We start from the raw sequence: 72,089 nt of genomic DNA on the forward strand, positions 1-72,089 counted from the left end.
ACGTCCTGTGTCAACGTTTATCTTGGCTGGTTATGGCGATGTGAGAGCCTCTTAATTTGCTGGCTTGAGTTGTTTTTCAGGGTCATGGTATGAAATTGCCCTTCAACAGCCTCTAATGCAGCAGCAATGGCTAAAGCATCGGTGAGTTCCAACTCACTCCCTCTTTCCAGTAGACGTCTGAGTTTATCTGATCTGCAGTGCTGTACGACTTGATCCAATAATTGGTTGTCCAAATCAGCTGGCATGTAATTGCATCCAACCGCTAGCTGGCGTAGTCTCGTCACGTACTGAGCAATTGTCTGGCCATCTTCTTGTCTCGTTCTTCGAAACAAATGGCGTTGAAATGTAGCATTCGGTGTCACTACATAGTGTGCATTTAATGCATCTACCGCTTTCTGGTACTCATCCTTTCTTCCAGTATTCAAAGGTGTCTTAAATGTTTCCCAAACTGAGGGTCCTGCAGTGAAAAGAAGTAACGCCCTTCTCTGCGCTCTTTGTTCAACTGTACCGGTATCTAGAAATAGGCCACGACTGTCAGCGTAGGATTCAAATTCTTCCAGCCATGCCTTCCACTTCACACTTACAGTGCTTGCATCACCCGTTGGGTCAAAATGAGCAATTCCACTATGTGTTAGAAAGTCACCGTCTGCACCAGACATGAGGAAATATTCCAGCCCCAAAAGTACTGAGTCAAAGAGAAAATTCTTATCACCTTGAAGTTCTCTGTAATCCTCTGTAATCTTGTTTAGTCTTTAATTTTCTTCAAGTTTCTTTCATCCTCGTCGCCAATGTCACATTTGAGGCCCGAAATGTGAAGTTAATAAAACATTAAACACAAGTTTTATCAGGTAAACTTCTGAGTGTCTTTTTATTTTCCCGTTTCCTTTGTTCTCCTGCTTGTGTTCTTATCTCCCTCTCATACCACGTGACTTCCAGTACATCACATACATATTCATTATCATGACAGATGTCACAGCAGTTCTGGCCTCGGATTGGTTGGCATTCCTGCCGTTGCCTGTTGTTTCCCGCCATGCAGGTGGACACCTGGGACGAAGTTCATTGGCCCCCACGGGGTCTGCGCGGTCGCTGCATTCGTCGGCCATCTTGTGTTCTGAGTCATGACCCAGTTAACGGCACTACACGATGATCGGACCTCTGTTCGCCACTTTCATTGGCCTACTCCCTGCATTGTGGGGGCTGTGTGAAATCGGCTAATGTCCTGATATGCTGGTTTGAGGTGGTTGATTGTGAAAGTCTCTTCCTTACGGCCAATATCCAGCACACGTCAACCCATTATGTCTGATTACTTTACATGGCCCCTCATACAACCATTGCAGAGGTGTTCAGTGTGCCCCCCCCCCGAACGAAATTTTGGGAGGACATAGGACTTGGCCTGGCCATGCAGAGGAGGCTGCAGAGGGGCTAGAGTACCCAGTCCTTCCCTCAGCTTAATCAATGAGGCCGTCAGGTTCTCTGGGTCCTTGGCAGCAGACAAGATCTCACTTTGTATCATGAATGGCGCCCCGTACACCATCTCGCTTGCTGAGGCATTGAAATCTTCTTTCAGTGCGGAGTGGATCCCCAGGAGGACCCAGGATAATTCATCTGCCCAGTTTTGACCCTTGAGCTGAGCCGTCAAGGCCACCTTTAGGTTCCTGTGGAACTGCTCCACCAACCCGTGGAAAGCCGTGGTCTTGGCCAGCGCAGCCTAGAGATCTGAAGTGAACTGTGTACATCTATCAGAGGGACTTCGGGACCCAGGTGTTAATCAATGTCCTGGCACAGGTCTCAATGGTTGAGTCAGCCAGCAGGACGACCTCCGGCCACCTTGTAGAGCGGTCAATCATAGTGAGGAGATATCTCACCCCATGGGAGACCGGTAGTGGCCTTACTATGTCAATATGGCCGTAGCTCAACCAACAACACCCTGGCTTGAAAGTTTGAGGGGGTTACCTTAACGTACGACTGTACTTGGGACATCTGGCAGAACGTGCAGGCCTTGGCCCACTGACTGACCTGTTTCCGAAGGCTGTGCCACATGAATCTACTGAACACTATTTTAACAGGAGTCCTGATGGCTGGGTGAGCCAGGTTGTGCACCACATTAAAGACCTCTGCCACCTCGCTGCCAGCACAATGGGGTGGGGTTTAACAGTGGAGACGTCACAGAGGAGCGTCTGGTTACCAAGGCTGATGGTGACATCCTCCAGCCTGAGGCCAGACACTGCCATTCTGTATGCCAGGATCTCAGGGTCTTCCTGCTGTGCCCTGACTAGGGCGGAAGAATCTATTCTCTGGGACAGGGCCTGGACGGATTTGATCACAGGGCGGGATAGTGCGATATGTTAGATGTCCTTGGTAATCTCAGACATGTATGAGAAGTATCGCTGCTGCCTGGCCGACTGCAGGTCAGACAATTTGTGGGAGGAAAAGGTTAATGGATTATGGTCCATGAAGACCCTGAATTGTCTGCCTTCAAAAAAATACCTAAAGTGCCTGACTGCCAGATACAGTGCCAATAGCTCCCAGTCAAAGGAACTGAATTTGAGTTCAGATGGCCCGAGGTGCCTGCTAAAGAAAGTGCCCTTCAATGAATTGTTCCATTGTGCCCCCTGCTGCTGTGCTGGAGCCATCTACTGTGAGACCAGTTGGCACCTCCGGCCTGGGATGTACCAGAAGGGCTCCATTGGCCAGTGCATCTTTGGCCTTTTAGAATGCCTCCAGAGCCTCATTGTCTCAGGTAATGTCCTTATCTTTCTCCGCCATGAGCATGAAAAGGGGGTCTGTGATGCAAGCCGCTGTCGGTATGAATCGGTGATAAATGTTAATCGTACTGGTGAATTCTTGCAGCCCGTCACTGTGCAGGGCTTGGCGAAACGCTGAATGGCTTCTACCTTTACAGGCAGAGGTTTTGGTCCATGCCCGTTGATCCGATGCCCCAGGAAGTTGATCGTTTCCAACCCGAATTGGTACTTAGCAGGGTTTATAGATAGTCCAAATTCCTGCTGCCGGCTGCACAGTAGCCTTAGATGGGTCACGTGCTCCATGTTGTCGTGGTGATGAGAATATCATCCAAATAGATGAAGGCGAATGTGAGATCTCAACCCACTGCATCCATCAGCCTCTGGAAGGTTCAGCGGGCATTCTCAGGAATTCAAAGTCCTAAAAGGGTGTTTTAGGGATATCATTAGGATGGACTGGGATCTGGTGGTAGCCCCTGATGAGATCGACTTTTCAAAACACCCGTGCCCCTTGTAAGTTAGCGGTAAAGTCTTTGATATGGGTTACCTGTCGGGTGTGGTGGTCTGGTTGAGGCAGCGATCATCTCCACATGGCCTCCACCCTCCTGCTGCCTTCGGAACCATGTGCAGGGGGGAGGCTCAGAGCCTGTCGGAATGATATATTATCCCCAGCTCTTCCATTCTTTTAAACTCCCCCTTGACGAAGGTGAGCTTCTCGGGAAGAAGGTGGCACTCCCTGATGTGGAGCAGGAGGCCCTCAGTGATAATGTGGTGCTTTACCCTGTGCTTTGGCTAGATGACAGAAAACTGTGGCATCATGATCGAAGGGAACACTGCTAGGATCCGCATGAATGCGTTGCCAGAGAGCGTAATGGAGTCGAGGTGGTGGGGGAGCAGGTACCTTGGCTTCCTCCAGGAGCAAATTTGAAAAGTCCTGTTGTGCACCAATCACTACCCTTTAAGGTACACCAGCAGGCAGTGGGGTCACAGGAAATCTGATCCCAGGAGCGGTTGCAATCATGAATGTCCACGTGAACCGGTTGCTGCCAAGGGTGAGGATTGATTTTGGCTCTGTGAAAGAGTCAGAGGGAAAGGGGAAAGAGAGATTAGGCCATTTCCTATCAGGCCTCCGCCTTGAGACCGGCTACAGAGCGGATGGAAAAATGGGAACTTACTTTTAAGACTGTAGCCCTAAAAAGGCTGCTCCAGTGTCCTATTCATTTCTAGAGGCACCTCAGAACGCCCTCTGGATCCAACGGAGGTGGAGCGATTGGTGCCATAGTGCAACCCATCATAAATATCCAGCAGAGCAATGGTCACCTTCCCTACCCATAATCCCCCAGGCAGCTGAAACCGCTCTATGTTTCCCAGAACAGTTCCAGCCTCAGAGAGCAGCCCCGAAATCCAAAGCTCCCGCTGCCCTGACGACCCCTCCGCTGCCCCATTGCCCCGAGGGGTCCTGCTGCACCCACGCTCCTGACTTGGAGGGAGAGGGGTGAGTAGGGAGGTGGGTCACGGGTTGACAGCATCATCAGCCCTTCTCTAAACAGCCGCTGTACATTCAAATTGATCGGCGGATGACTGCGCTGTGGAGATTATCCCTCTCGGAGATGGGTTGGAATATACGGCTCGGAGATCACCTCTGCACATTCAGGTGATTATGTGTTTTGACAGAGTTTCTCCGCCTTTACATCTCAACTTTTGGACTACATGAAATGGCCTACGGAGAGACAGAGCAAGAAAAAAGGAGACAGGAAAATAAAGATGGGGGAGGGGAAGGGCTTGCAGGAAACTGGAGAAGTTAATATTAATCCATCCAGTTGGAGGGTGCCCAGATGGATGATGAGGTGTTGTTCCTCTAATTTGAAGGTGATCTCAGTCTAGCAGTGGATGACATGTCAGCAAGGGAATGGGTCAGAGAATTGAAATGGTGGCCACTGGGCGATTAGCGCAATGCCTTTAGAGCGCCAGAGATCGGGACCAAGTTCAAATCCTACACTTTCTGTAAGGAGTTTGTACATTTTTCCCACCTGTCTGTGTGGGTTTTCCCCAGGGGCTCCGGTTTGCTCCCACTATTTGAAACGTGCTGAGGTTGTAGGTTAATTGGGTATCAATTGGGCAGCACGGACTCGTGGGCCAAAATGGCCTGTTACTGTGCTGGATGTCTAAGATTTTTTTTACAATAAAATTTAAATTCAAACTACTCATTAGCACTATCACTTCCAAAATTTCCACAGCATCTAATTGGAGCATCACTGAGTCAGAGTAAGAACTTCATACACCAAGACTTCTGATGGTAAAGGTGTTGCCAAACTGAGTTGCATAGAACTGTGATACAATATGGTACTCCTGATGTGGCCGCCTCCACATCAGCATGACTGTACACAGACTGGAAAATCATTCGGTTGAGCACCTGCACCCTGCCTACAGCAACAGTAAAGATCTCCCAGTGGCCAACCACTTTAATTCCACAGACCATTGCCACATTGATCTGTCTGCTCATGACCTCAGGTACTGCTAGATCAAGACCACAGCAAATTGAAGGAGCAATACCACTCTATTGGGGCAAACAGAGGTGTGCTCAATGAAGTGATTTCCCAGTTTGTGCCCGGCATCTCCGATCTAGAGGAGACCACAACAGGAGCACTGAATGCAGTAGATGACTTTTCACTTGGAAGGACTGTTTGGGGCCCTGATTGGTGGTGAGGGAGGAGGTGTGTGTGTGTGTGTGTGTGTGTGTGTGTGTGTGTGTGTGTGTGTGTGTGTGTGTGTGTGTGTGTGTGTGTGTGTGTGTGTGTGTGTGTGTGTGTGTGTGTGTGTGCGCGCGTGCGCGCACGCAGTGAACTGGAATTCTCTGGTGATATAAACCCTGGTTTTCCCGCCTTACCTCAGATTCACCTGAGGACTATTGTGTCTACTGGCCATTAATTGTAAGCTGTTAAAAGTGTGCTTGTACTCCTCACTTGTCTCTGAGTGCAATTAGTCACATTACAATTTTAATAACTTTGAAGCAGGGTGGCAGCCCCATTGAAGCCAGGCATGCTCCAGGTCGACCCTCTGTTCCCAGAGGCCCCGGAGGAATTCGCCTACTGGCTGGAGTGCTTCCAGTCCTACCTGATGGCCACACAAAACATCTTCAACTCCGATAGTCTCTGGAATCTGCACTTCTCTCTCGAGTCAGCCCCAAGGAGTTTGCTGTCATCAGTGACTGTGCCACTTATGAGTGGGAGAATGACATAATGGTGAGGCACCGGCTCTCTCAATGTTGGCAGTGTCCAGGTGAGTCGCTGGACGATGATGTTCTTGATCTGTGGGCCATGACTAGAAAATGCCACTACGAAGTGGACACGGCCCGGGTGAAAGAGGAGGAACAAATCTGGGACACCCTCGTGGTAGGAGTGAGGTCGAGGTATGTGAGGCAACCAGTGCTAGAGTTGGGGAAGAAAGACTTGGCCAGCACCCTGAAGCTGGCGAAAGCACTCAAATAGGCCCAACTAAGAGTTGACAACCTCACTGGTGAAAATGGAGCCTTTTCAGAGGACCAGGTCATTGAGGTGCCGGAGGCCCCCGCATCCCCAGCGCCAACTGCTGTGGCCATGCGTGACAAGGATGCTACTTCTGTGGACAGGCATAGCAGCCCCATGCCCAATTCCCTGCAAAGGATGCCATGTGCTCAGGATGTGGTAAGCGAGGGCACTGGGTGAAGGTCTGCAGGGCTAAAAGGAACCCAAAGAGGGCGACTGCGTGTACAACCCCCGAATTGTCATGCGACCCATACGCGAGTCCCAAAATGACGGCCTCAGCCTCTCCATGCTGCTCGCCACCAGCGTCTTGCTGCACCTCATGGCGGGACACGCCACTGAAAATGAAGCGTCATAGGAAGCAACGGTGGCCATCTTGCCACAGCTCAAGGACAACACCTAGTCCTCCGTCAGGTCAAGATGGAGGGCGGGCATCTTGCTATGCCTCATGGTCGATGCCAGCTTGTCTGCCTATGGGCCAAGAGGAAAAAGTCAACATCGGCATAGGGAGCAACGGGGTTTCTGGAGCACTGGCATCAGTCGTCCTGGATCCGGTAACGCCTCACCAATTGAATAACTGGACGATGGAGGTGAGGGTAAATAGACACGTGACTGATTGCTTAGTAGACACTGGGGCCACTGAGAGATTTATAAACTCTACAACTGCTCTGCGGTACAACTTAAATGTGTACCTGACGGACTATCATATTTTCCTAGCATCACACTCACACTCTGCGATGATATAGGGGTATTGTATAGTACATCTAACTGTAAAAGGGGGGTAATTTTGTCAGTTATGATTGTATGTACTGACGGATTTGTGTTGCTGGGCCTGGACTTCCTGTGTTCACCTTAAAAGCGTGACTACAGACACCACATGTGGGCTCTCCACCCTAAATATTGATCCATTCCCCCCTCCTCCCACTGTTTCTGAACCTGACTCCCGATTGCAAACCAATGACTTCAAAGAGCAGGCGATACAGTGCAGGGGATCAGAGCTGTGACACAGTGGCTGCTCAAACGAAATATCATTGAGCCCAGCAATAGCCCATGGAGAGCCCCAGTGGTAGTCATTTAAGGGGAAGAAAAGTCCAGGCTAGTGATTGACTATAGTCGAACAATTAATCGTTTCACATTCCTGGACGCATACCCCCTCCCTTGAATTTCAGACATGGTAAATGAAATTGTGCAGTATCAGGTCTATTCGGCCATCGACTTGAAAGCTGCATACCATCAGTTACTGATCCATTCTGAAGACTGCCCCTAGACACCATTTAAAGCAAATGGATGGCTTATCTGTTCTGGAGGGTCCCTTTTGGCATCGCTAATGGGATCTCAGTCTTCCAGAGACAGATGGACAATATGGTGGACGAGTACGGGTTGAAGGCCACCTTCCCTTATCTCGACAACATCACCATTTGTGGACACTCTCTGGAAGACCATGACACCAACCTCCCGAGCTTTCTTCGCACGGCCAAAGCCCTGAATCTCATGCACAACTCCAGTAAGTGCGTGTTCCAAACTAAACATCTGGCGATCCTGGGCTATGTGGTGGAGAATGATGTCATTGGCCCTGACCCCGATCGAATGCGCCCCCTGTTAGACCTCCCGATCTTGGAGACCACAAACCCTTTAAGGAGGTGCCTGGGCTTCTTCTCTACTACGCCCAGTGGGCCCCTCACTATGAGGATAAAGTCTGCTCCCTCTTAAAGTCCACCTCCTTCCCATTATCGGCTGAAGCCCAGGCAGCTTTTGACTATGTTCGGAGCTACATTGCAAAGGCCACCAGGTGGAAAGCGATGCCTCTAACATAGCTCTGGCCACTACCCATAACCAGGTGGGCAGGTCAGTTACCTTTTTCTCCAACACCTTACAAGGCCATGAGCTTCAGAACCCATCAGTGGAAAAAGAGGATCAAGCCATTGTAGAGGCCATCAGGCACTAGAGGCACTACCTGGCCAGCGGAAAGTTTACACTGGTCAGCGACCAGCGATCAATGGCATTCATGTTTAATAATGCAATAAGTGGCAAAAAAAAGATTGACAAGATCGCTAGGTGGAGGATCAAACACTCCACCTATAATTATGACATAGCATACAGGCCAGTATGAGCCTCTAGATGCCCTGTCAAGAGGAACCTGTGCCCCTGCACACACCAGCCAGTTCTGGTCACTGCACAATGAGCTTTGCCACCTGGGCATTACTCGCATGGCTCATTTCATCAAGGCACTACACCATTGAGAATATCAGGGAAATGACCAGGCCCTGCTCTACTGCTCCAACAAAGTACAACTGAGGATCCAATGCCTCAAGGGAGCCAGGAACTACCGAATACCCCACCCAGGGTTCCGGAGGACACTGCTCAGGAAGCGGTCCAATCCACTCTGCGACCAGAGCCGGAGCTCTCAAAGCCCACTGACCCTGTACCAGGAAGTTCAGGAAGCCCAAAGTCCTCCAGTACTGTGGCGCTCCACCAGAATTACCAGACTTGTAAATATTTGTAAAGTATTAGGTTTTTTTTAATGAATGGTCTCAATTCTGAGGGGTGAATGCAGTGAACTGGAATTCACTGTCTGTGTATTGTTCAGACAGATGGTTCCTCCCTTGGTTTTACCCTCACCTACCCCAATATAAACCCTGGTTTTCCTGCCTTACCTCAGATTCACCAAAGGACTATTGTCTACCAATCATTGATAATAAGCTATTAAAAGTGTGTTTATACTCCTTATGTCTCTGAGTGCAATCAGTAGCATTACAGCATACAAGAGGAGCATCCCCTGCAGTCACAGGGGTAGGTACCATGGGGACAATTGGTGGGGAGGGAGGAGTGGATGAGGGAGACATAGCAGTCCCTGTGGAAGGTGGAGAGGGGAATATGTGTGGGATGGTGGGATCATATAGGAGGATATGTTGGATACGGAGGCTGCTGAGGAATCTTGTCCTCGTTGCACTGGGGCCCAGGGTAATGGAGGAGATACGGGTGAGGGCCGAGTTGATGGTGATCAGGAGAAAGCCACATTGTTTAAAGAAGGAGAAATAAGCATCTTGCTTTTACCTTGAAAAATGGGCAGCATGGTTAGTGCAACCCCTTTACAGCGTCAGCGATCGGGAGCAGGCTTTGAATCTCCCGCTGTCTGTAAGGTTTTTGTACATTCCCCCTATGTCTGCGTAGGTTTTCCCCACGGGATCCAGTCACCACCCACCTTTCAAAACATACTTGGGGGGGTGGGGTGGGGGAGGTGTGTAATTGGGCAGCACAGATTCATGGGCTGGAAGGGCCTGTTACTGTTCTGTATGTCTGAATTTTTAAAAAAGGGCTCAGGCCCGAAACGTTGGCAATACATCTTTACCTCCTATGGAGCTCCTCCAGCATTTACTGAGTGTTTTTCCTACAGTCACAGCATCTATAGATTTCTCCTTCATCTCAGTTATTTGGAGCATTATTTCAGCTCTCTATTAGAATAGTCGTTATACATTTTGCTTTAATACACTGCACGGGGTGGATTTGAGATGAGTCATTGATCTCAATCCTGACATGGAGCAATTGTGAACAACTTTATTTGGGGTGTGAACTGGACAGTGGTGTCACCCCCGTGCAGTAACTCATGGTGTCACCACCCCGCCCCCCATGGACCTCCTCCAGTACCTGACCAAACAGAATCCTTAGTCAAGTAGACTAATGTCTACTCGTAATTCCCATAGAATGTAATGGCAATCGTTGTAAATGTAATATTTCTTAGATTGTAACCACAAATTTGTTTTGTTCAATCTTTCTGCATTGAATTGCAACATTATTAGTAACGGAGCGGAAGGCTTCTTTTAAAATTTTTTAGTTACTACTTAATTCTTGAAAAAAACTTATCGATACAGGTTCACAAATACTAACGACCGCAACGGTTTGCAGCGAAAAGACCAGAGAACTTGACAAAGGCAGTGACTATATAAAATACAACACCAGCAGCAACGAAAACAACGGCGCTTGCTTGTGCAGACGAAACATGGCAATGCCAGCTCCGAGAAGGTTCAGTAAGTAAACTAGCATGGAGTTTTACCCTTGGAGGTATATTGATACATGTCAGCAAAATGTTTTATTGCTATAACTAACTACAGGGATATTTTTAGTAAAAAATATACATTTCTACTGAAACACTGCACAAAATTGTTACGGTCCGTGATTTTGGGGTCACCCCTCTGCTGGGGGTCACCCGGTAGGGTCCCTACCTCCCCACCCCTCCCTAGTTTGGCCAGCAGCGCTGAGCGGGTTGTCGGCCCAGACAAGGAGACGTTGCCTTTAAGAGCGAGGGCCGGCCGCGTCCCCTTTAAGGGAGTGCGGGGGAAGATGGCGGCGCGGTGAGGAGGGCCCGCAGCGGACTGGCCCTGGCCGTGGCCGGCGGTGCCGGCGCCCCCCCGACCTCGCCCCCCGCACCCACACCATGCTCAGCAAGTATTTTCTGATGGGCCTCCGCAGCTTCGTGTGGCTCGCCGTGAAGGTCTGGAGTGTGTGTGTGGAGGCGGCGCGGCGGCAGCTCCGCTCGGTGAGTGCGGCGCCGGGGGAGACCGCCCCCCCGGGGGAAGCAGACCCCCCCCCCAGGGGAAGCAGACCCCCCCCCCGGGGAAAGCAGACCCCCTCCCCGGGGGCAGTCCCCCCCCCCCGGGGGGAGAGGGTCCCTGGGGAGGCGTGGTGGGGGGGAAGACCCTGAGGAGCAATGGGAAGGGGATTGACTATAAATAGAATGGAGGGGGGGGGGGGGGGGAAGGATCCTCAGGAGAAAGGGGGAGAGCTGCTGAGGAGGAGAACTGTGGGAGAGAGTGTGGAGTTAGTCACCCTGGGTGGGGAGAGACCTCTAGGGTGGATTGGGAGCAGGAAGGGAGTCCCAGAGGAGAGGCTAGTGAGGGAGACTGAGTGGGTGGTGTGGGAGGGGGTTGATGTTGATCGCCTGGGGGGAGTGGGGTCGAGAGTTGGGAAACTGCAGGGAGGGAGGGGGGTGGTTGGAGTTTGGAGATGCAAGTGGCTGGAAATGATGGAAGAGATGGGGGTGGATCCTGGGCAGGGGTGGTGGTATTGGAGAAGGGGGTGGAGGAAGTTGATTGCAAGGGCTGCAGTTGATCAGTGGGGAGGTTAGTTAAGCTGGGGTAGCATAGCAGTTGGTGCAATGATGTTACATCACCAGTGATCAGGTCAGGGGTTCAAATCCCATGCTCTCTGTAAGCAGTTTGTATATTCTCTACGTGTCTGCATGAGTTTTCCCTGGGGGCTTCAGTTTCCTTCCAGCATTCAAAATGTACTGGGGATTTAAAGTTAATTGGGTCGTACAGGCTCATGGGCTGAAAGGACCTATTACTGTGCTGAAATACTGGGAGCTGTTGATGGTTGGGAGCACCAACTGGATTGGGTACTGAGTGAGGGAGAGCTGGGAAGATGTGATGTGGATTTGAATGCTGGGAGCGATGTGAGAGGAAGTGGGTTTGGTAATGTAGGGCAGCAGGTGGGTAATTTGGGAGATCAAGAAAGAATTGCTGTGGGTACCGAAGGAGTAGAAATGGAAGTAACTTTTAGCGAATGCATGAGTTTGAGGGGAGGAGCAGGAAAATGATGTTCCCAACTTGGGTTCATGTCTAGAGGGAACATTTTGATAAGTAATGTTCAGAATTGTACTTCTAGTTTTTAAGAAAAGTGATTTGGAGCGATTGTAACAAGATAAATCATTTGGTTCTCAACCTTTTTCCACTCACACACCACTTTAAGCATTCCCTATGAATTGCTTAAGGTGGGATGTGGGTGGAAATAAAAAGTTTGAAAACCACTGTTTTAATTATCTCTCATTGACTCATTATGTGCACGGTTTCATAGCTCCAAAGGAAATGGGCCAATGACAATTTTTCTCATGCAAAATATTTTCGTAACCATTAGGTCTAGAGCAGTGATTCTCAATTTTCCCTTCCCACTCACATCACCTTAAGCAATCCCTTACTAATCACAGAGTACTGGTGGCATAGGGAATACTTAAAGTGGAATGTAACTGGAAGGAAAAAAGGTTGAGAACCACTGGTTTAGTCCATAAGACATGGAAAGAGAAATGGATTATTCAGCCCATGGAGTCTGATATGCAATTTAATCAAGGGCTGATTCATTTTCCCACCTAGTTCCATTGCCTGGATTTCTCCCCATAAACTTTGATGCCCTGGCTAATCAAGAACCTATTGATCTTTGCCTGAAATCCATGAAACTTCCCCCCTAATTCTCCTAAATTTCAATGAATACAGGCGTGTCAAATGCTAACCTCTTCATTCCCGGAATCATCCTGGTGAACCTCCTCTGAACCCTCTCCAAATATCAGCGCATCTTTCTTAAATGAGGAGTCAAAAACTGCTCATAATACTCCTAAGTGAAGTCTCACCAGTGCCTTATAAAGCCTCAATATCACATCCCTGCTCTTACATTCTATTCCTCTTAAAACGTCTTCTTCACAACCATCTCAACATGCAAATTTCCCTTCAGGCTCTCCTCCACGAGGACTCCGAGGTCCCTTTGCATCTGGGTAATTTCAATTTTCTCCTATTTAAAAAAAAATGTCTGCCTGTTTATTTTTTTATACCAAAGTGCACTTTCTGACATTGTATTTCATTTGCTTCTTCTCTGCCCATTGTCCTTCTGTAGCCTCCATTTCCTCTAATACTATCTGTTCCTCCATCTATCTTCAAAATTGGCCACAAAGCCATTTATTCCTTAATCCAAATAATTTATTCAACATAAAAAGAATCGGCCCCAACACTAACCTCTGTGGAACACCACTAGCAACTGGGAGCCAATCAGAATATGATCCCTGTACTCCAACTCCCTGCTTCCTGTGTTCGTCTTTTACTACTTGATTTTTTTTTTCCTTCTGTGGCTGTTTCTTCTTTGTTCTTACTTGCTCTTAATGAAGAAGGTTGGTGACAGTTCTTCCCTTTTTGATGCTTTAAACTTGCTGGTTAGCAACAGTTTAATGCATGTCTTTTGTGTGTGTTTGCAAGATCCTTCTTGACTAACTTCTTTCAAATGATGACCATTTCATCATTCGTGGTTAATGATTTGAGCCTTTTCTCAGAATTGCTCCAGTCCTGGGATAGACTTGTGTCCTGATATTTAATATGGCAGTTCAACACTGGAGCTCAATTTGGACATTAGTATGGTTTTTTTTGTCTTTTATCTTCAAAATCTGAACTGGAGCCTTTGAGTTGTAGAAATAGTTGAGGCAGTTGGTGAAATGGAATGCTCAAAATTAAAGCTTATTCTCATGTGACTTTTGCTCTGTTGTGTACAGTATAATGTGTCAACTATGCTCAGTGGCCATTCTAATTAAATGGTGTAATTGTGCTTGCATATAAATATCTTGTTGAAGTGTACAGTATAAATGCAAAGCAAGTACTGAGGAAATGTGGTTATTGCACAAATAACAAGCAATATTTTGGAAAAGATGCAGATTAATTGTGGTAGGAACACAATTTATTGGAAGTAAATCACAAAAAATATCTGTAGAGACATGGTTGAAGTAAAAACACACAATGCTAGAGAAACTCAGCTGGTCAAACAGTGTCCTTTATATAGCTAACGTAAAGATGTATAACCAATGTTTTGGGCGTGAGCCCTTCAAGGTATGGGAAAAATGTTGGTAGGCATCTGAACGAAAGAGTAGGGGGGAGAGGAGGTGATAGGTGGAGAAGGGAGGGAAGGGATGGCAGCAATCTAGGGGAGGAGGGTTGGCTGGGTGAGTGGAGGGGGAAGGGAGGGAGAAGAACTGGAAAGGTGGGGGGGAAAAGAGGGGAGCAGGTTAGCAAAATCCTTGAAAGTCCATGTTAATGCTATCTGGCTAGAGATTGCCCAGACGGAAAATAAGGTTTTTTTCCAATTTGCGGGTGGTCTGGGTGGATAGTACCCAGACACTGGGCAAAATTTATTGAGTTAACCATAGGCTTGTGAGTTAAGCATGAATATGTAAAAAATCTGAACTTTCAGACTTGGAAGAGATGCTGGGGAAAGTGCTTAATGTCAGTCCCTGGAACTTTGTGAAGGTTCATTCCACTGCTGTGTGAATCGCAAAGGACATTAATTTCTATTGATGTCTTAAACTAAATAATTGTGTGGGGGTGTAGCTTTAGAAAGTGGAACTCTTTCTGCTATAAATTAGCAGTTAGAAGAGTGGATGAAAATTGTTTTTAAAAAGACCTGACATTTTAAATCGTGAGCAATCTCAATATCTATTGAATGGGGAGAGATAAACACATTTCTGATGGATGGATGGATGCATATGTCAGATCTTTTTGTAGATAGGCGAAATCAAAAATTAATTTAGGAATTTTTGGCCAGCAATTGTTAATATGTGGATTGTATGGGGTCCTAATATAACATACTGTTATGTGATAGGGTTATCACATGATGGCTTTCAAATTGTGTGGGGGGCAAATAATCCAATCTCAATTTTTTTTTTACAGTTTAAATTTCTGATTTTCATGTATTTCATTCTGATCAAGTCCAGAAGCTTAAATTTTGCCCCTTGCTTGCAGTAAACAAAAGCATTTCCAGGACAGTAAACCTCCAGGTATCTGTATAATTAAAAGTCCAAATTACTTTTATCTCTCCTTCATACCCCCACTCTCCATTGTTTTTTTGAAAAAAGAAAATATGATCCCTCAGATTTGCCTGCTGCAGGACCCACTTACTCTAATTGCTGTGTAAGGTCTAAATTTAGCTCCTACTGCCAGCAGGCTATTGAAAATGCTGCAAAGCACATTCATTTTCCTGGAGTGGCTGCTACTTGCAGATGGCTCGAAGATCGAGGTGGACAGGATCAATATTCAAGCACTCTTGGGTCAGTTGTAATGTATGAAGAATCACAATAAAATACTGTGGAAATGTGCACGGGTATTGCAAAGTGGCTCAATCCAACCAGATGAGATTCTTGGTTCTCTGTGCAAGTTCCCATTCCTGTTTCCCCCTCCCCTTTAACTTTTTTTAAAGATGACACCAGCATTGCCTCAGTTGCTGTGTGCCAGCGAGCTGGGTGAGGGTGGGGTAAGTGTCAGGTGAAGTCTTTGCAGTTTACCCTGTTCTGTGTCCCCTTGTTCCAGATTTCTTTCAATGGATGTTCTATTTAATATATGCTTTGTCTGTCAAATTAGTCATAATTACTCCATAAATTTACCTTCACCTGCTAAGTTCTGGAATTTACTTCTCCAATATTTTAAAATATTCCAAACAATTCACTTTGGGTTTCCCTTGTGTGGCTTGGTGTTGATTTATTTTGCCTCATCAAGATTGCCAGATGATGCAAGTTGTTGCAATAAAAAGTCCCAAGATTTTCATTTGTCCCTTTTCCTTGTATATCAATTGGATTCTGATATCCCATGTGTAGGCCAACTGATATGCTTTTTACACAGCCACGTTGTTCCGGGTTATTTGTGGCTTTTTTATGCTATGCCTGCCGTGTAAAAAGCACTGACTCGCAATCGAGGTGTCATTCCAGTCCGGGCTTTTTTCCAGCCTCAGAGGTAATAGCAGTTCTGGGTCACTGTCTGTGTAAAAGGGATGATCCAGCATTCCGGCACCATGATGGGAAAGGATGTGTTTGTGTACTTTTTTTTAGTGCATTTACCAGTAAGGATTTAAAACTTGGACAAAACATGCAAGTAAGACAACAGGAAAAATCTTTTTAATGATAATATCACTGTCCCGCTCTCTCCCGGTGCCCGCTGCCTGCTTGCTCTCTGTTGCTGTGGGCTGCTCATGTGAGGGCAATCACAATGTGGCTGGCTGAATCCAGCACCAACCTGGCAAGGTAGATGACTGATTTGACACTAGGTCTGCCAGATTATATAGCAAAGGTAAAAGGCAATTTGGCTGATAGCAAGTAGTTCACTAGGGAATACCTGACTGGCAGCCCTTGGGGTTTAGCCTATCTCGGATGTCTGTGCATGCTGCTATAAATGCAGAAGTTTGAAATGAGCTGGTGGTGAAATAGTGATGTATCCTCTACTAGACTCACCGTTCATTAGATGGATGAAGCACTGATGTATCGCTGGGAGGAGAATGAGAGATGGTTTAATTCATAAGTACATAATTCATGGTTTTGACAGCACAGATGTGGGGTGGCTATTGGTCTTTCAAAATATACTGAATCTGGAACTCTACAGAAGGATGGTATGGATGTATTCAAGACAGTCACTGACAGACTTTCAGACATTAAAGGAGAGATTAGTGTTAGGGAATGACATTGTGATAAAAGACCAGCCCCCACACTGATCCCACCGCCCCACTCTCAGCTGTCCCTGGGTATCTCGTCACCTTGTGCTGTGAGCAAGCTGGTCTGTGGGTTTGCCCTCAGTTTGAAGCTTCCGCCCCCCCCCCCCCCCCCCCCACCACCTAGACAGCCCTACTTTCAACTTTGCATACAAGTCCGGGGGAATTTTTTTGAGGGGACAAAGTGGGTCTAACATGCCATTAAATATGGTATGTTATACGTGACACTAGACGCCTGCGTTAAATGTTAAATGACTCCCCTCTTTTGCTCCCAGAATACCGGCTGGCTGTTTAAAACGATGCACTGCCCCAGCATTATGCCAGCTTTGGTAGTTCACTGCAAACTACCAAAACCAGTTTAATGCCAGCTCTTCCTTATGGCAATATTGTGGGATTTCATACAGATGGTTTGAAATTAAAAAGTAGAAGTTTCTGGAAATACTCAGCAAGTCAAGTCTACAGGGAGTTAAAATCTCATCACAATTTACCTTGTCACATGTGTCTTGTGTTAGTTGCACAGCCTCCCTTTTCATTCCATACATCCTTCATTTCCAGAAGAAAAATATTAAGGCATTTAATTTAAGGTGTGTATGGATTTTTTTTGTGTGTGTGTGGTAGAAGATGGTTCCAGGGTCAGGAGAGGAAGAAAGCAGGTTGTCAATGCAAGTAATTAGATGTTTCAAAATTAAGTTCCTGATTGCTGCAACATTACAAGCAGAGATGCACAATTCATTACTGGTTTTTAAATTGTGAGAGGTGCTATGTTCTGGCACTATTTTGCATTAGGAGGAAGCTGTTAGCAAGTTTCAGTGTTGACCCAGAATTAGAAAAATGACGTGAAGAAACTGGTATTACTAAATTTCTGACTACGTGAGGTCTAGAATTGATTAATTCTCTGGAAAATGCAAGCTTTACCTGTCAATTAAAGTCCATTACTCTGGTTGTGACGGCCAGATGAGTGATTGGGACTAACATTGTCTTAAACTAAAATGCTTTTTACACAGCCGCTTCGTTCTGGAATATTATTCCCTTTTTTCCCAGAACGTGTGTTCTGTAAAAAGCACTGAATTTGAATGGTTGTGCCATTTGCAGTCCCCTCTTTTTTTCACCTAGACTTCTAGTAATTTTCCCAAAAAGCCTGCAGGCTTTCCGGGACCAACTCGGGTCATGATGTGCATTGCGTTCTGTAATTTTTTTTAGTATATTGTGTACCGTAATTTTTTTTAGTGCTGCCTCCTCTTTCCCACGGCCCGCTATCTTGGCGGTCCGCTGCCTGCTCTCTTGCTGTGGGCCACTAAACCTTAACCTAACTCTGCCCTGAAACTCCACACCTCACCCCAACCATACCCCTAACCAGAACCCCACACTTAACCCTAACCCTATCCCAATTCCCACATCTAACCCTAACCTTAAGGTGGTTTGTGGGTTGAAAGGGAAAAAGTTTGAAAACCACTGTTTTAATCATCCCTAATGTTTCATAACTCCAAATGAAATGGGCCAATGACAACTTTTCTCAAGCAAAATATTTCAATAACAATTGGATCTAGAGCAGTGGTTCTCAGTCTTCCCTTCCCACTCACACCCCTCCTTAAGTAATCCCTTGCACAGATGGCCTAGGGATCACTTAAAGTGGTATGTGAGTGGAAAATGGTTGAGAACGACTGCCATAATTTAAACCTGGCAGAGAAAACCAGGAAATATTTTGAGCCATTTTGTTTGGGTTTAACATGCCATCAAATAAGGTATGTTATACATAATGTTAGACGCAGATACTGACGCTATTTGTTCGAGGAATGCCAGTATGGTGTATAAAATGGTGGACTGATACAGAGATTTGCAGGTTTTGGTTATTTCAGTGCAAATGACCAATGCTGAAATATCAGAGGCTCTTCATAATGGAAAATTCCAGAGAAAGCTATTTTTTAAAAATATGTAAGTTTCAGGTTGTGATTTGTTTGTCAGCAAAGTGTCACCTTTTAATTTAAAGATGCCTGCTAGAATCGGTGGAAAAGGACTCAATCCTCCCACCATTGATCGAGTTCTGTTTTTCTTGGGCATAACTATTTTCAGAAATGTCAATGTTGAATTTGAAAATATTCCACCCACACCCCCCCCCCAAAAAAAAACCTTAGTTCTGTCCAAAGCTGGATTCAGCCTGGGCATTACCTACAAGTCCAGTGAGCTGTGGGGAGGGATGGGACATTAGAGTTGGATGGTGTTTGAGAATAAAAGATAGCAAACATAAAACACTGTTTGCTCGATAAACATAAAACACTGTTTGCTCGATAAACATAAAACACTGTTTGCTCTATAAACTTAAAACACTGTTTGCTCTATAAACATAAAACACTGCTCTATAAACATAAAACACTGCTTGCTCTATAAACATAAAACACTGCTCTATAAACTTAAAACACTGCTCTATAAACTTAAAACACTGCTTGCTCTATAAACTTAAAACACTGCTTGCTCTATAAACTTAAAACACTGTTTGCTCTATAAACTTAACACTGTTTGCTCTATAAACATAAAACACTGCTCTATAAACATAAAACGCTGTTTGCTCTATAAACATATAGCTCTGCTTGCTCTATAAACATAAAACACTGCTTGCTCTATAAACATAAAACGCTGCTTGTGTCGGACTCTGGCTTTACCTTAATCTTAATTTAGTCTATGTGTGGTCTGAGTCCAGCGTGTTCATAAACATAAAATGCTGCTTGCTCTATAAACATAAAATGCTGCTTGCTCTATAAACATAAAACACTGCTTGCTCTGTCAAGCTCCCTGCTTGCTCTGTCAAGCTCCCTGCTTGCTCTGTCAAGCTCCCTGCTTGCTCTGTCAAGCTCCCTGCTTGCTCTGTCAAGCTCCCTGCTTGCTCTGTCAAGCTCCCTGCTTGCTCTGTCAAGCTCCCTGCTTGCTCTGTCAAGCTCCCTGCTTGCTCTGTCAAGCTCCCTGCTTGCTCTGTCAAGCTCCCTGCTTGCTCTGTCAAGCTCCCTGCTTGCTCTGTCAAGCTCCCTGCTTGCTCTGTCAAGCTCCCTGCTTGCTCTGTCAAGCTCCCTGCTTGCTCTGTCAAGCTCCCTGCTTGCTCTGTCAAGCTCCCTGCTTGCTCTGTCAAGCTCCCTGCTTGCTCTGTCAAGCTCCCTGCTTGCTCTGTCAAGCTCCCTGCTTGCTCTGTCAAGCTCCCTGCTTGCTCTGTCAAGCTCCCTGCTTGCTCTGTCAAGCTCCCTGCTTGCTCTGTCAAGCTCCCTGCTTGCTCTGTCAAGCTCCCTGCTTGCTCTGTCAAGCTCCCTGCTTGCTCTGTCAAGCTCCCTGCTTGCTCTGTCAAGCTCCCTGCTTGCTCTGTCAAGCTCCCTGCTTGCTCTGTCAAGCTCCCTGCTTGCTCTGTCAAGCTCCCTGCTTGCTCTGTCAAGCTCCCTGCTTGCTCTGTCAAGCTCCCTGCTTGCTCTGTCAAGCTCCCTGCTTGCTCTGTCAAGCTCCCTGCTTGCTCTGTCAAGCTCCCTGCTTGCTCTGTCAAGCTCCCTGCTTGCTCTGTCAAGCTCCCTGCTTGCTCTGTCAAGCTCCCTGCTTGCTCTGTCAAGCTCCCTGCTTGCTCTGTCAAGCTCCCTGCTTGCTCTGTCAAGCTCCCTGCTTGCTCTGTCAAGCTCCCTGCTTGCTCTGTCAAGCTCCCTGCTTGCTCTGTCAAGCTCCCTGCTTGCTCTGTCAAGCTCCCTGCTTGCTCTGTCAAGCTCCCTGCTTGCTCTGTCAAGCTCCCTGCTTGCTCTGTCAAGCTCCCTGCTTGCTCTGTCAAGCTCCCTGCTTGCTCTGTCAAGCTCCCTGCTTGCTCTGTCAAGCTCCCTGCTTGCTCTGTCAAGCTCCCTGCTTGCTCTGTCAAGCTCCCTGCTTGCTCTGTCAAGCTCCCTGCTTGCTCTGTCAAGCTCCCTGCTTGCTCTGTCAAGCTCCCTGCTTGCTCTGTCAAGCTCCCTGCTTGCTCTGTCAAGCTCCCTGCTTGCTCTGTCAAGCTCCCTGCTTGCTCTGTCAAGCTCCCTGCTTGCTCTGTCAAGCTCCCTGCTTGCTCTGTCAAGCTCCCTGCTTGCTCTGTCAAGCTCCCTGCTTGCTCTGTCAAGCTCCCTGCTTGCTCTGTCAAGCTCCCTGCTTGCTCTGTCAAGCTCCCTGCTTGCTCTGTCAAGCTCCCTGCTTGCTCTGTCAAGCTCCCTGCTTGCTCTGTCAAGCTCCCTGCTTGCTCTGTCAAGCTCCCTGCTTGCTCTGTCAAGCTCCCTGCTTGCTCTGTCAAGCTCCCTGCTTGCTCTGCTGAGTTGCTCCAGCATTGTTTTTATTTCAACTGCACTGTCTGCAGAGTTTTGTTTAACACCCAAATGTTAATTACCAGCTGTTTTTTCTTGGGGGTGGGTGGGTGGGGGGGGGGGGGGGGGTGGGGGGGGAGAGGGATTGTAAAGTTGTAACATGACATCCTGCTCCTGTGTTCAATCTTCTGAGTAATGAAGACTACATGCGGCATGTGATCAGACTGTTTTGTCCACTTACATATGGGCTGTCCAGTTTGAATTCTCTGACCATAGTAAACCTCAACCTGGCAAATTTGTGATTTAAAAAAAAAATCAAGGTTTGCTTTGGCGGTGGCTATGGAAGGACCTGACATTCATAACGTTATTTTTGGTGGTCACTTGTTCTTGAGTGAGCCTTTTAATGTTTGTGATTTGATCCAACTGGCTCAAAAGTTCTTTTCATGCAGGTAACGGAGATGTGGGGATCCAGTGGCAAAATTGTCCTTGAATTTTGAGATTCTCTTCCTCTTTGCTTCCTCCATTCTAGCTTACTCGTACAAACGAGCACCAGTATTGCCAAACAGGACAATTGAAGGTGACCACATGCTAATTTTGATAGGATTAAATCTGATAGACTTGATGCTTGATTTAATAGCTTTACAATCCAGCAAGGAAACAAAAGCGAATGATGGGAAATGGTCTGGCTCTGTTCTTGGGGGTAGTGGGAGGTGCAGGGTGAACAGCAGAAAATCCCCACAATTTTTCAATTAACCAATTAGACATTCTCTGAATACAGTCTGTCTTGTCATGCCACCACTGGCACTTGATTTTCATATCAGAAAATCGTTTTGCAATGCGGGTTTCCTTGGCATTAAGACCATAAGACCTAGGAGCAAATAGGCTATTCAGCCCATTGAGTCTACACCGCAATTCAATCATGAGCCTATCCTTTTTCCCCGTAATCTTTGATACCTGGCTAATCAAGAACATATCAATCTCTGCCTTAAACACACCTAGTGACCTGGCCTCCACAACTGCCTCTGGCTGAAGAAAGCATTTCTGTTCTTAGCAGATGCTCTTCTATCCTTAATTTGGTCCCTCTTGTCTTGAACTCTCCTGCCATTGGAAACAATCTTTCTACATCTAATCTCTCCATGCCTTTCAACATTTGAAGTGTTTCAATCAGATCCCCTACTCATTCTCTTAAATTCCAAAGATTACAGGTCAAAAGTTGGTAAATGCTCTTCATATAATAATAATTTTCATTCCTGGAAGCATCCTAGTGAACCACATATTTTCTTCAATGAGGAGTCCAAAACTGCTCACAATACTCCCAAGTGAGGTCTTACCAATAAAGCCTTGTAAAGCCTCAACATCACATCCCTGCTCTTTACTTTTCTTGAAATCAATGCAAGCATTGCATTTGCCTCGTGTCCATCTTGCCTAATGTTGTTAATTTTGTTTTGTAGATCATTCAATATCAAACAGTGCGCTATGACATTTTGCCTCTTTCTCCTCTTTCCCAGATCAGAATAAGTAAGTACTAATCCTGTAATGTGACAATGCTGTTTGTCTGTGCAGATTATGTTATTCAAGACAAAATACTGCATTTTGAAAACCTGCGTAACTTAGACTGTTATTTGACTGAAGTGGACCTTATCACTGGCAAAAGATTGTCTTTGGACTGTTTTTAACTGTATTTTGTTTTTAATTACACTACAGTATACAGGCAGTCCCTGGGTTACGAACGACAAGGTTATGAACAACTTGTACTTCTGAACGAGCTGTTCCCCAATTCATGCATCTGCATAACTGTACATAATTTGTGTGCACAGTGTCCCCCCCTAATTGGCGCACAATGTCATCTCACGAACACTAAATAAGAACCATAAGTACCTGTTCTGCCTCGCATACAAATTCAGCATATGGAGCGACCAGGATAATGGAACCTGTTTATAACCTGGGGCCTGCCTGTATATGACCATACCCTTCACTATATAACTTCAGTTTATTTGTTCGCTACTGTACTACCAGATGCACAAGATGACTTGCCCCAAACCGATTTGCTGTATCTCTGTACATGTGACCATAAATCATTTCAATGCAATACTGTGAACTTTCATAACCAGTAACCAGTTCCTACTTAAAATAAACATACCGGAGAAACTGTGGGTCAGACAGCATCCATGAAGGGACAATTGGTACTTCTGACTCTTCCTGTTTCCCTTCTGCAGCTCTGGGCATCACTCCTGATTTCCTACATGGATGCTGTCTAACCTGCTGAGTTTCTCCAGCCATTTGTTTTTTTTGACTCTAGATTCCAGCATCTGCATTGTAATGTGTCTCCATTGGCATTCCATTGTTGGTTTAAGTCTGGGGAGGGAGAGATGTCAAGGCAGCAAGTCTCAGGAGTGCAATAAGGGATATTAACATCTAGTCCTACATAACATACTATACTGCAGACATTTTTCATTGCAATATACCAAGAGCTAAACAATAAAAGAATATATTAATCTGAAATCACAAGATATAGGCACAGAAGTGGGCCTGTCGAGTCTGCTCCACCATTCTAATCATGAGCTGATCCATCCTGCCACTCAACCCCACTCCCTGGCTTGATCCCTGTAACCCTTAATGACCTGATTAATCAGAAAATCTGTCAATCTCTTCCTTAATACACTCAATGACCTAATTTCCACAGCTACCTGTGGCAATAAGTTCCACAGGCTCGTGATCCTGTAACTAAAGAATTTTTTTTTTCCTTCTGTTTTGAATTGAAGCTCTTTTATCCTGAATTTGTGCCCTCGTGTCCTAGTCCTACCATGGGAAACTTCCTTGCCACATCTACTCTGCTCAAGCCTTTCAGCATTCAATATGCTTCTTGGACTGCACTCCAACGAGTGCACATTTTTTCTCAAGTAAGGGACCCAAAACTGTACACATTACTCTGAGTGTGAGACCTCCCCAATTGCCTGTAGTCTTCTCAACATTACATCCCTGCTCTTGTAAGCTGTTCCTCTAGAAGTGTTTCAATCAGATCCCCTACTCATTCTCTTAAATTCCAAAGATTACAGGTCAAAAGTTGTTAAATGCTCTTCATATAATAATAATTTTCATTCCTGGAAGTATCCTAGTGAACCACCTTTGAAACCTCTCCAACATCAGCACATATTTTCTTCAATGAGGAGTCTAAAACTGCTCACAATACTCCCAAGTGAGGTCTTACCAATAAAGCCTTGTAAAGCCTCAACATCACATCCCTTAAAATAAGTAACATTGCATTTGCCTTCTTCACCACCAACTCAACCTATAGGGTATCCTAAAGAAGTCTCTTTTCACCTCTGAATTTTCTCCTCCAATAATTGCCTGTCTATTTCTTCCACCAAAGTGCATCCCGAACACTTTCCAATATTGTATTCCATCTGCCACCTCTTTGCCCATTCTCCTAATCTGTCAAATCTCTCTGCACCCTTTCTTTATCCTCAGCACCACTTGCAAGGAAAGATGAGGGCGACGCAGTTGGTGCAATGCCTTTGCAGCGCCTGCGATCGGGACCATTGTTCAAATTCCGCGCAGTCTGTATGGTCTCCCCGTATCTGCATGGGTTTTCTCCAGGGGCTTCGGTTTCCTCCCACCATTTGAAACGTACCGGGGTGTAGGTTAATAGGGTGCAAATTGGGTGGCATGGACTCGTAGGATGAAAAGGCCTGTTATCTTGCTGTATGTCTAATTTTTTTAAAAAATTGTAAAAATTAATTTGAGCCAGTAAACAAAGGTATTAAAAGACAGGTTATTGACTCACCAAGGCAAATAGCACCTTTGGAAGACTACACAAAAGAGTCTGGAAAAAAACCAACTGAAAAACCTCACAAAGATTAGCGTATACAGAGCTGTTGTCATACCCACACTCCTGCTCGGCTCCGAATCATGGGTCCTCTACCGGCATCACCTACGGCTCGTAGAAAGCTTCCACCAGCGTTGTCTCCACTCCATCCTCAACATTCATTGGAGCGACTTCATCTCCAACATCGAAGTACTCGAGATGGCAGAGGCCGACAGCATCGAATCCACGCTGCTGAAGATCCAACTGCGCTGGGTAGGTCATGTCTCCAGAATGGAGGACCATCGCCTTCCCGAAATCGTGTTATATGGCGAGCTCTCCACTGGCCACCGAGACAGAGGTGCACCAAAGAAGAGGTACAAGGACTGCCTAAAGAAATCTCTTGGTGCCTGCCACATTGACCACCGCCAGTGGGCTGATCTCGCCTCAAACCGTGCATCTTGGTGCCTCACAGTTCAGCGGGCAGCAACCACCTTTGAAGAAGACCGCAGAGCCCACCTCACTGACAAAAGACAAAGGAGGAAAAGCCCAACACCCAACCCCAACCCACCAATTTTCCCTTGCAACCGCTGCAACCGTGCCTGCCTGTCCCGCATTGGACTTGTCAGCCACAAACGAGCCTGCAGCTGATGTGGACATTACCCCTCCATAAATCTTCGTCCGCGAAGCCAAGCCAAAGAAAAAAAGAAGATTGATCAATGAGGATTTATTGGTCTCAACTAACTTGTAACAAGGATCACAACATTCTGCAATTGCAGGATAAAAATACAAGAATAGTACCTGGGTATAATAGAAATAAAAAGATGAGATTGAGGATGATATACAGGTCAAGTGTAAAATGATGTCTGATTCTGATGCACCCCCCATTTAGAGTGTGTGTTGATGATTGTGTTTGTAATGTGGGGAAAAGATATAGGATGTTTATTTGTTAAATGCATTGCTTCCTTGCGGCAATGGTCACAGGCATCTAATTGTAGAAACATGTCGTAGGCGACTGGTTATTTTCTAGACTGATGCTCTTCCTCTTTTCATTTGTTTGCAGATCAAATTAAAAGGAAAATTCTTGTTTTGGATTTGGATGAAACATTAATACATTCTCATCATGATGGAGTCTTGAAACCAACAGTGAGGCCTGGCACTCCACCAGACTTTATGTTGAAGGTGAGATGTAAATTGGTCTGGACCAAGTTGATGATCACTTTTGATTTGAAATGGATATAGTTTTGTATAAATAATTCTGTTTCTTCAATACCTGAGCATGTAGTTTTTGTAGTTTTCCACAGACTCGTAGGTAAACAAATTCTGAAGTCATTTGTAAGGCATAATTTTGGATTGTACCAAAATTAAATGAAGGTATCTGAAGTGGTCTCCTGTGTTAACAGATTATTGCAGTTGACTTTTAGAAGCTTGAGAATTAGTTACTAATTTCTCTCATCTTTCCACCATTTCCTTATTTCATCAAACACCAACAAAATCATATTGCTCGTTGGCTATTGAGAACCAGAGTCATTATGGTGAGAACTTTGCCAAAGTCTGCTGCAGATTGCCAGGTGAGTTTTTTGCAGGTCTCTCTTTGGCAAAGTAGGGTTAGTGGTGCTTGGCTATGTCTGCCTGTAGGGAGGATGTCAGTTGACAGGAAGGGAAGTTAGATTTTTCAGATTTGTTGTCAGAGTACGTACACATCATCACTTATAAAATTCTGAGATTCCTTTTTCCTGCGGGCGCAGCAGAATTTCCATTAATTGGTAGTGCAAAAAATAAACTAGACACAGTGTAAAGACATGTAAACAGATAACAAATGTAAACAAACTGCAATACAGAGAGAACAAAAAGAAAATAAAGTACATTTTTGCAAAGAGCATTCTGCAAAAGTCTTGCAAATATTCTGTGTTTTAAAATGTATGTGTGTGTGTGTGTGCTGCTCTAGCAATTCCTCTAAATACTCTGACATAGTTGATCAACAAATTCAGTAAGCTTTTAAGTTGTTATCGTCAAATTTACGATGGGGGAAAAAAAGTGATTAAAAACTTTGTTTTCAGACTTCAGTATTCCACATGCACAGGTAAAATTCTAACGTGTTCATTTTGAGATACGACTGATCCTTCAGTCCCAATTACGGTCGTAAGTCAGGGAGTATCTCAGGGAATGCTGTCGTCAGAGAGCAGCAGTGATCATCAAGGATCCACACCACTCAGCACACACTCTATTCTCACTGCTGCCATAAGGGAAGAGGTATCGGTGCCACAAGACTCGCACCACCAGATTCAGGAACTGCTGCTCCCCCTCCACCATCTGACTCAACAACAAACTCAATCAGGGATTCATTTAAGGATTCTAACTTGCATTTAATTGTTTTTTTTTCTCTCTGTATTGCAGTCAGTTTGTTTACATTTCTTGTTTACATGGGTATGTTGAGTACAATTTTTTTTGCACTACCAATAAAGTGGTAATTCTGCCTGGCCCGCAGGAAGAAGAATCTCAGGGTTGTATGTGGTGTCATGTATGTACTCTGGCAATAAATCTGAAATTTAAAGGCTGCATGACACGAGTTTCTCTACAATCACAATGTCTGCACACTTCCCTGTTTAACTTTGTTCTATAGCTGCAGTTTATTTTCTTAATGTAATAATGTAATAGTTCAGAATAATTGAATCACTTTCTAGATTAAATTACCTCAGCGATTTTTTTTTTTTCCTCTCCCCCACCCCCCTGTTAAATCTTACAAATCTTCTTGCTGCCTAAAGCCTTCCTCTTCACAGTCCACTCAGTGATCACTTTTGATTATTTTTCAAACTTTATCATGTGTTTAGATCTAAATCGCTGATTTTTTTTAAAAAGCAAGGAATTACTTTCTCCCTGAAAAAAAATACTGAAAATGGTTAATCCTGAATTGAATATTGTTACCAAATAAACAAATCTAATTTTTAAAGAGTAATTTTCATTCAGAAGTTGCAGTCAGGTAATGGGTTATTGTGTATAGAAAAAGGATTGCAATGTGGATTTACATTCCGTACAATTGTTTTTTGTTTTTTTTAAACAAAATCTGAACTACTTATTGGCATGACAGCTAATTTTGAGATCAATTAGTTACTTGGAGGATGAGAAGTATTTGGTGTTGAGAAATAATGCTTTCAATTTGTATATTAACCATAAATATTTCCTGCTCTCTATCTGTTTGGGCAATGAAACCATACTTTAGCAAATAAGGACAATTGATGGCAGCACCAGAAGAATTTGTTCCTTGCATTTATATTATGGTGTGTGATCATGTGACCGAATCTGGTTTCAAAATATCTAATTGGTCATTGTGGAGAAGCAATTTGACCTCACCCAAGAATTATGGATATTCTAGGTGAGCAATTAGTTGTGTTTTAATATAATTAATAGAAAACCATTCTGGTAGCCCTTGAGGTGACAGATTGTTATTAGAGGTAGATTTTGAATAGAATGCAGATGGAATTACAATAGTGATAGAGTTTAGAGAGGGAGCTTTAGAGTATGGGGGTGGAGTGCAGAGGAGATAAGAATAGATTTTGGGGTCTTTGTACATGAAGAAGGAGAGAGAGTCCATTGTGATTGCTTGTAAGAGATCTTGAGTTGACAGTGAGAGATGCAGAGACTACTGTTGCTAGAGACTCTTTCAGTACAATTGAATAGATAGAAGTTGCATCAAATAAAGGTGGCTCACACTGCAGACGTAAGTCAGTCTTCTCTGGGCATTGAGGTGTAAATACAGATTCTTCGATGCCCAACTGTAGTACGAGTGGTTAACATATCTAAAGAAAGAGGGCGAACAGAATAATTGCAAAAAGAATTTTGACTGTGTAAATGGTATTGGAGGGTGAAATCGAATTTAAATTAGGGTTAGATTGATCAAAGGGTCATTTTGCTTTGACTGTTAATCATAACCTGAGTATTTTAAGGACGAAGTATTATTTAACTGTTTTTTTTTCCCATTCAGGTACTTGTTGACAGACAACCAATCCGATTTTTTGTTCATAAAAGACCTCACGTGGACTTCTTTCTGGAAGTGGTAAGTTGGCTGGAAACATTCAAGAATAAAAGCAGGCATAAGGGAAGAAAATTTTAATTTGTGAGCCAAAACATTTAGTTGCAGTAATCTGCTTAAATTGCATTTGACAAGAAGGGCAAATGTTGTTGTTTATTTTCTTTTATTTTGGCTCCAAGGTAAGGATATGTTGAGTCATAATTGTCCTTTTGCTGAGGTTTAGTTACAAGTAAATTGTGAAGTGATCTAGTGCTTGTTTTGTGATTCAGTGAGCACTATTTCTTCTAGTACTTCACCTGGATAGTCCTTCAGCTTTGAACCTGCTGAACTGTAACAGCCGTGTGACTGAAAAATGTCTCTAAGCATCTTTTTTAAGAGAAAGTAATGGTGGACTATGAAGAACGAGCAGGATGTGAGCTGTGGGACTTGGTCAACTACTGTATATGTCATTGTATTGGACGACTCTATTTAGAATGACCTCAGAATTTCCACCTAAAATGTTGATTTTGAGCGATACTCTTTGAATAAGCCCCCCCCCCCCACCCCGCCAAAAAAAAATCTGGCACTTACCGCTGACCAGTGGATGCTGTTAAAAGCAAACACCCTATGTAATTAAAGTTATTATTTAAAGGTTTAAAAATTTTTCTGGATATTTTAAAATAAACCACTGTTGGATCCTCTAACAGCCTGTTTAAAGTCTGTACAGAGCCGACAGCAGTTGGACCGGACGGAGCCCACAGAGGAGCGTTGAGACTTGGTAAATAACTAACAGGGAGTGCACGAGATTGCGTCGGAGCTGACAGAAAAATGGCAGCGGTGTTGTGACTTTGTTGTCAAGGTAAGAAATTCAGGCCCTTTGTACAAGAGGTGAAATGTTTAAAATTCAGGATCATCCCATACAATGGCATATACGGTACTCTACTGGTTTGGTAGGCGGCCTTCCATTCTGTAATGTTTCTGTGAATCCTGTAAAACCCCAACTAAGACTAGGAGTAAAAATTGCAAATAATTTGAATTTTGACTTTTTGGGTCATCGTTAATGGCGTCAACAATCAGTTGTAGTAGTCCCCATTGGCTGTCTAACTAACTGACTCAGCACAAAGCCAAGATGAATTAGCGATCTTCAAAGTCTTAAATGCCTCAATAACAAGAATAAATGAATGGGCTACAGTTTTACTGGCTTGTGAAATTATTCTGCAGCTTTGTAGCCAGCAAAGCAAATTTCATATTGTCTCTTGGCTGACTACTTAATAATATGGGGAAGCATTTGGGGATATTTTACTCTATTCAAGATGCCACATTAATACAAGTTGTAGTTGTTGGATGAAAGTGAAATTATAGTGAGTTAATCTGCAGCCATTGAAATAAAGGTGATGTTGAATGGAACTTGATGCTTTGAAATGATCTAATTTTTTTGTGTACGTTAAGTTTTCTGATGGTATTTTAGGTATACTTTCATTTCTGTGACCTTGCGCATATGTAGACCAGAGTGTAAGTTTCTTGTTTTATTTGTAGTAATTAATTATTTCTGAGTTGTCTATTAATCTGTGTTTGCTGAAGCCTCCTGAGATCTGTTTTTGGAAGTGGGCTCAGTGCAACATTGGAAAAACTAATCTGCCTCAATACCAAAACCTTCTATTCCCAGTCACAAAATTAACTGTTTTAATTTAAATTTTATTTTATACCAGGCCAGCCAGTGGTACGAGTTGGTGATTTTTACTGCTAGTATGGAGATTTATGGTGCAGCTGTAGCAGATAAACTAGACAACAACAAGAAAATATTAAACCGACGCTACTACAGACAGGTACGGAACAGCACAGCCTCCGTAACCACTGTAGAAAGTAAGGATATGTCTGAAGGTTTCTTGCGTGAAGGTCTGCTCTCTTCAACATGGTGTCTTGCTTATGCTTTTCTCTTAAAATTAGATCTCACCTTTTTAGTTTTAATTTGCGCATTCAATCGTTTTACTGATGTGTTTAAAAAAATAATAATAATAAATTTGTTTCTACTGCTGAAAATGCAGTCGAAATCCATCCATTTTTAAACTTCATACCCATACTCGGGCCCAAAACAGTTGTATATTTGACGCAGCCAGCACCATTTTTCCAGAATGGGAGTAGCAAACACCGGAGGATATCTGTACAAAGCGAAAGGAGGAACGTTCAGGAGTGACATCAGGGATAAGGTTTTTTTTTTAAAACACAAGAGTTGTGGGTGCCTGGAATGGCCTTGCCAGGGGTGGTGGTAGAGGCAAAGGCTGGAATAATTGGGACATTTAGAGCCTCAGGCACATGGATAAAAGAAAAATAGAGGGTTATGAGGTAGGAAGGATTTAGGTATTTTGGTATGTACTGTATAGGTTGACAGAACATCGTGGGCCAAAATGTTTGTTCTGTGCTGTAATGTTCTTTGTTTTCTATCTTTGCCTCCTAAGGGCTCTGTGAGATCTGCCGAGTTTCTGCAGTATTTTTGTGTGTTCTCTGCATTCACAGCTCCACAGACTTTCTTGTTTCACCATACTCATTCTTTTGCATTGGACAATGATTCTGAGAAGACACCACTGACTGAGGGAGACATCCCTTTTCCCCTTTGGAAAAGGATATGGATCAGGCCCACCTTGTGCCTCGAGAGCCATCAGTCTTTTTGACTCTAAACTATCCCATGAAATGCCCAATCAAACCACTTGGCTCAAGGGAGAATTAAAGTTGGATATTTTAGATGGATATATTTTTCAAGAATTTCTATGCATGTGAATTTCTGATGAAAAAGATGGTGGTGGGGAGAATGGGGAAGAGCAGAAGGGGTACAGAAGAAGAGAGAGGGATCTCCCTCACTATTCCATCTAGTTTCTCTCTACACTACCATTCTCATTTTCCCTTCTGGACATTCCAGTGCAGCCAGGCTTGGTCTCCTAATACCCTCTCAATGACTCATCTTCCTTCACTTGACCCCCTTGGTTCGTGCTTTCCTTTTGTCTGGCATCTGCTGATCTACTACCTCTGTCATGTGAGCATGCTTCACTCCCACTCTGCTCTCTTTATACTAGCTTCTCTACTACATTTCTCCAGTCTCGCTAAAAAGATTGACGGTTTTCTCCTACTGATGCTACTTGACCAGAGTTTCTCCAACAGAGTGTGTTGCATCAGATTCCAGCATTAACAGTCTCCTATATGTCTCCAAAATCAAAAAGTACTATAGTTGAAGAGAACTATTTACATTTAGAATACCTTAAGTCTGCAGATGTTGTTTGAAACCCAGACCTTGTGCTCTTGGTTGGAAATACTGGTCTTCTGAAGAAGGCATGCTGCATTCCTTCCAAGGTGCTTCCAGATGTGTTGTAAATAGGTTAAAGGCTGGAACATGATTTCTGCTCCCTTGTATTCTCCTGGAAATAAACACCAGTGTTCCTTTAGTTTTTGTGGACCAGTCCATTGTTTTAAAGTTGACCAATATGGTGGATTTTTAAAAAATTGGAACATTGTTCCTCAACTGATATGTAGTCTGTTATGAATTTGATTTTTTTTTTCTCCGCCAAAGTTTAAGCAGCGCACAACTTCCGTCCCGCCCGTCGTTGGGCCCAGATTGCTGAGCAGACTTGCCTCTTGCTGTGCTTGTTTTTGTCTCTCAGAGTTGTAACTGGAAACAGCAACCACCTTTCTTCTCACATTGATGCTGCTCGACCCACTGACTTCCTCCATCAGTGATTTTTCTCTCTCTCTCTCTCTCTCTCTCCACATTCTGCCTTTCACAGACTTTCATGTGTCTTCTTAACCTTGCAGAAGTGGGTATTGATTTTTAATACAAAGTTTGTCCAGTTTGGCTTTCTGCTATCAAAAAGCAGTCTTCTGCAACTTTAACGTCACTGACCTTTTCAAGATTTTAAACATGCTGACCACACCAATTCTGTAGGATTTTTAAAAAATGCAACTTTACATACACAAATAGGTATATGAAATTAGATCTGCCACATAAATCCACTCGAAACATGTCATTGGGCTCTACTGTCATTGATAATATTGAAATGGCAATAGTAATCTGTTTTTTCTTGAAATTATGCCAGTCTCGTTAGTTTGTTGTATTTCCACATCCTCATCTCTTCCCAAATCTGATCCAAGCAATTCGATTATTTTTTTTTTCTAAATGTTGGAAATGTCAGTAGGTCACATTTTTCTTGCTATATTCAAGAAGTATGTCACAAAATCTGCTAAGATGTATCAGCAGTTAATGAAATAGTTTTGTATTTTTGCCTCTGACAATTTCTTGTTTTTTCAGCATCATTTGGGGGGGGGAAACTTTTGCTGGGTATCTAATGTATTACAAGACCAATTATAGTGTATTTGGTTATACTTTGAGTTGTTGGCAGTCCTTGGCACTGCAGATTTTACTCATTAACTAAACTTGTATCTTAAGTAAAACCTATTCAGCACTTGAGCAGTATTTGAAGAAGGAAACGATAAATATTTCTGGTCAATGACCTTCATCAGAATTGGGAATAGGTGAAGTGGAGAGATTAGAAGGGGAAAACGTGTGTTAGGGTGGAGGAGAGATTGTATTAGTAGAGGTGATCCTGTTGCTGGTACTGGTGAGAGAGGTTGATCAATGTACGTGTAGGGATACAAATAAGAAAAGACAAACACCAGAAGATGGCTGGTGCAAATGAGATACAAGGCTGAAAGGTGAATTAGTTTGAATCCCAAAGACTATTTTATACTAAGTGAGATGTTGTGCTTTGAGTTTCCATTGACCTTTACAGACATCATTTAATGGTCAAAGTTCACTTGTATGCTGCAACAATTTGGCACTTACTGTCATGCTCATTTTCTCTTCTGCAGTTGTGCACTCTCCTGTGTTCCTTTCTTCTCACTCTTTCTGGGGATTCTTTAGGTTTTGAGTACAAATCCAGCTGGGGTGTATGAGAATACGTGAAAGTTTAGCCTCCATTACATCCTGTCTTGTGCCATCAGAAACACCAAATAAAAATACAGTCAACCTCGCTTGCTGTCCAGGAGAAGCGCATAATCCTTTTGGTGCACCTCATACCCTAACTCTTTGACATTATTTATTCACGGCTAGCTGTTCTTTATTTTTGCTCCATCTGTATTCGTGTGCCAAGTACTTCAATGTGCATCAAATGTATCAGCATAGAGATTCTGGCAACAGAACAACTTTCTAAGGGTTGGTGACATGGGTTTGGAATATGAATTTCAAACACACTGCATTGTCAAGTCATAGGGGCATAAGAAATAGAAGGAGAAGTAGGCTGATCTTTCATCTCTGCACCATTTTCCCCTGTATTAACTCCAGATCTTGTGTTTCCCTGATTATTTGGCAACTCGTGTTCCTTTTTTAGTAAATTCCAGGGAGTTGTTATGATTTGGGTGACACGAGTGGCGTAGCGGTTATCACGATGCCTTTACGCCGCCAGCGATTGGAACCAGGGCTCAAATCCCATGCTGTTTGTACGTTCTCTCGGGAACTCCCACTATTTGAAACGTACTGGGTGAAGGTTAATTGGGTATAAATTGGGCGGCATGGACTCGAGGGCCAAAGTAACCTGTTCACGTGCTGTAGATTTAAATTTAAAATATGGGCAAAATTCTTCTGATCTTTCCATTATTGAGACCATTCTCTGTGATTTTTAGACATCACAACTGGTGGAAATGTTATCTATTCACCCACCCTATTAAGTTCCTTCTAGAACTCTTTGTTTGGATGAGATTGTCTCTCATTCTTCTGTGTACCAACTAAGCCACCTTAATCTTTCCATGTATGGCAAACCTCCCACAAGCTCTGCCCCAGTGGATTGTACATTATAATTGCTATTTTAAGGGTTGTGGACTTGAATCATATCCATCACATCTCGTTGACTAGCAGAACAGGCTGCTGATCTTTGCAATATATTCCTCCCTGCTTCATGGTCATTGTGTCTAACTGGGTATCAAATGGTGAGAGAAATGGTGCAAGGCCTGCTGACTTTATGAATGAAAACTGCATGAAAAACTGTCCAAAGAAAATTGCGTGTGTGATGCATTTTGTTTTAAGTTTATAATTGAGTTCTGCCTTGCACCTTCCTGAACCCCACTTTTTGTTTTCCTCAGCACTGTACACTTGAATTGGGCAGCTATGTGAAAGATCTTGCAGCAATTCACAATGACCTCTCCAGCATTGTAATATTAGATAATTCGCCAAGTGCGTACCGGGGGCACCCAGGTAAGATTGCTACTTTCTAATTCCAGTTGTTTTAAAGGTTTCCTGTTGTGCTTTTGTGCATTAACTGGCGGTACTTTATTTTCAAAATTAAAATACAATAGCTTTCAAGTGGAATGCAACATTTCTGGATGATTAACACTCAGTCAATCAATGCATTTGAATCTAATCATTAAGATTTTGTTGGCTTGAGATATGACACTGGAGGTGGAATAAATTTATAAGTGTAAATTTTTCCTGCCAAGATTTAGTGTGGTGAGTTGAGTGACAGCACCAGGAATACGTTCTTATTGCATGATCAGTCATTTAACCTTGGCAAGTTTCTTGAAGGCTTTGTAATCTTCTCTAACTATAGGTTTTGATATTATGTTAATGTGCCTTCACTCCATATGATGTGTGTTGTTCCTACTCTTTCTGAGCACTTCAACCAATAGCTTAAGGCATGTTTTACCCAGTTGCTTTGCACTTTGAGACAAGCAAAAAGACACAAATGGAATTTCAGTGCAACTGCACGCCCACACGCACCCCCTTAATTAAACCTCCAACCATCCCAATCACTGTCCATCATACGGGGTTGGTCATGAGCATTTTTCCTGTACTTCTGGATTCTCTGCTCTTCGCCAAAGTTGGTCTGTCTCCGTTAGGGTGTGTGCTGTCTTCACTTTTTGTTGGAGTTGGCCAATTCTGGTCCTCACTGACTTCACTGCTGACTACCAGAGCAGTGATTTAATTCTGGCTTGCTGATGTTTGGGGGGTGGTGGGGGGGGAGGGTTTAGTTCTGCTGTAGCCTTCCAGAAAGTTATCTTGGCCTGATCAATCCAAGACAGGAAGGGCCATTGCTATCCATTTCAAATTATAAGTTTAGAGGGAAACGCGAACTCTGAGCGAATCACAGCTCTGTTCTGTCTGACTTTGTTAGCTACTCCAAGGACAATGCTTGTTTTAAATATTCAACAGCAAACCACCAGTGGGCTGATATCGCCTCCAACCGTGCATCTTGGCGCCTCACAGTTCGGCGGGCAGCAACCTCCTTTGAAGAAGACCACAGAGCCCACCTCACTGACAAAAGACAAAGGAGGAAAAACCCAACCCCAACCAACCAATTTTCCCTTGCAACCGTGCCTGCCTGTCCCGCATCGGACTTGTCAGTCACCAACGAGCCTGCAGCAGACGTGGACATACCCCTCCATAAATCTTCGTCCGCGAAGCCAAGCCAAAGGAAAGGAAGGAACCTTGTTCTTGCCATAGTCTCACTGACCTGAGCTCCATGTCTGACCCAGTGAGTTTATGGATTAGAACTTCCACCAGGGCCTGGGATCCTTTTCCATTCAGAGTGCTTTCCCCTTCCACCCATACCCAAACGCACATAAATACCCTATGATCTCTTGTCTGTGCTCTTTCCCTTGCCCCTTCCCCCACCATTTTACTCCGGAACCTGCCTGCTTTCTTTCTTCACACCTTGACAAAGGGCTTAGGCCTGAAACGCTGCTTACATATCTTTGCTGCACAAGGGACGCTTTGTGACTTGCTGATTATTCCAGCACTTTTGTGTATTGAACCATGCATGATCTGCTGGGCCAGGTGCCAATTGTTCAGTACTGTTAAAATGCCATCAGAATACTTCGAGAACAGGATGCACAAACTTAATTTATATTCCTTCGATTAAAGGAATTCTAGTGATTGAAGTATTTAAAATACAGCAATGGGAAAGGACAAAGGGATGACACACGATGGCAAAATATGTAATGAAAATTCAGGAAGGGGCCATGTAACCAAAATTGATGATACCTCTAATTGGACCAGAACAGGAAAATGTTACAAAAGGCCCTTTTACACTGCCCTTGAAAGATGGGAATTAACCACCTTTTAACTGCTTCACTTCCCTGTGTGATCGCAATGAATGCAGGATTAGTGGGGGTAGCCTACCCACTTTTCTAGGACGTTGACGCTGTAATGCTGCAGGTCCTGCCTCCTTTTGCACTGGGGTGCTTGGTTCTTCTGTAAAGGTTGCACTGACCCAGCTTTTCTTGGTTTTAAACACGTGTCGATCACTCGCCAGTAAAATGGGATGGCTGTGTAAAAGGGGTAAAAGATAAAACTGAAATTCAATTAAAAAAAACCCCGTTATCCTGGATTTCAAGCAATTGGAAGCCTCAAGCAACCAGCAAAAAAAAAAAAAATCATGGAAAATAAATGGGTAAAAAATACAAGTTTAAAATTGGTGCCTCCTATCGGACAGTTCAGCAACCATGCAATGTGCAAACTCAAGCACCAGCAAATTTGTTTATGCGGCATCTACCAATCCCCATAGCTGCCAGATACTGGGGGTTTTATTGTATTTCTAACGAGGCAGTGAATAACTCCTCAAAAAATAATTAAATGGCTGCAGTTTAACACCCATTATTGCAGATGCAAAGTAATGAATATTGTGAATCAAATACTCCAGGACCAGTAACTTGTAGCAGAGTGGGCATATTTGAAAAAGAGCAGGGTAGTGCTGATATTAACAAAGGGAGGGATGTAGAAGGAGGATCTTGGCTCTGAAAATCAAGTAGAAGAATTGGTTTGAATGGACCTGGAAAAACAGCCAGAGCAGCAAATAGTGAGAGTTGAACACTGTCGAGTCTGCTCCGCCATTCAATAAGATCAGGGCTGACCTGAATGGCTCATCTCCACCTACCTGCCTTTTCCCCATATCCCTTAACTTCCCTACTATGTAAAAATATATCCAACCTTGTCTTAAATATATTTACTGATAGCCTGTTCATTCCCGGAATCATCCTTGTGAACTTTATCTGTCCCCTCTCCAACACCAACACCTCCTTTCTTAAATGAGGAGCCCAAAAGTATGCGTGTTACTCCAAAGTGAGGTCTCACCAGTACCTTAAAAAACCTCAAAGTTGCATCCCTACTCTTGTCACTCTGTCGCTCTCGCGTCCATCATCATGAAGTGCTGCGAGAGGCTTGTCATGGGGCACATCATACTCTTGCTGCCCCCGTCACTAGGCCCCTGCAGTTCTCTTACAGACCCAATCACACTATAGACGATCCCATCGCCACCGCCCCAAAGAGTAGTACTCGTGCAGGGTATATAGTAAGTAGAAATTTACAGAAGTATATAAGAAAGGCAATACAGTAAGATGTAGGTAACCGAATTTGCAGTTAAAACATGTAGAGGATGAATCAGTATATTGAGGTACCATCTAGAGAAACAGGCTATTTTGGATATAGTATTGTGTAATGAGAGAGAATTCATTGATGACCCGATAGTTTGCAGCCCTTTGATGATTATAAATCAGAATTTCCTGTCAAGTAGTTCAGTTTAGTTTGAAGCGAAGGTTTTGGCTCTGAATACACCAAACTAAAACACAAACCATGAATAAGATGTGGTAGTTTTCCCCAATCTGCATTTAAAATGACTAACTGTATATAGATTGCAATACCCAGCTGTGGTTAACATGAGAAATTAAAAAAAACAATAGAAGCTTGTAAAATTCCCCTCAATAAGTCGTGCACATGAGGAGTGGCAGAATATCAGCAAAGAATGGAAAGAAACCCGACTACATCAGGTTGGAAAATAGCAAAGGTCTCTCCACTGTTTAAGAACCATAAAGGGAAAAATGCAGAGAATTGTAAACCAGGTTAACCTGACATCAGTAATCGGGGAAGACGCTGAAATCTGTTTTTAATGAAGTGCTCATAGGTTAGCATCAACATTGAGTTCTAAAAGTGAAATCCTGTTTTGACAATTGATCGTGTTTTGGTTGTAACTCGCAGAGTGCCTGAGGATCAAGCAATGAGTATGGTGTCTGTGTGACTGCAGTGTAGAGTGTTGGGAATAATATACTAACGTGAATTGGTAGGGGCTGGTGCAATCATGAAGGCAGCTTTGATTTAAGCTTCCATAAGTATCTGAAGGGAGGCCCATGTGGAAAGGATGGGGAGTGGGACTAACATTCGGAGCTTTTTCAGACCCAACAACTGAATGGGCCCCTTCTCTGCCGTAACCATTTTATGTGGAGATGCATGATCATAATTGACTTCTGTTTGGCTTCTGCCACATTAAGACAAATGGCAGTAAAGCATGAAAGTCTGCAGATGCTGTGATTGAAGTAAAATCGCACTGCTGGAGAAACTCAGCGTTCGTTAGATAGCGCAGCCTTACAGAAGACTAAAGACGATTTCGTGTCATATCAAATTTATTACATGACAATAAAATTATCTTGAATCTTGAACATAACCAACGTTTCAGTCCTGAGCCCTTCATCAAGGTAGAAGCAATATGTAGGCAGGCACTAGAGCACAATGGGCTGCCTAGATTTTGCTTCTACCCTGATGAAGGGCTCCATCCCAAAAGATTGCTTTTGAATCCTTATCTTTGCTATATAAAATATTGCCGTGTGACTTGCTGAGTTTCTCCAGCATTGTTTTTTCTATGGAAAATGACAGGCTTGTAGTCTGCGGGCAGCAAATCGCATTGGCCTTTGGCAGGAGAACATTGCTTATGGTTTGTAATAATTGATACTTTGACATTAAAATGAGTGGAGCTTACAAATGTATGTGGGGTGGGTGCACTTAGATAACCTGCTGAGCGGAAGAGGACAAAGTGCCCTGGCCTTTTTTCTGTGGGGAAAGTTATCTTGTCCTTCTGACTGTTTCTCCCTATTTCCACAGATAATGCGATTCCTATCAAATCCTGGTTCAGTGATCCTGGAGATACAGCTTTATTAAACCTTTTACCTATGCTTGATGCATTACGGTAGGTTGACACCATATCAAAACATTCTGTACTGGACAATGCACTTTTTACTGAATTGAACTTCAGTTGATGGATTTTGATTTTAGTTAGTTATGAATGTATTACATAGTGTTAGGGTTTTGTGTGTTCCCCATCTTGACTAAATTTGATTAAAATGTCATGAGTTGTTCAGGCAGTGGACACCAAAAGATGCATTAATTAGAGCTCTACCAATTTTAAAATCAATACAAGTACGGTATTAGCTAGGCTAAGTTTCTTTGATGTACCCCTCCAAATCCATACCCCAAACTGGATGTTTTGACATAACACTTGGTTCTTCTAACCCCATCGCTGTAGAATTATGGAGAATTTACAATGCAAACACAATGTTCTGAGCTTGTGTTTCACATGGACCTCTTCACCCTGCTTGGTCAAATCAGCATATCTTCTGGGTTAGTCGCTGCTGAATTTTGTTAGCTAATACCATGTTGAGACAACCCCGTCCAATGGTGGCAGTAGCCTTTTCTCCCCCAGCGTTCCATTTACCCAGTCTCCCACATAAAATATGGAAGGTGGAAGGTATCGAATGGTATTTCAGTGAGACCTCTCTGCCTCCAAAGAGTGGAATTGCAACACAGAGGTCATTGGTTGCCTGAAGGATCCCACTCTCTTCTACAGCCCAATATTTTTTCCCACTTAAAATGATCCATGACCATTTCTAAGTACTACATTTGTATCTGCCTCCACTTCTACCCGCAGTGGTGTACAATGGATCCCAAACACTTTTTTTGGCTCATTTTGCCAATTACCTTTTATTGTAGGTTACAACAATTTTGATCCCTCCTCCAAAGGGAACAGTTTTTCTCTACTTACACCCTTCGTGATTTCAAATACTTGAGGACCACTATCTTGGTAGCATTATTTCGGAGGAGAGACTATAAGACAATAGAGCAGAAATATTCAGCCCATGGAGTCTGCCTCATCATTTAATCGTGAGCTGATCCATTTCCCCACTCAGCCCCACTGCCTGGCTTCTCTCCATAATCATAGATGTCCTGGCTAATCAAGAACCTATCAATCTCTGCCTTAAATACACCCAGTAACCTGGCCTCTATAATGTACCATGGCAAAAAAAAATCCAGATTTACAATGTTCTGGCTGAAGAAATTCCTCTGCAGACCCTTCAATCCTGAAGTTGTGCCCTCTTGTCCCATCACGGGAAACAACCTTTCTACATCTACTCTGTCTGTGCCTTTCAACATTCAAAATGTTTCACTTCGATCCCCCTCATTCTTTTAAATCTCAACAAGTTCAGGCCAAGAGCTGTCAAACACTATTATGATAAGAACATAAGATATAGGAGCAGGATTTGTCCATCCGGCCTGTCGCGTCTGCTCCACCATTCAATGAGATCAGGGCTGACCTCATTGGCTCATCTCCACCTACCTGCCTTTTCCCCATATCCCTTAACTTCCTACTTTGTAAAAATATATCCAACCTTGTCTTAAATATATTTACTGATAGCCTGTTCATTCCCGGATTTATCCTTGTGAACCTTATCTGTCCCCTCTCCAACACCAGCACCTCCTTTCTTAAATAAGGAGCCCAAAGGTACTCGTGTTACTCCAAAGTGAGGTCTCACCAGTACCTTAAAAAACCTCAAAGTTGCATCCCTACTCTTGTCACTCTGTCGCACTCGCGTCCATCATCATGAAGTGCTGCGAGAGGCTTGTTATGGGGCACATTATACTTACACCCTTGCTGCTCCCGTCACTAGGCCCCTGCAGTTCGCTTACAGACCCAATCGCACTATAGACGATCCTATCGCCACTGCCCTCCATTTAGCCCTCACCCATCTGTAAAACAAGGACTCTTATGTTCAAATGCTGTTTATTGACTTCAGCTCGGCATTCAATACAATCATATCACAGTACCTGATAATGAAGTTGGGTCTAAACATCTCCCTCTGCAATTGAATTCTTGTCTTCCTGTCCGGGAGACCTCAGGCAGACTGGATCGGTGACGGCACCTTCAAGTCCACTGTGTTGTGTTGGGTTCAAACACACTTACAATGAAAACTACCTTGAGCCCGGAGATGCATTCATAACTTGCTTTATTTTAACATACCCTTGGTGAATACCTACATGCGCAGGCATCTCCTGCTGCTCCCGAGCCCGCCAGATGCATAACTCATCCAGATGTGGAAGCCTCGCCCCATGATGTTATCGGCCAGCTCAATGCCCCGCTAATAGTGTTACACCACATCCCTCTTTGCTTTCGAAGCCCTCTTCTGTGGCTTCACCTGCTACAGTTCCCTTTGCACATTCAGGTACAAATACACATAGAACATTTACAATACACAAGTCCTTCTTGATTCTGGGTGTTTTACAGTCTCCACAGATTCAATGTCTGTCGTGTCTCTACTTCTCGGCCTGACCATTCTTATTATGCCAGATGAACTTTGTGTTTCAATCGGTAGAGTCTCTGGACCTGCCTTTACAGGAGTGTCCACTTTGAGACTCTGGTATGGGCACAAGATGTGGCGATTCAGTCTCAGTGTCCCTTGTGGTCCGCTAACCATGTACGACTGTGCCCAAAAGTTACCATACCTTGCTGTCTTGCATCAGAGATTCACACATCATCTCCTGGTGCCAGCTTTTCCAGGTCAATTGTTCTTTGTCTCTTGTTATACCACTTCGTATCTGTACACCTCTCCTTGTTCTGGAGTTGTAACAGGTCTGGGAGTTCCAGCTGCAACCTCTCTGGAAGGGTTGGTTGAGTCGTGCGAAGGCGACGTCCCATTAGCAACTGGGCTGTAGCCGTTGCTCAGCGGTGTGGCTCCCTACGCCAGTAGTGCACGTAAGGGTCTTTTGGCTTCTTGAGCAGATTCTTTGTTTGTACTGCTCGCTCTGCCTCGCCATTGCTTTGTGGATACTTAGGGCTACTGGTCACATGCTCGAAACCGTAATCCGCTGCGAAGGCTTTCATGTTTTGTCCAGAGAATCATGGACCATTGTCACTTACTCATGTCTCTGGGATGCCATGCTGTGCAAACATCGATTTTAAGTGAACAATTACATCGGTAGTTCATGTCGGGCTGAGTTGTGTTATTTCTAGGAATCTCGAGAAATAGTCCACCATTAATAAATAAGTATTCGCTCCAAGAGTGAATAAGTCTGTGCTAAGTTTTTGCCATGGCCTGTCAGGGAATTTACTCAGCATCAGTGGTTCTCTTACGTTTGTCCTTTCCTGGATGCACTCTCTGCACCTCAAAATAATCTCACTTATTTGATTACTCAGACCTGGCCACCACACTGTTTGGCTGGGACTTTCCCGGCACTTTACAGGCCCCTGGTGGCTGTCGTGTATTTTCTCGAGTACCTCATTCCACATGAAATAACTAATCTCATACCACGCAGGAGTAGTCCCTTGTGCACACTCAGAACAGTCCTCTCTTGCCAGTAGTATTTGACTTGTCCTTGTAATTGGTTTCTGTCTGGCCAGCCTTCAATGCAGTATTTCATGACCTGCATGTGCATACACTGTCAGTGCATCGTTGCCCTCGGAGCTCTGCCAGGTATCTTTTGCTCGTTGAGAGGTTTTCCTTCAGTCTCGACATAAATATTGGTGTCCTCCATGAGGTCTTTCTCATCACTCGTGGTTCTGTCTTGTAGAGGGGAGCGAGGGAGTGTATTGGTACTTGAGGTTCTTTCCAGGTGTGCATGAGATCATGTATGAGTTTCATCCTGAACCTCTGTATCCGTGGCGGCATCGAATCCAGCACTTGCCCACCTCGCCGACTCACAAGCGGTTTGTGGTCTATCTCTAATTCAATGTCGTCCCAAATTAAATAGTTGAATCTGACAACCCCAAGTCGGGACCAGTGCCTCTTTTTTCAGCTGTGCCTACTGTTGCTCTATTTCTGTCACCGATCTGGAAGCATAAGCGGCTGGTATACTACTCCTAGTCCATGTGATGAAGCATCAGCTGATGTTCTCAGTTGCCCATTTGGATCATGCAACTGAAGTACAGGTGTGGATGACAGCTCTTGCTTGAGGTTACTAAATGTCCTCTGTTGCTCATGTCCCCAGCTCCACTGGTTTTTTCTTGGACAACAGGTCTCTCAGTGGTTTGTCCTTTTCAATCAGATTTGGTACGAACTTCCCTAGTTGGTTCACCATGCTGAGGAAACTTCTGAGCTCAATAATATTTGTTGGCACCTCCACGTCCTCCACAGCTCTTGTCTGGGTCTGGTCTCGTGCCACCTGCTGAGATGATGTACACCAGAAATTTCACCTGCCTCCTTCCAAACTCATGCTTTGCCTAGTTGAGACTAACCCCTGCCTTTTCCGCTCATTCTAGGATTGCTTGGACCCTCACGTTCTGTTAGTTCTTCATGGTCCCCAAATGAGGATATTCTCCACGTGGCAGACTATTCCTTCCAGGCTGGTGATAACCTCAGTTACCATTCTGTTCTGGAATGGTACCAAAGGGTAGGTGGTTGAAATAATAATGCCCAAATGGCGAGATAAATGTGTAGAGAGCTGATTGTTTGGACAAAGGAATTTGCCAAAATCCCATGTTCACATCCAACTTAGTAACATATTGTGCACTAGTGAGCATGCCTAGGGTCTGATCCACCGAAGGAAGATAAACTTTTCTCAGCAGACGGATCCATTCAAGGGTATCGAGTCCACTTAAATGCAAATGTCTTGTTTATTCTTTATCGGTGCTACCACCGTGCTGCAACACCACTCTACAGGTTTCTCTACGCGGCTGATGACTCCAATCTTCTCCATTCCTTCAAGTTTTCGCTTCACTCTGCCCATGAGCAGCAATGGAACCCTTCGAGGTACTTTCAGTGAAAATGGCTTCACATCTGGCTTGTTTAATGGTGTACAACTTCTTACTAGCCCAATTCCATTGCAAAGTTTGAGGTACGCCTTCCTCTTTTTTAAATATTTTATTTATGTTTTCACACAAGCTTGTACAGCCAGATGCAGTATCCTGCCAACAATGGCAGTTCACATTCAAATATACATATATTCATTTTCTATATATATATCTCTACCAGCCCCTTCCTCCCACACATAAAACAAGACTATTCTCTCAAACTTCAACTAACAACAGCAAAACTTTAACACCAGAATAATAAATAAGGGGCAGGAATTGTCAGTTCAGTGGGCGGCCTCTGGGCTGATATTCATTCCTGACTTCCCTTGATTGGGATCAGTGCGAGGGAGAGGAAGCCGCTGCAAGGAACGGAGAAACCAATCACTGCCATGTACCTATGTAGTACATGTATGGCTGCCAGATCTTACGAAAGGGTCCATATTTGTTTCTTAGGTTGTAAGTTATTTTCTCAAGGGGAATGCAGCTCTGCATTTCCTTGTTCCACCGTTCGATATTAAGGCTAATGTCTGACTTCCAAGTTGCCACAATGGACTTCCTGGCCACTGCCAATGTGATTAACATAGATTGGATTTGTAATTTGGACAGCTTCATTGTAAGCCTTATGTCCATTATATTTCCCAGCAGGTACAACTCTGGGTCCTGTGGGAATCGCCTATAATTTTCTCCAGGACTTGGCCTAGATCCACCCACAAGGGTTGGTACATGACCAGGTTGTGTGCATGAACGTCCCAGTCACAACGCCACATCTGAAGCATTGGTCCAAGAGTTCTAGTTTGGAACTGTTTATTTTCTGCAGCATTAGATACAGCTGGTCCAAAAAGTTGTACTTCACCAGCCTGTACCTTGCATTGATGACTGTGGCCATGCTTTCCCGGCACAAGTCAGACCAGCATCTCTCATCAATTGCAATGCCCAAGTCCTACTCCCCATCTTTCTTTCGATCTATGAAGGCCTGTTTGAGTCCAGCCAACTGGAACAAGTAATACATGGGTATGCCTTCCTGACTGTCTCTTGGTCTAGGGTTTTCACTCTGGCAACTAGCTTGAGTTTCACTGAAGCTGGTCTGCTCAATAGCGCCACTTGTCTCTCACCATGAACATTTCTTCTGTGGTGCTCCTCTCTTTGTACGAGAGCGTTTCTTTAGACGATTCCAGGACCATCGATTTCACTCCCCCTGGACCGTAGAGTGGTTTCTGTGCTTTTCCTAGCTTGCAGTCTCCGGGTATGATTCTTTTGAACACTTGCTTGGGAATGGCAGTAACATCAGCCCCTGTGTTGATTTTTAGGGTCACTTTGCTGTCTCCTACGTTAATGTCAGCCATCCAGGGTTCCTCGCCAGATGCTCTTTCTCCAAGGAGCAATTTGTCCACGTTCTCTTCTACCTCATTCACCATGCAGGTTGACCTACAGACTTTTCTGTCGTGTCCTCGTTTTCCACAACTGTGGCATTCTGCATTCCTGGCTGAGTAGAACATAGTTTTCCACACTTGGGGCCTGTCTTACACTCCACTCAGCTCTGAGTCATCGTTTTAATTTTTTCCTGACCTGGCATCTGCCCTTTGCCTTTAAACTTCTGCTGTCTTCCTCTCAAGTTGCACTGCATCTAATGCCAGTTTGATTACACCCATTTCTCGCAAGTCGGTTTGCTGCTGCTTCATTGCCTCTGACTGTTTAGCTATTGTGACTGTTGTCATGAGGGTGAGGTCTTTGTCGAGTTGCATCTCTTAGACCCACTACTAGTCTGTCCTGTAAAAGTTCATTATGCAGATCCCCATGTTAGCAGTACTCTTCCGGTGCATGCAAGGCTACCATGTACGCATCTACTGTTTCTCCAGGTTGCTGCACTCATTAAATATCGCCCGTTCATAAATTACATTCTTCTTAGGCACAAAATAATAATCAATCCTCCAGTACTGAATCGTACTGCTGTCGCTGCATGCCCATTAAGTTAAGCACGTTGTCAGCCTCCTCCCCACAATATGCAGTATACCAGCATATTCACCTGGTCAGCTTCAGAGAAATTATTTAAATTACTTGCCAGTCTGAAGCACTCGAATCTTCTTATCCACTTCTCACATTCCTGTGGCTTTGAGAAGTGGAAGGGTTCTGGAGGTTTTATCGTGAAAGTTGTCATCGGAGTTGCTGCCACTCCTAATCGGGGAGCCTCTACGTGTTCAGGCCCGTTCTCCATCTTAGCTCGTCTCTTTCACTTTTACTCCTTCTCTATGTGGCTCAAAGCTCCACTTCTGACACCACGTCAAACACGCTTGTAATAAAAACTGCCTTGAGCCCGGAGTTGCGTACATAACTTGCTTTATTTTAATATCTACATGCGCAGGCATCCCCTGTTGCTCCTGAGCCCACCAAACACCCAACTCTTCCAGAAGCGGAAGTCCTGCTCAGTAACTTCATTGGCCCGCTCAATGTCCCGCCTATAGTGTTACGCCACACACTGTTGTTCACTCTGCTGGCCCACGACTGTGCAGTTAAACACAATTCGAACCACATCATCAAGTTTGCTGACAACATGACCATGGTGGGCCTGACAGCAAGAATGACGAGTCAACTTATGGACTGGTGCAGAGCCAATGTCCTGTATCTGAATGTTTTTTAAAAATAAACAAGATGATTGTCGACTTCAGGAGGGCCTGGGGGGGGATGACACTCCACTGAATATTGACAGCTCCACTGTTGAGGTTGTCAAGAGTATAAAGTTGCTTGGAGTGCACTTGGTGGTCCCTTAACACCAGCTCCATAGCCAAGAAAGCCCAGCAGTGCCTCTACTTCCTGCAAAGGCTGATGAAAGTTCATCTCCCATCCTCACTACATTCTACAGAGGATGTATTGAGAGCATCCTGTGCAACTACATCACCGCCTGGTTTGGAAACTGTACCTCCTCAGACCGCAAGCCCCTGCAAAGGTCAGTGAAGTCAGCGGAAAAGATCATTGGGGTCTCTCTTCCTACCGTGAAGGACGTCTATAACACTCAATGCAGCGAAAGGCAATGAACTTGGTGAAGGTCTCCATACACCCCTCACGTAAACTGTTCTCCCTTCTGCCATCTGGTAGGAGGGCAACATTCTTCTTTCCCCCCCCCCCCCCCCTCCCCCCCAATCCATCAGCCTCCTGATTTCTCAGAACATTTGTGGATAGGGTACCAGGGACCGTTTCTGTATACTTCTTAATATTTTAATGTGTTTAACTTCTTTTCTAACTTGTATTTGTGAACAACAAATAAAGGTGACTTGAATTCTGTTTCTCTTAAAATGAATACCAGCATTGCATTTGCCTTCTTCATCACCAATTAACTCAACGTGCATGTTTACCTTCAGGCTCTCCTGCACAATGACTCCCAGTTCACTTTGCATTGGGTATTTTCAATTTTCTCCCCACTTAAAAAAAAATAGTCTGCCCACTTAATTTTTTTCTCTACCAAAGTGCATGCCGTACACTTTCCAACACTGAGCAGAAGTGACAAATGAAATACATTTTCCTAATCTGTCAAAGCCCTTCTGCAGCCTGCCTGGTTCATCAACACAATCTGCTCCTCCACCTATCTTCGTATCATTTGCAAACTGGCAACAAATCCATTCATTCCATAATCCAAATCATCAACATAAAAAGAAGTGACCCCAACACAACTGGCAACCAATCCCTGTATTCCAATTCTCTACTTCCTGCCAATCAGCCAATGCTCTACCCATGCTAGTATGTTTCCTGTTCTACCATGGGCTCTTATCTCGTTAAGAAGTCTCGTGTGTGGCGCCTGGTCAAAATCCAAAGAATACAACATTCATTGCATCCCCTAATCTTGTCTGCTTATTTAAAGAATTCTGATAGGTTTGTCGAGCAAGATTTTCCTTTCAGGAAACCATGCTGGCTTGGCCTCTCTTCTCATCTGCCTCCAAGTAGTCCATAACCTCATCCTTGACAATTGACGCCAACATCTTTCCAACCATTTCCTTTCTGCTGTCTTCCTCTCTTCTTGAATAATGGGGTGACATTTTGTGATTTTTTTCCCCCCCCTGCCCCAGTCCTCTCTTGATTTTAGAAAGATAATTACCAATGCCTCAGCAGTCTCTGCCACTACTTCTTTCAGAACCCGATGGTACAATCAATCTGTTCCAGGAGACGTATCCACCGTTAGACCATTCAACTTTCTAAATGCCTCTCTTGAATTTGTGAATTTTAAATTTAAATTTATCCTGCAGTAGGTTTTGTCAGCCCACGAGCACATGCTGCCCAATTAACCTATAACTCCTGATACGTTTCAAACAGTGGGAGGAAACCAGAGCCCCCAGAAAAAACCCACACAGACACTGGGAGAACGCACAAACTCCTTACAGACAGCAGAGGATTAGAATCCCATTCCCGATCACTGGCACTGTAACAGGATTGCGCTAATCGCTGCACTAACCATGCCATCCACTATTCCCTGATCTCCTTCAGCATCTAACACACTGCTAATATCTTCCACAGCAAAAACTTATGCAAAATACCTATTTGTCTCCCATTATTGTTTCTCCATAGGTCATTTTTAATGGCCCTGCATCTACCGCAACTCTCTTTTCCTCTTTATATACTTGAATCCTTTTATATCCTCTTTGATATAGCCTACTTTCACACTTCATCTTTTCCCTCCTTATGAGTTTTTTGGTCACCTTCTGTAAGTTTTTAAAAACTTCCCAATCCTCTATCTTCCCACTAAGTTTTACTTCCTTCTATGCCCTCTCAAGCACCCCAGCTTGTCTGTGTACTGTGTACTATGTGCCAGGTCTTTTACGCCTTTTCGAATTATGGCTTTGAGTTTACATTGGCCCTTTGGTAGAAAGAATGAGAACACTTCACATTGGGTGGCACGGTAAGCGCAACGTGTTAAAGCACCAGCAACCAGGGTTTGAATCTGGCGCTCTCTGTAAGGAGTTGATATGTTTTCACCGTATCTGTTTGGGTTTCCTCCCACCGTTCAAAACATAACTGGAAAGGGCCTGTTATCTGCTGTAAGTTTAAATTTTCTCAGCATTACATTTAATCTTTTGCCTCTCCACCCATTTCACCAGGCTCTTTGAAGTCTTTAGCTACCCTCCTTGTCCTGTATTATGCCTAATTTTGTCATCTAAGAATTTGGAAATTGTACTCTCTGCGCATAAGTGCAAAGCATAGAAAGTAAAGGCCTTTGTGGAGAGCCCTGTGGGGGTTCCACAGTTCATTTCTTTCCGGTCCATCATGAGTGTTTCCTGTTGCTTGAACAGTTTTCTATCCATGCTGCTACACCCCTTTATGGTCACCTTGAATCACTTCAGCCTCTTTACTATTACTGACCCTTTGTCATTTGTCAAAACAGTCTTCTCAGATTTTTCGGACATCAATTGCCGTTAACAAATCAATCCACATTTATCTAGAGGCTGTGATTTCTGTGCCTGATTATTTCTAGAATTCTCCCCAACATTGATGTTAACTGGATTGGTCTATAGTTTTTCAGTTTATCCCTGCAAGCATTGATAAACAAAGATGTAACATTTGTAATTTTCCAGTCTTCAGGCATCATCCTGAATAGATGTTTGGAGGATTTTCGCCAGAGCATCTGCAATTTGTTCTCTTCCTTCTCTCAAAATCCAAAGAATCATCCCATCTGGACCAGGTGGTTTATCCATTTTAATTGCAACTATCCTTTCTCGTACTTCTCTGAACTTTTAGTCCATCCAGAATCTCATTTACACCTTTGGTTGAGACTCTTGTAGCATTTTCCTTGGTGAAGACTGACGCAAACTGTTCACTTTAGCCATGCCCTTTTGCATCTGTGAATATATTTCTCCTTTTGCCTCTACTACTTCTGCTGCCTTCCAGTTCATATACTAATAAATGTGTGGGGGACTCTCGGTAGGTTTGGTGCCTGCTCTTTTTTTTTGTTCAATGCTTCCTCTTTTTTTACTTTTCATCCTGAACTTTTGATATTCGGCTTGGTTCTCACCTTTATTTTCTTCTCTCCTTTAGTTTCTTGGTCGTCCATGGATGTGCATCATCTCTGATATTCTATCACTGGTGTGTGGCCAAAGGAATAATCAGGATTTACCACCTTGTTGAGGCTTTGGTTCTTTATTTCCTTAAAGTGGGAAAGAGGTTGAGAACCAGGGTTTCATTCTTTTTGCTGCCTGTGCTATTGATACCGATACAAATCATGGCTTCTTATTCACTTTCCCCAGTCAGAATTGTCTGTGACCACTCAATAATATCCTGAACTCTGGAATCACACTGCAACCACAAAACACTTGCCAGTTCCCCTGACTATAGGGGATATGTGGGAGTGGTGTGGGGGGGGGGGGGGGGGGGGTGGGGGAGGAGCTGTAGAAACATTGCTCTTTCTATCCTTCTCCCTATGCCATGGTAGTATGGATTTGGTTCTGCAGTGGAGAAACCTATTTCCCCATCCTTATTCAAACCTGGAGGCTGAAGATCCCTCTGGTCTCCTGAATTACCAATATTTTTGTTTGCCTGACAGTCGCCCATTCTCCCCTCAGTAGGGTGACAGTCTCCTTGATCATGCTATCCACAAACCACTCAGCTTGTGGACCTGTGACATCAGCTATTGCTTCTGTTCCAAACCCTGGTCCAAACTCGGGCCCCTCTAGTCACAACACTTTCAGTTCCTGTGGTTGTCAGGAATTTGGGGAACGATCTGGAATTTCCACATGGTACCAGGGCCTGAAGTCTCCTGCCATGCCTCCTATATGTTACATTGGTTCTGCTAACAACATATGATGATGGTTGGATTGCTTTACTTGCCCTGGACAAAAAAATATTTATCCCTGGCTCTCTATTTAAACCAAATGCTTATGTAGCCCTTCTGTAACTGTTTTCTGTTCACCTTTTAAAAGAGGAGGAAATGAGGCAAGGAACGAAGCGAGTTTGGAGGGGGTAAGTGATTAAAACTGATTGCGCTTTCAATTAATGTTTCTTTCCTGCACATTTCAGGTTCACATCAGATGTCCGGTCCGTCCTCAGTCGGAATCTGCACCAACACAGACTGTGGTGACGTTGAATTAGTTTTTTCCTAATGGTCACTTTGTAGGCATTTCCTGTTATGCCCTCTGCTTTGAACACTGCAAAAACTGCACTCCAGGGAGGGGATCTGAGTGTGCATGAAATAACACAAGCTCACTGGAACAGTCAAGACAACCTGGTTTCCTTCCATGTTAGATCTATATATGTGTCAATTTTACACTTGTTAAATTCAGTGGTGAAAAGGTGCAACATATTTTTTGTTCATAAAATTGGTATTGTTTTTTTAGCTCAATTCTGCTCTGGTTGCCTGATGCTTTTTTTCTCTCTTTTGAAACTGTTCTGTCTTTTAAGTGCATGTGTTTTTTTTTAAAAAACAAAAAAACAAATGAACTTCACTCCAAAAGTAGCAAGGTGATCAGGCCGCTTCCTGTTGAAAAGGAAGCAGTTTTATTTTCATCTACTCTGTCCTTCTTTGTGATGCCGATTTTCACCTGAGGTTTGACATGGAAAAGCAGTCCCCAAGCCTGACCCTGTCAATGGTGCTAAACCACAAACCTAGAACCAGGCTTTGTTTGGAATTAGATTTTTTTAACAACTGATCCCTAATGTGAATAGTTTTCAATGCCACTTTTATCAACAGAATTAATAATTGGATATCAAATGAAGAATAAAATCTCATTTATAGTATAATAATGGGTGATTTGTATCACATTTATGGCCTGCAACAGCACAGATTAATTTTAATGTAATTTTTCCTGAAATCCTTTCTCAGTGATTAATAGGAGGACTAATTTTCCTTCAACCTGTTATTGAGGGTGATGGGAGTAACATGTGAAGGTGGGATTTGCTAATTAACCAGAGTTGAATATTCAGCTGATACTCATTATCCTTGTCTCACAGCGTTGTCCATTGACGGGATATCTAAGTTTAGAGAACAATTTTACTAAGATCTCATTGCAAAGGATTTTTCACTGAGTGAAATTGTACAGTTCCTAAGAACCCAATTTGTCAGTCAGAAAACTCTCACTTCTGTTAACGCTCCTGTTTCTACTCATGATGCTATTTCTAGGGTTTCGCAATGCCCTTGTGTGCCAAGATCTTGCAGTATCTAAGATAATTTCTACACTTTTCACTATGGGTAGAATAATTATATATGAGGCAAGGAGATGCAGCTCTTCAAGTCAGTAAGGGCAAGACTTTGTTTAATAGCTGAAGACTGGAATCAGTAATATTTCTATTACATTTTGATTTAAATGTGGGTATTTTATAAATACATATAATTTCTAGTGCAGGAAATAGTCATTTGATTTTAAATACCTCTGACTGTGATAGACCCATTCCAGGTTGAGTGTTTGACCACTGAGGTCTTTTGTGTCCAGGAAGTTGGTCATGTTCTGTTACAGTAGCTGAGCCCAACCAAGACGACGATCACATTAATGTTGCTGTGTACTGACTGGTTTTAAAAGATTTGTTCCTTCTTTATTAGTTGATGCCCGCTATGATGAATTAGTTTTATTGCTTACTCCCTCTGAAACTTAGCACGTCAGTAAAATTTTACAGCAAGGAGGAACTTGCTGTACCCATTCTTAGAAATGTAGGTGTGATTGGTACAATGTGTGCAGGGAAATGGGTAGAAAGTGCTAAAAATACTCAGCCAGTCAGGCCATACCTGTGGGAAGAGAATTGGTTAACATTTCCAGTTTGTTAATGAGGAATTGAACCTTCTCTTCCCTCTGTGCACATTGCAAACACCTGCTGAGTGTTTCCAAAACTTTCAGTAATAAAAACAGACTTTTATCATCTGCAACTTTTTTTTTAATTGGGTAATTAATTAATTGCTGATTTATTTGCAATGTTCAAATGTTGGAGCTGAAGTCTGATCTGCAATAGTTATCTCACAAGTCCTGAGTAAATAAAAATCAGATGCTGGAAATGTGAAATAAAAAACCAGGACGTGCTCTAAATACTCAGCAGGTCAGGCAGCATTTGTGGAGGGAGAAACAGAATTAACGTTTCACGTTTGAGATCTTTTGAGACTTAAGAGGTCACCAACCTGAATCAGAATGAGAATTTGTCATGAACATGTGTTATGAAATTTGTTGTTTTGCTTCAGTAATCCAACTTCCTGGACACAAAAGACCTCACTGGTCAAACACTCAGTAATACAGGCACAAAATTGCTATAAATTACATTTTGCTAAACAAATTAATGAGGGAGTGTCTGTGGTTCATTGTCCATTCAAAAATCTGATGGCAGAGGGGAAGAAGCTATTTTTGTCCCATTCGGTGTTTGTCTTCAGGCTCCTGTACCTCCTTCCTGATGGTAGCAGTGTGAGAGCGCACGGCCTGGGTGGTGAGAGTCTTTGAGGATAGAGGCTGCTTTCTCAAGACACCCTCACTAGTAGATATTGTCAATGGAGTAAAGACTCCTGCCCATGATGGTGTCAGCAGAGTTCCCAACTCTCTGTAGTCTTTTCCTGTCCTGTGCATTGGCACCTCCATACCAGACTGTGATGTAACCAGTTGGAGTACTCTCCATGAACACCTGTAGAAATTTGCAAGAGTCCTTGGTGACATACCAAATCTCCTCAAATTCCTGACCAAGTATAGCTGCTGGCAAGCCTTCTTCATGATTACATCAACATGGAGGCCCCAGAATGGATATTCTGAGATATTTACCCTTTCCACCACTGACCGCTGGATGAGGACTGGTTTGTGTTCTCGTGATTTCACCCTCCTGAAGTCCACAATCAGTTCCTTAGTTTTGCTCCCGTTGAGTGCAAGGTTATTGTGACACCACTCAACCAGCTGATCTATCCCACTCCTGTCTGCTTCCTCATTGCCGTCTGTGATTCTGCCGGCAACCGCGGTGTCATCGGCATTTGAATTATGCCTAGCCATACAGTCATGGATGCATTTCCCTTTCCACAGATTCTGCCTGGCCTGCTGAGTTTACAGCATTTTGTTTTGTCTAATCTGTTCTTGCTGTAGATCTTTAAACTGTCATTGATGGATGAAGTGTCTGCCAGAGCACAAAAGACCATCTACCATCAATGCAGTTCATCAATCCCCATGTACCTTTTTGCCAACAGTGTCTCAGCTCATTTTGTATCTGACCTAGTTTCATTCTAGGTACAATGTCTCTTACATTTTCAAAACAGATTAACGGTTGGATTTTCAATGACAATTTTGATTGCAGTTTTTAGTTTGAACTTTTAAGTAACGTTTGGTTGTGGCTGTTTTAAATATAGAGATGAATTTTCAGGGTAAAGGGTATGATTTATAACAGAAGGTTGCAATGGGTTTGTTCCATTGCAATTTAAAATCGCAGATCCAAGAATAATCTTGAGTTAGGGCTTTAATGTGATTTGTGACTTCAATCTGCTCAACCTGCAGGGAATAGTGTGCAGTGCCAGAAAACCAGCTACATCAGTGTGTGGAGCCATTGCTCTGGCCCAGCAGAGGTTTTGTGTCTCCCTTACAATAGGCCACACATTCTTCACCATTTATTTTGGTTATGCCCCCCCCCCCCCCAAGGACTCTGCTCTCAGCTTAGACCCCCCCGCCCCCTTCCCTGTGAAGCAGTCAAGTTTTGGTTCTCTCCTACTGGGTACACAAAAAAAAACCAAGAAAATAATTAAGTAAACAAGGCTTTGACTTAAATGTGCTGTGGCTCCTGGTTTTTGGTTTGGGGGGGGTGGGGTGGCTGCTGTTGAGAATAGCTGGTGTCTTGTGGCGAGTTCACCCAACCTAGTTTTATTTGGAAATGAAGTACTATGAATCCTGCTTAATGGAAATGTACTAAGTTGGCCTGTTGCATGTACAAAGTTGCCCAAGAGTTAAATTTGATCAAAACCTTGCTAACTGGATTGAAGCGTGAAGTATTTTCATTAGTTTGTGCCTCAAAATGCCATGCTGTAATGTGAGAATGCCACCCAAAACATGGGAATCTTCCAGGGAATTGCCTTCGTCCAGTGCTTTGTGTGCAATGCTGAAATGGCCACCAGAACTTCAGTGGCTATAATTTCAGTCTATTGCATTGATCAATTTAAATGAGTTACATCGGGAATTTTTTTTATGTTGAATTCTAATGAGGTAATCACAGCCATTCCTGCTTGATGTGCTACATTTGGTGTTCTTCGTTCAAAACTAGCTCTGGAGAGGTGCAGATGTTTATAGTAATGCTGTATGTGATTCACTGGACTAGCAACATGCCAACTTTATAAATTGATTCTGATAGCTGAAAATACTGGTCACCTTTTTAGTCTAAGTCTTTATAAATGAAGAATATAGAAGTAGCTCTGACCTACATCAGGATTAAACAGCAGTTCTGCAACTTTGCACAGTTAATGGAAACATTTTTTTGTGACTTTTTTTTCCCCCATTTGAGCACCTCTTGATCATTCTATTGCAATGGACATCAAAAGCCTGAAGGCATATGAAAAAATAATCTGAAAGATTCATGTGTAACTTCGCTCTAATATTCTGTCATGCAGAGAAGTTTTAAGTTTGTTCCTTTAAATCAGAAGGTCTGCATCCTTGAAACTGTTCAATTGGATTTTGACATCTGGCTGGCTTGGGTGAATCTGCTTTAATTGTGACCTTCCAAAACCCAGTCAAACATCATGTGAGATTAGTTGGAAGTTGATGTAGAGGCTCCAGGACCTCCCATCTTCATCTCCCTGGGTAATGTGCCGGTATGTAAATGCATCGACTAAATTAGTAATTCATCAAATGAGGAAGACCACTAGAGCAATGTGATGTGAACTAAAGCATCTCTGGCTTTCTTCAGCAGTGTTGGTAGTGGAAAGGGAGAGTGGTCCCGACCTTGATTATCCTTTCCTGGAAGTGTTGTGCTGTGTCGATATTGAGGGACTTTGGAATTTTATCCATTGACTTTGCTCCTCATGACCCTTGGCTCAATTAAAAGTTGGTTGGTAGCATCTGTGAAAATTAGCTAATGAAAATAGGTAAGGAAAATGTTGGATCTGGAAAGATGGCTTACAACAGCTTCACATGTATAATTGTATTCCCCTGATGCCTGCTTGCTATTATATCATAGTTTGCCAGGTTGATGGATTTGGAAAAACGAACTGGCCTTTAGAAGGCACTCAAAATGAATGCATCTTATTTTTGAAAAATGGTTTAATATTAATTTGAGTGAATCTAAATCAGTAACTCTGTACATTCCATTGATAAATCACTTTTGTATAAGTGTAGTAAACTTTTCCAATGCTTGAATACTAATTGTAAAAGTAACTTGTATATATTTTCAGAGACCCATATTGCAAATTCATTTTAACATTCAGCCATGTTTCAGTAACATTGAGAGTTTTTAATGCAAGGAAGAATGGAGATGCCCAGCAATGCCTATCGCAGAGTATCCTCTCTCTCCCCCTCTTCTGATAAGAAAAGAAATACTGATGAACTTGATAGTCCCATGTCCTAAAGTTCTGCCATGATTTGAATTTGTGTCCTTTCTGTTATGGTCTAACTGCAGTTTGTTTTCCATTAATCAATAAGGATGAACCAAAGAAATGAAGATGTTTTGTACAGTGAAGATGAAATAGAAAATCTATTGCAGTAATTCTAAACAGGGTGTTTGAAACCCTCCATATTGTAATGAGCGACTGGTTAGCTGTGTGACACTTTGATTTTCTTTATTTGGTCTGGAAAAACAGATTTGATTTCTGATTGTCCTTAGCTGGATGTTACACCAATAAGCTTCTGATAGGCATGTTTAAATATTAAATGTTTGGAACAAGGATGTCACTTGGCACATGAGGTGAGATTCATTCATTGGTGAAATTGCAACCAGTTTTTGCTGCTTTAATTTCAATGTCCTGCTCCTGTGTTTCAGTGAGTAACTTTCTTCCTTTTTAAAAAATCAAAATAATGAAAGGGGTTCTGCAAAATGGAATCTTCCCTCCCTTTTGCCACTTCCTCCAAGTAATTCATCGATTTTTTTTTTTCTCTCTCCTGCCCCCCCCCCATTCAATTTCAATATCCCTCTCTGCATTTGATTTTACTTGACCTTTATTTCCTTAATTTTTAAAATTCCCTTCAGTCTGATTTTTGTTTTAAACCAAATGTTTTGTTGACTGACCTCGTTTGTTTTGCCTCATCCATCTCGTTCCTGAACTATTTCGGCGCCACGATGCATCATTCCCACAAGGATCCACTTCGACACCTGTGTTCCATGCATCTAAAATTCTTAATTTCTCCCCTCTCAGTGTCCCTGCCCCTCCTTCCTTGAAGGTTTTTTTTTGCCTGTTTCATTGGATCCAAAGTAGCACTAAGATGCAGGTTGTAAATTATGTTTATAGCTCATTCCTGAGGAAGCCTTTGTCACGTCCAAGTTAACAATAAACAGCTAGGGCAATGTAGAACCAACTGCTGGTCATATGTCTTGCTGATGGACCAGAGCAACCAGTTTCAGCTTTGTTGTTAGTAATGACGTCAATGAGTGTATCAGTTTATTTGCACTATAGGATAATGACACCATGTTCAAGCCTGGTGAAAATAATATTCAAAACCCCGTGGTCTGAAGCCCTCTTGGAGCATGTGGATTGTCCTCTGCAGCTCTAGTTCTGTCTATATCGAGATTTGAAGCCAGACAATCTTTTGTATCACTTTACTACATGCAAAGAGTACAAGATATTTTTGTATGTTTGAACATGACCTGATCATAATAGCTAGCGAAAGGCTGGATATTAATAACTGTTATTACACAATGAATGGAGGAAGTGTTTTTTAAATGATGTATTTTAAAATTGATTTACAAATGCCAAAACTCAAACTTGGATCTTCAATAGAATAAATGGAAAAGAATTAAATTACTTTTTTCTTCTTCTGTCATGTTCAATGTGGGCTGGTTACTCTTTTTTCCAAAAAAAAACACAAAAAGATTCTGAGCATAGTTAATTAGGGCTAATTGAACCTGATATTCCACTGAACTACATTCAGATTGCACGTTCGGGGTAACTCAATAATGTTGGATGATTACTGATTGCCCACATCAGGTGATTATCCCTTTTAATCAGCCAGAAAATAGACTGTATCCACCCAGAGTCAACATTTAGGATGAATGTCAAAAGCACTCTCTACTGTAAGATGATCACTGAAGTTGCTAATATGGACATTTTGGTTGGCCTCTAATCTTATCAACAGGCCATTCCATACCACTTAAGATTGAAAATCGCAGTTAGTAATAGGGTGGGGCAGGTTCGCTCGGCTCTGCAACCCCGGGTCAAATCCGGAGCACTCTGTCAGGAATTGGTACATTCTCCCTGTGACCTGCGTGGGTTTTCTCCAGGTGCTCGGGCTTCCTCCAACTCTCCACAAATGTAGGGGGTTGGTAGGTTAATGATCAAATATGGGTGGATTTGGGTTGCGCGGGCTCCTGGGCCGGAAGGGCCTGTGCTGTATCTAACAAATCTTTGGCCCCTATATTGTCTAATTCCATGAACAATCAAGCAATATCCACATTTGCCCTGATAAGACAGTAAGTTCTGCTTCCAGGCAAAGCTGTCATTGCCTGTTGTTTGTTGCCTTTTGCAAATGACAGTCCATCATGAGTCTGAGTCTCTTGCAAACCCTCCTGCAAAAATTCTGTTTAAAAGTGTTTGTGTGTGACCTGGTCTAACAAACCTTTGTGGTGGTCCACCATTAGGCAGGCGAACCAGCCCCGCTTGTCACGCACGCGGTGGGGCAGCTGGCCAAAATGGTGCCATTGGGGGTTTCCTCCCGACCTTGGCACCAGGCTCAGAAGCCCGCGCTTGGCGACCCCCATGATATCCCGGTGATGTCGGGAGCCCCCAGCGTGGTTCTCAGCCAGGTCTGGGCTGGGAGTATAAGACCAGTCAGGCAGCCTGTAATAAATCAGTTTCTTGCTCACTGAACTCAACCCGTCTGGTTGTGCTGCCACTACACCTTTCCCAATTTATCTCCCAAACACCTATTTATGTTCTGTCACACCACGTACTGGACGGCAGTGACAGGACTCAAGCTGGAGGACATCTGCATCGTCCCTGATGACCAGACCCTCCTTTGGAACATCTTGACCGGCAAGCCTTGCCTCATCGTCCCGGCAGCATGGAGACGACCGGTGTTCAACACAGTGCACAACCAGGCACTCCTAGCTATCAGGACCACTGTTGATAGACTGAGAGAACAACTGGGCACGTTGACCCCGACACAGCACTAAAAGCACGGCCATCCCAAGACATTCATGCTCAGGGACCTGAGAAACTACACATACATTGTCGTGCGGTGAGGGGCACATCAGGGACCACTACAGCGGCCATACAAGGGGTTAGGAATAACGGGGCTACATGTGTGCTGGACATTGGTGGCAAAGAGGAAACATTTACCATTGACTGCCTCAGACCAGCACATTTGGACACCAGCCAGCCAATCAACCCACCAGCCCCACGCCACAGAAGCAGGCTGCCCAAAACCAAGGACAGCACCTGGATTTCCAGTGTGAGGGGGTATCATGTGGCGGCCCGCCTCACAGTAGGCTTCCAGACACGCAAGATGGCATCTGAACGTGGCAATGCAGACTAAATCAGCTTTCTTCACAGGCTGGCCGCCGCATGATGGGAAACAGCAAGTGCTGGTGGCAACGCCAGCCTATCCACGGCTGGCAAACCGGCCCAGGGGCCTATATAAGGCAAGGCCAACCATCAATAAAGTTGGTATCGTCTGTACTCACCTTGTGTCCTGCTTTTCTCGCCTTGCTGTGCGCACACTACAACACGACATAAAAAGAAGTGGAACACTGCTCGCAACTGGCAGCCATGATCCCTGTATTCCCACTCTCTGCTTCCTACCCATTAGCCAATACTCTACCCACGGTGGTGTGTTTCCTGTTATATCAAGGACTTGTTAAATAGCCTCATGATGGTGCCTTGTCAAAGTCCTTCTGAAAATCCAAATACATAGCATCGACTTTATCTCACCTACTTTTCACCTCTTCAAAGGTTTATCAAGCAAGATTTTCCCTGAAGGAAACCATGTTGGCTTTGGACCCCTAATATGTGCCTTTAAGCATTATTTTCCAGGTCCTGAATTCTTGAGAAAATGTTTTTTTTAATAATAGACTGTGTGTTTACTATTGCTACAAATTCTCTTTGCAGGGGGAAGCGAGCAATGGGATAACATTTTTTTAGGTCTTGCCATAATCTGTGGTTGCACTGGTGATTATTACCAATCACAAAGCCTTCGGCACCCTAGGCTCTTTAGGAGTCCTTGCCCTCAGTACCCTATTGAGCCCCGGCTCTGATACGTGGTTCCCATAAGCCAGTCTTCAGCTGCTGAGGCCCCGCGTTGGTCCAACACCGTGGTCACAGTCCTTTAGGGTCCTTCCTGGAGGGTTCTCAGCTTTTTCATGTTAGAAATTTCCAATGCTCCAGTCATTAATTTGGTATTTCAAGGACTTTCTAATTATTTCCAGGCGCAGTTGCTTGAGAAAGTGATGCACCATGTTAGTTTCTCTTTCTTTAGCAGAGAGTTCTCCATTCTGAGGTTAGCCAACCTCAAACAAGTTCACAAGAGACGAGACGGTGTGAGAGAGGGGTGTTATGGTACAGGGAAGGGGATGTCCAACGAGGAGAGCAGGTCACCAAAACTGGAGGACCCCTCCTTGGTTGGAAGGGTGGGCAATACAGTCAATGAATTAAATGGTCTACTCTGCTTTATATTCTTATGGATTAACCATTATTTACCAACTGTCCCAGTCGATCAACAGCAACGCAGTTGTTTATCCCTAATTCAGCATCAGATGTTATTTTCTTGCTGCAGTAGGAGGTCTGATACGTTGTTCATCTTCTCTCTCCCCTTCACAGCTGCGTGTTTCAAACGATTCCTGTGTGGAGAGAAAATTAAAGCAAATGTCATTCAAATCTGTTGCCCCCACCTCACTTTCCTGAATTGAGAAGGTCCCCACCCATTTAACGGCTGAAAAAGGTGAAGGAGTGATACAGCCCATGCCCCTGCATCCTATGGTAAACACATGACCTGGGAATGTGTTTTCAATAAGGAGTGCTTCACATTCTCAAGCCGCTCAAGGAGAAGGGCATTCACCAAGAAAGGGATAAAATGATTCCAAGTGTGAGAAGGAGAATGGAAAAAGGGTTTATGACCTAAATTAGAAATTGAACTAGGATATATTCAGCAACATATTGGGACATACTGTATACTCACCATATAAGGGTGCTGTCTGTAACGAGTTTGTAAGTTCTCCCTGTGTCTGCGTGGGTTTTCCCTAGGGGGGGGGGCTCCGCTTTCCTCCCACCGGGGGTTTAGGATAATTGGGTGTAAATTGGGTGGCACGGGCTCATGGGCCAAAATGGCCTGTTACCATGCTGTAAGTCTAAATTAAAAATTTAGAGCACGAGAAATAGGAGCAGGAGTCAGCTCGTCAAGCCTGCTCCGTCACTCAATGAGATCGTGGCTGATCTGATGATGGGCTCATCTCCACTGACCTGAAAAATAAAGACATACTATCCTCTCACAAGAAACAGGTGCAAGGGTCGGTCGTCTGACCCACCTCTCCTGGTCTGTCATTCAATAAGATCATGGCTGATCTAGCCATGGACTTAACTCTCCTACCTGCCTTTTGCACACCGCCCCGCCCCCCCCCCCCCACCCCCCCACCCATAACCATTAATTCCTCTACGATCCATAAATCTGGTCTCAATGTAATGAAGCAGTCTTCGCTGCTTCCCTGGACAGAATCGCTACAATTTTGGAGAAGCATTTCGTCCTCGGATGCCAACACTTCGTCTCTTTAGTCACATTTCACAGTTCAATGAGGATAAAGGAGCTTAAGTTCCACCTGCTGTTTTTGCCTGAGTGTTGACGGCCCCCTGTACTGATTGGCATCCAGATTCACACAGAATAACCGTATACGACATGCTGGTCCAATTATGACCCACAAAGAAAAGATTAAAGTTTGTATTTTCTTTAGATTTAATCTTGAATCAACTCCCATTCTTTGGTGAAGGTGCCAGTTTGAGTTAGAGTTTTACAAGTGCACACAGCTCTCTCGTCCCCTTCGACTGTGATCCTGAACATTAGCGCACAGTTCTCTCGTCCCCTTCAACTGTGATCCTGAGCGTTAGCGGATTAAGGCTCATGATTCCCATATTGTCACAAAGAGGTGCCATTAGTTTAGCTCAGCGTCCCAACAATAAGAGAAGCCAAAGAGAGTCCCCACAGAGATACCAAGTGTCTGTGGATTCGCCTACAGATTTCCCACAACCTCGGCCATCTCTATCCAATCTATGGGTGGAAGTAGAACCCCAAGTCTGCAGACACCCTGGCTGAAGTAAAAACATGATGCTGGAGAAACTCAGCTGGTCCAACAGTGTCCTTGTATAGCCTGAAACATTGGTTATATAACTTTATCTTTGCTAATATGCAGTGTTGGACCTGCTGAGTTTCACCAATATCGTGTTTTTACAATCCAGATTCAAACCTCCAACTTGAACAGAAAGCTCTCAGCGCCTAAGGAACCTCAGGTACCCTTCTTGCCATCAACACCCTCAGGGAACCAGGCCCCAATAACTTCCCATGAGCCCATCTCCTGCAGCCTGGCGCAAGTCTGTCATCCTCCTGCAGCCCACCCATCTCCCAGCCTGGTGCTAGCCAGCCAACCTCCTACAACCCACCCATCTCCCACAGCCTGGTACTAGGCAGCCAACCTCCTGCAGCCCACCCATCTCCCACAGCCTGGTGCTAGCCAACCAACCTCCTGCAGCCCGCCCACCACTCACAGCCTGGTGCTAGCCAGGCAACCTCCTGCACCCCGCCCATCTCCTGTAGCCTGGTGCTAGCCAGCCAACCTCGTGCAGCCCTCCCATCTCCCAGTCTGGTGCTAGCCAGCCAACCTCCTGCAGCCCACCCATCTCCCACAGCTTTATGCGGAGTGCAGACCAGCTCATTACTGTCCAGATATGCCAGTTTCATGTGGTCGATGGAGAAGGTTTCCTCCTTACCACTGATGTCGAGGTTGAAGTTGGAATCATTGTCTCTAATGTGCGCCCCTCATAGGGGCCCTCATAGGGTCATTGTAATGCTGGTCTGTGTATGCCCCTCCTCATGAACACGTATCGGCAAGTTCTTTGGGGCGCTATGCTTGGGCTGGCCTGTGGACCTGGACCAAGGACCCTAGTTTCTGCCACAGGCTCTCAAGGGGTCTTCTGGGCATTTATCGGGGGCCAAGAACTACCCAAAGATTGTTAAAGGCATCTCCACCACCGTGACATTAAAGTCTTCCTTCGGCGCGGTACAGATTCCAACAGGACCCACCCTTAGAGTTTGGAGAGGAAGGTCCCCAGGAGATAGCGGGCAGTCTGGAGGATGGAAATCTAACATGCTGGAAATGTTCATGTCTTTGGCTGACATCAATACTGGGAAAGGGTAGAAATGGCAGTGTTTCAAGTTGAAATGAAAAGCTATGGTGGGGAGGAATGAAAAGTAACTTCAGCAAATTTGCAGATGACACAAAGCTGGGCGGCCGTGTGAAATGTAAGGAGGATGTTATGAGAATGCAGGGTGACTTGGACAGGTTGGGTGAGTGGTCAGATGCATGGCAGACGCAGTTTAATGTGGATAAATGTGAGGTTGCTGGGCAGCCGTGTGAAATGTAAGGAGGATGTTATGAGAATGCAGGGTGACTTGGACAGGTTGGGTGAGTGGGCAGATGCAGTTTAATGTGGATAAATGTGAGGTTATTCACTTAGGTGGCAATGACAGGAAGGCAGATTACTTCTGGAATGGTGTCACGTTAGGAAAAGAGGAAGTACATTGAAAGTAAGCATGCAGGTACAGCAGGCAGTGAAGAAAGCTAATGGCACATTGGCATTCAAAACAAGGGGAGTTGAGTATAGGAGCAGAGAGGTCCTTCTGCAGTTGTACTGGGCCCTGGTGAGACCACACCTGGACATTGGGTGCAGCTTGGTCTCCAAGTTTGAAGAAGGACATCCTTGCTATTGAGGGAGAGCAGTGTAGGTTCATGAGGTTAATTCCTGGGATGGCAGGACTGACGTATGTTGAAAGATTGGAGCAACTGGGTTTGTACACACTGGCATTTATAAGGATGAGAGGAGATCTGATTGAAACATATAAGGTTATTAAGGGATTGGACGCGCTAGAGGCAGGAAACACATACCCAATGTTGGGGGAGTCCAGAACCAGAGGCCACAATTTAAGAATAAGGGGTTGGCCATTTAGGACAGAGTCAAGGAAAGACTTTTTCACCCAGAGAGTTGTGGATCTGTGGAATGCTCTGCCTCAGAAGGCTGTGGAGGCCAATTCTCTGGATGCTTTCTAGATCGAGCTCTTAAAGATAGTGGGAAAAGGGGAGAAGGCAGGAACGGGGAACTGATTGTGGATGATCAGCTATGATCACAGTGAATGGCAGGGCTGGCTCGAAGGGCTGAATGGCCTACACTTGCTCCTACTGTCCATTGTCGATGGAACAAAAAGGAGAGGTTTCTGAAAAAGTTCAGATCGCAATCTTTAGATTAAAGGATAAAGATCTGGATTCCAGGTTGAACATGGGAGATTATATCCACCTGACTATTCAGATCTCAAATTTATTGTCAGGGTACACACATGGTATCGCATACAACCCTGAGATTCCTTTTCCTGCAGGCACGGCAGAATTACCACAAATTGGTAGTGCAAAAAAAACTGTACACAGCGTAAACATGTAAGCAAATAAAGAACTGTAAACAGATAACAAATGTAAGCTGAATGCAATTGAGAAGGAATAATTCTGGTGCTTATTCCAAAATAACCAAGTAAAGTGGAAGAATATGAGTCATTAATTCCTGTTTTTGTAGAACTGGTGTTAGCACCATTGTCTATGTTGTGGCTACACTTCTCCTCGTTTGTGGAATGTAATGGCCCAAATCTGTCAGCGGGAGCTGATCGTGTGTGCCGGAGCCACCTTCTTCATTTGGAGGCAGGGTAAACCGAATGCACCGTGGTTGACCAAAATGTCAAATATCTGACTAGAGATATTAACAGCTTCGTGGACACCAAAATAGCCAGCTGCATGCAGTTGATGTGTGAGTACTCCGCCACCCATTCCGGTTCTGAGCCACGTTGAACCTGGGGTGGAACCTTACTACTGTAATCTCAGATTATGTAGCACCTTGCAAGAGTACACAGCACAAACCCCTTCACAGAGTACAGGAAAACCCTTCTTGTAACAGGGTATCCCCAAGAGTGGCAAGTAAGTAATCCACCCCTCTCCTTCTACGACTGACCCTGATATCAGTAGTTAATGTTCATAATCCCAACAATTCCTCAGGGGTTAAATATACATTACCCCCTTCTTGCTCCCAAACACGCAGGAGCCAGGCTGCCAGAGTTTCTCCCACCTTTTGTCTATATCGATCTCCAATGGCAGCCAGCTCTTTTATAGAGAAGTCACGTATCATTGACTGATCTTGACCTCTGCTCCCACTTTGGCCCACAGGGTCTTTGGCCCAGTGGACGGGATGAGGCCTAGGCCTTCCCGAAGAGGGGGTGGGCCATAGAACATAAGTAGGGGTTCGGGTATTTTCCCCTGGGTCCACTTTGGAGGCCGGGGCATCTATCCCTTCAATCTCTACCCTTACATCATACCAGATATTCCCATCCCAATCATCAATTACATCAGGATCGTCGCCATTCCTTATCATGGCACGAATACGATGTGGATCGGTTTCTATCCTTTGCTTTTCCTTATCTGCACAGAGCTGCTGCCGGAGTTTAATATTACAGCAGATCCTTTGGACATGCTTATCCTCCCATTCTTTGGCTCGGTCCTGACTGGTGCGAACAATCTCACTCATTATGGAACAGCGTTGTCGCATGGCTTCTATCTCTTCCTCTAGTTGCTCTCTCTTGTCCTGGCATTCTACTTCTCGCTGAACTAATTCTGCTTCACGCTAAACGGCGCGGCGTAAGGCTGTGGCCAGCAGCCAAAAACCGTCCGTCAGCATCCCCTTTTTATCAGGAAATTTACTTTCTCGAAGTAGAGTAGCAACCCGATCTCTCAGAGGCGCACTTGATGGATCTAACCTCCCATCCCAACTAATGGGTGGTCCCAACAAAGACAGGGTATTGGCTAACATGCCAAACCCATCGTCTTTGGAAGTCCATTCCGGAATCAAGAACTGCTCAGGGCTCACCTCTTTCTTTTGGCGAAACATCTCGAGACCAACCCTGCTCGCAGCCCCAATTGTTCTGGTAAACTTGTACCTCTCACTTTGTACGTTTTAGATTGGTCACAGTGTTTAAGCTACCGAAAGAAAACAGAGACACACCGAGAGCACTTCAGTTTATACAAATCTTTATTACTAAATCTAAAGCTGATTTCAAACTACAATATGCAAGCCCTTCCCAATTATACTTATCAACGCCTGGACTGGTCCTGACTGCCGAAGCGAGGCAACAACCGCACACTTGTAGTAGGTTGTCGGGGCGCTGGTAGCAGTTTCTCCACCTCCCCCGACTGGGACGTTGGTTGGACTCTAGAAGTACTTCTTCTTGCTGAGAGACGTTTCCACCCCTCAGAGAGTCTGAAACTTCAGCAGTGGGAGCATGGCTTATATTACCCAAAAATTGTTTACTCATAGCCCATCACCCTGAATAAATGGTTAACTTATCTTCAAGGTCTCCTGACAGTCTGCGACCAACAAAAGACAACTGCATCTCTGGGCCTCATGGTGGAAATTAGATATGTCTGCTTCATACATTATTCTCAAAGTTGGTTTCTGATACTTAAACCTATATAAGTAAAAGCATGGTCTAAATCCTCCATTACACAAGTTAAAGTGTGATTAGGTTTTCATGTTGAAAGATAATTAAAAGCAACTTTTGTTTGTTACCATTTGTCTTTGGTGAATATCTATTGCTGCTGGGTTTTGGGGTCCTCTGGGCTCGTTACAGCACGGTTTCATAACTCGAAAAGGAAATGAGCCAATGACAATTTTTCTCAAGCAAAATAGTTGAGTAACAATTGGATCTAGAACAGTGATTCTCAACCTTTCCTTCCCACTCATATCCCACCTTAAGCAATCCCTTACTAATCACAGAGCACTGACGGCATAGGGAATCCTTAAAGTGGTATGTGAGTGGACAGAAAAAGGTTGAGAACCACTGTAAATATAGCACAATATCTGACTGTGCTGTTTAATTGTTTCTAATGTTTACCCCCTCCATAAATCTTCGTCCGCGAAGCCAAGCCAAAGAAGAAAGAAAGAAATGTAAACACCAATAAAGATAGAACCACGAGCCCATACCACCCAATTACACCTACAACCCCGATACATTTTTGAAGGTGGGAGGAAACCGGGGCATTGGGAGGAAATCCACACTGACACGAGGAAAACATACAAACTCCTTACAAACAGTGCTGGATTCAAACCCGGGTCGCTGGCACTAACTGCTACATCAACGGTACTGTCCTCTGTTTTGGTTTCCAGCATCCGTAGTTTGTTCAGATTTTTACAATTGTGGGAATGACCAAATAGTTAGCCTGCAGTCGTTAAAATTAGAGCTTTTTTTTAAATGAATTAGGTTGCATGAGTTTGTTATACAACTATGATAGAATCTGTTCTTTTGTATGAACTTGCACTTGCACTCAATCAGGAACCTGGAATTAAGTTTAAGGCGATTTCTGTTTGGGAAAAGTACGGTGCAAATATTTCTTTACACTGTCTCAACTCACGTACCATTCAGAGTACATTTTTGTATTTGCATGAACTTTTCTTTGTTTAATTATTTTTTATTTTTGACACTGTGAACCACATTAATCAAAATACATACAAACATTTCCCTCTTGAATATATACACAGTGACATTTTCTCCCCTTTTTTTCCCCCTACCTTCCCTCCCTCCTTCCCATCCCCCTCCAAAACCAATAAATGTTCAACATATACAATACAATAAAACCATTAAACCATGTCATCACACAATGAAAATAAACAATAAAATGTGTCATCTACTTTTACACACTGGATCAAGTCATTTTGTCTTCTTATCATTTTAGGGGGTGGAGGTCCACGGTAGGCCCTCTCTGTTGTGTTCCATGTACGGTTCCCAAATTTGTTCAAATTATGTGTCTTTATTTTTTAAATTATATGTTATTTTTTCCAATGGAATACACTTATTCATTTCCATGTACCATTGCTGTATTCTCAGGCTCTCTTCCGATTTCCAGGTTGACATTATACATTTTTTTGCTACTGCTAAGGCTATCATAATAAATCTTTTTTGTGCTTCATCCAGTATGAGGCCTAATTCTTTACTTCTTATATTACATAGAAGAAAGATCTCTGGATTTTTTGATATGTTGTTTTTTTGTGATTTTATTAAATACCTGATTTAGATTTTCCCAAAACTTTTTCACTTTCTCACACACCCAAATTGCATGTAATGTTGTTCCTGTTTCCTTCTTACAGTGAAAACATCTGTCTGATAATGTTGGATCCCATTTTTTTAACTTTTGGGGAATTATACTGTATCATGCGTAACCTTGTGTTTATTATATTCTTCTTAGTTCCAGAACATAACTTTTCCCATATTTCACATTTTATCTTTATGTTTAAATCCTTTTCCCACTTTTGTTTGGGTTTATAGCTTATTTCATCATTTTCCTTCTCTTGCAGCTTGATGTACATGTTCATTATAAATCTTTTTATCATTGTTTCTGTTATCACATATTCAAAGCTGCTTCCTTCTGGTAATCTCAGTCTGCTTCCCAATTTGTGCTTTAAGTAGGCTTTCAGTTGATGGTATGTAAACATTGTACCATGAGTTATTCCATATTTGCATGTTCAAATGTTAATAAATTATTTCCAAAAAAACAATTTTCTATTCTTTTAATTCCTTTTCTCTCTCATTCTCTAAAGGAAAGGTTATCTATTGTAAAAGGGATTAGCTGATTTTGTGTCAATAATAATTTTGGTATTTGGTAATTTTTTTTCCTTTCTAAATGAATCTTCTTCTATATATTGAGTAAATGATACAATACTGGTGAGCTTTTATATCGTACCAGCTTTTCATCCCACTTATAAAGTATATGTTCTGGTACCTTCTCCCCTATTTTATCTAGCTCATAGAAACATAGAAGATAGGAGCAGGAGTAGGTCATTCAGCCCTTCGAGCCTGCTCCGCCATTCAATGAGATCATGGCTAACCTTAAAGTTCAGTACCCCGTCCCCACCTTCTCTCCATAACCCCTAATTCCCTTATACTGAATCCAGTCTGGATTTTCCCTTGTCTGATAAAAATCTGATAAATACCTTAATTGTGCTGCTCTATAATAATTTTTAAAGTTTGGTAACTGCAAACCACCTTGGTTGTACCTTTCTGTTAATTTATCTAACGCTATCCTCGGTTTCCCCCCTTTCCATAAAAATTTCCTCTTTAGTTCATTAAAGAATTTCTCTGTTAAGAGAATTGGTAACAATTGGATTATTGTATTGTATTATAAGTATTGCATCCTTGGAAAGACATTAATTTTAATGCAATTTACCCTCCCTATTAACGTTAGTGGTAATTCTTTCCAATGTTCTAAGTCTTCCTGCAATTTCTTTATTAGTGGCTGAAATTTAATTTGTACAAGTGGCTTAAATTATTATCTAACTTAATACCTAGGTATCGGATTGCTTGTGTTTGCCATTTAAATGGAGATTCTTTTTTAAATTCTGTATAATCCACATTACTCATTGGTATCGTTTCACTTTTATTTGCATTGATATTTCTCCATATTCCTTCAATTTCTTATGTAGTTCTTTTATTGATATTTCTGGTTCTGTTAGGTATACTATGATGTCATCTGCAAATAAACTGATTTTATACTCCTCCTTTATTTTTATCCCTTTTATTTTATTTTCTGTTCTTATCAGTTATGCCAATGGTTCTATTGCTAAGGCAAACAGTGAGGGAGATAATGGACATTCCTGCCTAGATGATCTACTTATTTTAAATTGGTTTGATATGTATCCATTTACTGTTACCTTCGCCAATGATCCATTATATAATGCTTTAATCCAATTAATATAATATATTTTTCTGATAGTTTGAATAAATACTTTGATTAAATATTCCATTCTACCCTGTCAAAGGCTTTATAGGGTTTTATAGATTTCTATTTGGAATCCAACCTCTACAGGTGTTTTATTGTTCGGCAGCTTTTTTAATATATCCTGTACTTCCTCTATTTCAAATGGTTTTATTAGTTTGTTTTGTTCCTCTTCTTGCAATTTCAGGAGTTCAATTTTAGCTAAAAATTCTTCTATTTTATTATCTTTTCCCTTGTTCTCAGTTTGGTTTAATTGTTCATAAAATTCCATAACATTCTCATTAATCTCCAATGGATTATATGTAATTTGTTTGTCCTTTTTCCTTGATGCTAATACAGTTCTTTTAGCTTGTTCTGTTTTAAGTTGCCAGGCTACTATTTTGTGTGTTTTTTTCTCCTAGGTCATAATACTTTTCCTTTATTTTCATTATGTTCTTCTCCACCTTATACGTTTGTAATGTTTAGTTGTTTTTTTTTTGTCCACCAATTCTTTTTTTGTTACGACAAGATGGACAGTTGCTAGTTCCTTTTCTATACTTACTATTTACCTTTCCAACTGTCCTATTTCCCGATTGTAGTCCTTTTTCATCTTAGTTACATAACATTATCTGCCCTCTAACGAAGGCTTTCATTGCATCCCATAATATAAATTTGTCTTTCACTGATTCCATATTTATTTCAAAGTATGTTTTAATTTGGCATTCAATAAACTCTCTAAATTCCTGCCTTTTAAGTAGCATGGAGTTTAACCTCCATCTATATGTTCTTGGTGGGATGTCCTCCAGTTCTATTGCTAAGAACAGGAGTGAGTGATCACTCTAGCTTTATATTCAGTTTTTCTAACTCTCCCTTGAATATGGGCCGACAACAAAAACATCAATCCTTGAGTATGTTTTATGCCTACTCGAATAATATGAGTATTCCTTCTCCCTTGGGTGCTGCCTCCTCCATATATCCATAAGTTTCATTTCCTGCATTGATTTATCCATAAATTTGGCCTCTTTATTATTTTTACTTATCTTTTATCCAGTTCTATCCGACATTGGATCCAAATTAAGGTTAAAATCCCCTTCTATCAATATATTCCCTTGCGTATCTACAATCTTCAAAAAAATATCTTGCATAAACTTTTGATCCTCTTCATTAGGTGCATATATATTGAGCAAATTCCAAAATTCTGAATATATCTGACATTTTATCATTACATATCTCCCTGCTGGATCTATTATTTCCTCCTCTATTTTGATTGGTACATTTTTATTGATTAATATAGCTACACCTCTGGCTTTTGAATTATATGATGCTGCCGTTACATGCCCTACCCAGTCTCTTTTTAATTTATTATGTTCCTCTTCAGTTAGATGCATTTCCTGCACAAATGCTATGTCTATTTTTTATTTTTTCAGTAAATTTAATAGCCTCTTCCTTTTAATTTGGTTTTGTATTCCATTAATATTTATAGTCCTATAGTTCAACAAGGCCATCT

The 72,089-nt window shown here is 43.3% G+C and overlaps 1 protein-coding gene across 2 annotated transcripts; it reads left to right on the top strand.

Moving 5' to 3' along the window:
* The first annotated feature begins 10,595 nt into the window (after positions 1 to 10,595).
* LOC138754610 (CTD nuclear envelope phosphatase 1-like) lies at positions 10,596 to 58,349 on the top strand. Of its 2 annotated transcripts, XM_069919111.1 has the most exons (8): positions 10,596 to 10,796; positions 22,272 to 22,338; positions 25,686 to 25,804; positions 28,605 to 28,676; positions 30,341 to 30,457; positions 34,752 to 34,863; positions 39,535 to 39,619; positions 51,485 to 58,349. In XM_069919111.1, exons 1-8 carry the CDS (start codon positions 10,695 to 10,697, stop codon positions 51,543 to 51,545), a joined length of 735 nt encoding a protein of 244 aa, XP_069775212.1. In that variant the 5' UTR covers positions 10,596 to 10,694; the 3' UTR covers positions 51,546 to 58,349. The 2 variants fall into 2 exon arrangements, with proteins under 2 accessions (XP_069775212.1, XP_069775213.1); XM_069919112.1 differs by lacking the exons at positions 10,596 to 10,796; positions 22,272 to 22,338; positions 25,686 to 25,804; positions 51,485 to 58,349 and adding exons at positions 26,103 to 26,193; positions 35,818 to 36,139.
* The last annotated feature ends 13,740 nt before the right edge of the window (positions 58,350 to 72,089 follow it).

This window comes from Narcine bancroftii, chromosome 2 (assembly GCF_036971445.1).
Source record: "Narcine bancroftii isolate sNarBan1 chromosome 2, sNarBan1.hap1, whole genome shotgun sequence".
In the NCBI taxonomy this organism is placed as follows: Eukaryota; Metazoa; Chordata; class Chondrichthyes; order Torpediniformes; family Narcinidae; genus Narcine; species Narcine bancroftii.

Coding starts and splice junctions, on each gene's coding strand:
- LOC138754610 (XM_069919111.1), top strand. CDS start 10,695: ATGCTCAGCAAGTATTTTCTGATGGGCCTCCGCAGCTTCGTGTGGCTC. Junction 10,797..22,271: donor CGCGGCGGCAGCTCCGCTCG/GTGAGTGCGGCG, acceptor TTTGTTTTGTAG/ATCATTCAATATCAAACAGT. Junction 28,677..30,340: donor TGGACTTCTTTCTGGAAGTG/GTAAGTTGGCTG, acceptor ATTTTATACCAG/GCCAGCCAGTGGTACGAGTT.